The following is a 72,089-nucleotide window of genomic DNA, read 5'->3' on the forward strand; positions in this document are numbered from 1 at the left end:
GTAAATGATCTTTAGGAGAGGGGATGTGACCCTTGGGAGCCCTTGGGCCCCAAAATTTTCATGTGAGGGGAGGGGGGGGCGTTTTTTTTTAGGGTGTGGAAAAAAAACGTGGAGAGGGCGCAAGCGGTGATTTGAGAGAGAGAGGAAGAGAGCGGCCATGGCATCTCAATGTATCCCTATAAACTAACTACATCAGGAGGATGAATGACTTCTACGCTCTCCATCACCACTCTCGCCTTACAAATTGGCTACCCGATTGCTGAGATCTTGATCCAGTATTTCTCTCTCCTCCCTCTCTCTCTTCCAAATGGCAGTTCACACGAAGGAAATCAAGAAGAAGAGGGACTGAAGGATGCTTGTCCGACGGTGATCGGATTGCTCCAAGATCAAGAGGAGGTTGAGGGAAGGTGTTTAGCACTGAGGAATGATTACTATTCAGTCCACATTAATTATCAAAAACCCGCAACACATAAATAAGCGGTATGCCTCATTTTCATAAAGAAAATTTGCTTGTTTTTGTTGTTTGATGGTCTAAATGAAATTCATATGGAACGAAAATTTATTTGAATCTTTTTTGCATCATGATTGAGGGTTGCATATAAAAGAAATGCAGAACCGTAATGATACATAGTCGTAATAATTAAATTCAAACCCGAAAAGCGCCTTTTTAGAGTGAAAATAAAGATTTTGTTGGTTTCAGGTGAGGAAAAGAGATTCATATGGAATAAAATTCTAATAAAATTCATCTGGCATAATTAGTCAATAATCATAGGTCAAAAATACCCTATTTTTATGAATAAATAAATAAACAAAAAATAGATAAAAATGGATTTTTGTGCTTTAAAAATTAAGAAAATATATTATTAATGTTTGTGGATGTTTATCAAGGTTGAGACATGAGTTATAGTCTCATCTCATCCTTGTTTGTATGTTTAAGTGCATTTTTATTACTTTATACATCGAAAATGATTTAAAAAAATAAAACCCTCTACACCTATGCAATGATGCAACAACACATAAATGATAGGGGGAAAAGAGGAGTTGTGAAAGAATTTAAGTGCTATAAATGATGCAAAGTCTGATATTTTGTTTGTGCACATCATATAGGACGATTGATTACTTAAGTTAAAAAGACTAGTAGCACGATTAAGTTTGGTGCTAATCTCTAGCAACACAGCAACAACGTATAGATTGAAAATCATTGAAGGGCTAATTTTACACTCCACTTTGTTGATTTTTCTAAGAATAAAATGTTTGTGCACAATAGGAATCCACATTTGCATTAAGTATAGCATGGTATTGAATCCTGTGGATGCACAGCACCTGTATGTCAAACATTGACCAACGCTGAGAGTGTGAGGAAGCCCTAGCTGTAGGTTAGACAAAAGGTTCCTTGGGGTAAGTTCAGTGAGGAAATATGAACTCCTAGATCGTTTGATAAATCAAAGAGTGGAGCTTGTACGTTTGTTCTTTATGTTGGAGCAGCACATCAAGGGGCCAATCCCGAACATGTAGCAGAGCTGCAGTGAGGAGGCCAATGTGTTTTAACCGAGAGGTTGCCTCCTGTGTATGTGATACATGGTATATTATACCAATGTGTATGGGATCTCCCTCTAAGGAGCAGGGGAAGGCAAACGTTTGACTGTGCCCTATTACAAATGCAAAATCGATATAAGAGTTTAGTATAGCGTGTCCCTTAGACGCTCCTAGCCACGAGGCCATGTGGGGTGTCTTGTGTGTCTTAGAGGTCCGGCTAGTACTAGAGAGCTAGTGTCGAGCCCATTTTAGGTCCTGAAACCTTCTTTGTCTTTTGCTACAATTGTGAGTGAAAATCAAAGTTCATTCCACAAATCATGGCATTAAATTGAAAATAATGTGTGGCAACTCATGTCTTCCATTATTCTGGATGAAGCTTGGTAATATTAAAATTGTAGGCTAGTAATTGGACAATTGGCCTATAATGTATGGTCTTAGCCACTGTTTTTTCCTATCCTCTTAATTTTATTGGATCGTATCATTGCTACAGCAAAGGCTAGAGGCTAGAAATGGCCTAATGACAAGGAGGGAGAGAGAGGGCTACAACATAAGAGAATGACCTCTGTCATCCTATTTTGGTACACCAATTCAAGGGAATCCACCCGAGCCTACTTTTTGAAGGCCATCATGCACATTTTTAGGTCCATAGCATATCTTTTCCTTTTACTTTACTAACATATCCATCACCTTTGAAGTGCATGTATTTCACATGAGTGCCATGTTGATAGGTAGTTAAAAATGGCAAGTCAAATGTGATATAATACAAGTTAGTAACTTAATAGTAGCTTGAGGAACACCCATGGGCCATTCCCCATTGTCCACAAGTTGCAGGTCCCCAAGATTGGGCAAGGGATAGTGCCTAGTGCCTATGGGCCACTCGCCAATGGCCACCTCTTATCAGAATGTATTGTGATTTTCTTGGATTTTGTTTTCTTGGTTTTCATGATAGTCGTGTTTCATAGGGTTGAGGTACACATGTGTAGGCTGAGACTCAAGACTCAAGCCTTGAGAGGTAAATTGAGCATTGGAGCAATGAGAGTTACCATTGACAACTTGTCACCATCTATGGATCAAACTTGATATTTGGAACTTGGATCATGGATTCTCCTGAATTGGTGTACTAAAATAGGAGGATGGGGTTCATTCTCTTGCATTGCAACCCTCTCTCTCCCTCCTTATCATCAAGCCATTTCTAGCCTCTAGCCTCTAGTCTCTCTGTTGTAGCAATGGTCAAAGATCCAAAAAATTTAACAGGATAAGAGGAAACATTGGCTAAGATGACACTTTACTAGCCCATTGTTCATTTACTAGACTGGAGTTTTAATATTACCAAGCTTCATCTAGAATAATGGAATATATGACTTGCCACACATATTATTTTCTCTTTGATGCCATGATTTATGCCGTGAGCTCTAATTTTGGCTCAAAATTGTAGTGAAAGACAAACAAGGAAAAGGAATAAAGAGTGGAAGCCACCATGGCTATGATTTCAGTCGAGAGATACAAAGAATAATTAGAAGAAGATAGGAACGCTCCTCTTGCGTCAACACTGAAACCATCATACTCTTCTCCATTTTCCTCCACAGATACCAATAAACCTCCTGAACACGTTTTCAAAAACGTGTTGCAAAAATACTAAGGTCCCTCTTCATCATCAAAAAGAGAACTCTAGTTTAGAATCATTAAGAAAAGAAGAAGAAGAAGAAGAAGCACATAATGGAAGAATCAAAATGAAGAAGTTGATGAACCTGCCACTATAGACAAAAGACAAATTAATGGGGACTTTGACAAGTTTGAAGGCATTAAAGCAAACAACACTAGTGTTAGATGGGGAGCGTAAGGAGTAGTAGGCCATATCCATGCATGGCTAAGATGCCCACAAAGTATATAGTGACATGAGACATGGTGCCACAAAAGCAAGTGGTGCCCATTGTGTAGGCAAAGAAAGATTATGCATTTTATATTTCATGATGAGGCTGCAATCAAAGAGGGGCCAAGGGGTTGATGCAATTTTTGATAGAAAAAACACACAAACAGTGCAACCATAACAACAAAGAAGAAGAAGAGGATGATTGAAGAAGACAAAGAAGAAGAAGCAACGAGAGGCTTCATGTGAAGTAAAAATGACATCCACTCAGATTGTGAGGAATAGGGAAAGGAGTGTTAGGAGTATCCAAGGAGACAAAGAAAACACAAGCAAAAGAAAGAAAAGACATAATTAAATAGAAGAGTTCCCTTATTCTAGGGCTTTAGGCACCTACTCATCACTACTCATCTAAGGGAGAGAATGGTTGATGATGGGAAAAATGAAGCAGCATAACAATCAAATTACACCACACCAATCGCAAAAGTCAAAAATTATGGAACTACTTGTGCAAGTAGTAGCACCAGAGTGGCATGGTGAGAAATCTTGCATGACTTCTTCACTAGGATGAAACGAGAGAGAGAGAGAGAGAGAGAGAGAGAGAGAGAGAGAGAGAGAGAGAGAGAGAGAGAGAGAGATGTTTGATGCAACCACCAACCCTGGCTCGTTTCCATCAAATAAAGAGGAGCATAATCAAAACTTGACCTCAACGCATTTGTGTCTTTTTTGCTTTATCCCTAATGAAACATCCCATCCCCTAACCATTGAATTCTATTTTTTTAGAAATAATAACAAGATAATTAATTTGCAACAATTTTTTTGTTAATCTAGTCCTACTCCCATTCACCTCCCTAATGAATCTCAAACCACATCATTTTCCTCTCATGCCCTTTCAATCCCTTGGTAGTACCTCCATGTCCCATTCCCGCCCCTCTACCTTACCACTACCACATTATATTGCCTCCATCATAAAACATGTTTTTTCCTTCTTTATGGAAACCTCTCTCTCTTTTCTACATTTGCATCCTTGCCACCTAGATCCTCCTTTCCTCCAAGAGGCACACACCTTCCCTTCCTCATGTGATACCCTCCTTCTAATCCTATAAACATTTGATTTAAAATCGCATGACCTAATTTATTTAACAACCCTAACATAGCTAAGCTCTTGAAAAAAAAATTCATATCAAAATTATATCCATTAAAACAAAAGATGTTTACAAGGGCGTATCCCTATGCTCTCCTCTTTCCCCCTACACAAGTAAGTGAAAGCTTCATCTTGATGAAGTGCCCTTTGAGCTACACAACAAAGTCATCTTTCTTCCTCTAGTGGAATAGACGAGTTGTTCTTGTGAGACTGAACTCTATCTTTTGAAGAGTGTGTAAGTTTTTCAGTGTGAAAGTGTGATTGAGACAAGAGTTTCCTTACTCTAGTGGTCATGGTTCTGGAGTTCCCTATATCCTACCATGGCTAGGCCTCATCACCATCATCAATCACTTTTTCACGACCAACTTTGGAAGTTTTCTATGTTAGATAGTGATTCTTCTTAGACTTGGTTAGCAAGGACGCTTCATGTTTTAGTGTGGAAGAAAATGATGACACCCAAAAAAGCACAAAAACAATGCACAAAATTGCCCATGAATATACCACATTTCCATTTTTTATGGGGAGAATAATATTTGCATTATTGCAAAATTACTAAAATATACCCTTATATGAGGGCCATGTCCATCAAAATAAATATTGTGCATAAAAGTGTATTTAAGTGCATGTGTAAAAAACTCGAAAGACCTCAAACTTAAATAGCAAAGCCTTTAAAAATTCCAACGTATTAAAAATTCAAAGAAATAACAAAATATTGAAGGGTGTTGATGTCTTTTGAAGAAAAGGTGGGATGGAGTGCACAAGGGATTTTTATGCCTCTTCTCTCCCCTTTCTTACAAGGCAAACACACTCTATTGTATGGTGCAAATCTCTCTCTCTCTCTCTCTCTCTCTCTCTCAAAAAGTTGTCGTTCCCTCTTTTTCCTTTCCTCTTTCCTTTTGTGCAATGAAAGCTATGGCAAAAGATGATTACCTTGTTCATTCATGAGAGAGCTTCTAAGTTCTGTTATGATATTAAGATCAATGATGCAAGCATGTGCAAAGATTTTGCATGCTTTTCCCCTAGTTTTTTGTTTGTTTCTTGGCGTGGAAGGATTGCCTTAATTTTCTTAAAATTTACACGTATAGCAAAGTTTTCATATACTTGCATAGGAGCCCTCACATGCAATATAATGTATATTTCACTTCTATTCATAATAATTTTCAAGGACAATGGCACGACTCACATGTTTATGATTTCTCTCTCGAATGTGCACGCATGTATGCATATGTACACAAGGGTGTGGGGGTGTGTGTGTGTGTGTGTGTGTGTGTGTGTGTGTGTGATTAAAATTTCCTCTCAAAAATTAAATCATATAAGACTATTGAAAACTTAATAAATTATCATAAATCTAACAACTATTTAAACAAATCTATTGAGATGATAGAAGTATACAATGAGATTGCCTTACAAATTTGAACAAAAAATAGTAAAAGATTGTAAACTCCAACAAAACTTAGCTATTTGCATACATGAACTTTATAATGTTTTCTTTGAGACTATAGAAATCAAATTGTCATTGAAACAAACATAATTATATTTTAAAAATTTAATTCTATCAATCATAGTCCATTGGAATAGTCTTGCTAAGCCTTAGAAAGTGAAGAATCTAATTATTACATGCATCTATAACAAAATACAAGGTATCATCCGTATTGATGCATATTGTGAGTGACATTATTGGACCCAATTTTCATCATAGTCACACCTACAAAGACATTAGAAAATCATAGCCTAAGGGAAATATGTAAATCTACTTATATAAATTATGTGATTAGTATAGATAAATATTAACTATTACACTCAAAGAACTTAAATTAAGTTCTTAAAGCCAACCTTAGCACAAAAATTTGTCACATCCTTTTTATTAGCATCTCCCATATTAATAATCCTCTACATAAAAGTTTAGGAAGGGACTTAAGTGTCTAGCCTTTCATCAAATTTTTGAAAGAAACTGAGTCTTGATGAACATGCTTATTTGAAAACCTACTCAAAATACAATAGCAATACTATTCCATAAAAGAATCAATCCTTTTTTATTATTTTCAAACCATAATATGAATAAGAGAAGTACCTATCGCTAAAGGCACACTACAAAGAGAGAAACCTATGTATTACAAGGTAATCTAATAAACACCATCATCGATCAACGAAACATGCTTCACCTCCTCTTTACATCTTAAAGAGCAATCAATTGATGTAGCTCATAATATCAAAGTGTAAGGAATTAAAAACTTATATTTTTAGTGTATATTGAAAGCAAGTGGATGACTCTCTTAAATTAGAAAGAAAGAGATATGCATGAACTAATATACTATGCTATTGTAGTTGTATGGCTTACCTCCCAAAGTCAAAGTTTATATCCCATAGCACCAAAAGAAATTGGAAGTCAAAAAACCTAACTATGTAAGCGTTAGTGACATCACAATCCCTTGGAGATCACGAAAACACAATCCCTTGGAGATCATTGCCCATAATGTATAAAGACCTTCACATCAACATTCAAGACAAAACATTACATTAAGTAATCATACTATAATCTTGATTGATGAAAGACCCAACCTTAAGTCTTCAAGGTACTAAAGATGATTATTTTCCCCTTTCATCATTCATAAGCTACATGTCCACCTCTCATCTATCCTAGTAATATTTAGACATGCGGATACCTAAAATATACCTAGTAATATAGGCATGGGTGCATATACGTGCACATACATGCATGCACATGCACATGCATGCCTATGTAATAACTATGTTTTTGTGCATACATGCTTTCTAGAACTAAAGAACTGTGTGTGTGTGTGTGTGTGTGTGTGTGTGTGTGTGTGTGTGTGTGTGTGTGTGTGTGTGTGTGTGTGAGCCAAGAAGGAAATGCTCATATGCATGCACACGCCTACATATGCACGCGCGCGCGCGCGTGTGTGTGTGTGTGTGTGTGTGTGTTAGCCAAGAAGGAAATGCTCATGTGCATGCACACGCCTACATGTGTGTGTGTGTGTGTGTGTGTGTGTGCGTGTGTGCGAGTGAGCCAAGAAGGACATGCTCATATGCATGCACACGCCTACATATGCGCGCGCGCGTGTGTGTGTGTGTGTTAGCCAAGAAGGAAATGCTCATGTGCATGCACACGCCTACATGTGTGTGTGTGTGTGTGTGTGTGTGTAAGAGAGTGGCAAGAAGGGTATGTGATACAAGCAAGGACAAGTACTTTGTGCGCCCACATGTCCATGCCTATGTGCACACACAAGTCCATGTGTCATATGAAAAAGTAATACAAAGACTTATACGTTGCTCAAACTTGACATACATGATGACTTATATATTGCTACAAGAATTGAGAAAACATTTTATTTAGAAAACAAAAATTGTTCAATCCAAGCTCAAAATATGTCTAAGGCACACAAAACGAGGGGTGATAATTGAAAATTGAAAAAAAGACAACTCTTGTAAGAGCTTCATGCTAATGAGTGGCAACCTAATTGGCTAAGCGGTGTGAGTTGCCAAAGGTCTTTAGTTCAAAACCCAGAATGGGGCGGCTCTATGGCCTCTTATCCCTTGGGATGCTCTACCCTTAGTTCATAAGGTTAGGTCTCCAACCATCAATCTAGTATCTACCAAACTTTTTTTTATTTAAATACTGGCCTCATATATCACCCACCCAACCATGTCCACGTGTGTGCGAGCACGTGCGCTTTCCTATTGCCATCATGACTGCACAAGCATTTATTCATTGTAATCCTTCTCATTTCCAGACTTCTTCCTGAAGGACCCACTACTAGAGATCAAAATGGTGTCTGCCTTTGGAAACCCAAAAAATTATACACACCATAAGTACCCTTAAGACAAAAACGTTCAGCATCAACTTCCATCAATATCCTTCATTACATGCTTGTAGATATGATTATGGACCTGTTCACAAGCTCACCCTGCAGAGCTTACAGAACGAACTGTAGTTCATGTAAAATCTTTGTTGTCTCTCCAATGGTGGCAATGCTAATAAACTCAATGACCAAAGTAAAAGCAAGATATTCTAAACAGCAAATGGTCATGACTTAGATTTCAGACATTAGACAAGGAATCTGCAAAACCCAAAATTCACAAATTGTTTCCTTTTCAGCTATTTAGAGCTTTCAAATGATACTGAGTGAAATTCACTTCAGCTTATGTTGCAGGTGAATCTTTCTGCAGTTCCTTGAGAGCTTTTTCCTTCTCAAATTGTTCTATAGCTGCTTCCATTTCATCTGATCCACCAACAGCCTTCACTGTGTATACATATACACCTGCCACAAACAATGTGAGGCAGGCCGCAACAGCAGAATTTTTCATCTTTAGACCTTGTCTTAAAGGAGAATACTTTGGAATTCCTGGCATAGCCTGTGACAAGGGTTTCCAAGATCAAAGAGCAATCCTTCCGGCAAATACCTAGCTAAGGTTAGGAGTCAATGTGCTTTTCCAAGTAACCCATTTGACTGACTGCAATATCACACATACATGCCAACGCACAACTTCTTCCCCTTGCACAAACTAAAACTCAGGAGTCCAGCAAAATTTCAGAAGATTTCGGAGTCACTATGAACATGTAATCTTGGTATTAACATGCCCCCTTGTCAATTCAAGATCACAAATGAAACAAAAATAGAGGTTTGGACATATAAAGCACCAACTTCACTGGTTTAATTTGTGTGAGCATGTAGTCTCATAGATTGAAGATTACAAATGAAACAGACTTTAGGATTGGCCCTGTAAAATACCAACTCCTGTGGTTAAGTGCAAATCAATTGTCAACTACTCTACCTGAGCAATCTTTCATGAGAGCATACAATGTGTGAATCCCAGACAGTACAGTTCTGCCACCACCCAGGATAAGTAGTATAGTTTTGAGTATTGGTCTTCAATGCTAATAGCTCAGGGTAATGTAAACGTTAATACAATGTGTAGCAACGTGATCGCCACAGCAATAGGCTATTGAGCCACTAATATTCGAGTTCGCACACGGCCATAATTAAGGAGCAAAATCCCTACTTTGGTCTCCTTAAAGCAGCCCGAAATGGGGTTTACTTTTGACAGTAGGACAAATGCACCTCCAATCTGCTATAAATAGGAGAGAGTCTTGCGTTTGTTCGTCCTCGTCCTGATCGTTATCACTCTCAGCCATAAGCAACCAATTCCATCCCTCACACTGTTGCCTACACCCCTTCTAAAGGACATTGCTAGACAATGGAGGACCTTCATTAGCTGCTGCTTCCACACATCCAAGAGCTATCCACCTGTCACGACCTACTCTAGAAGCTGTCTACAGCTGGCGATTTCATCCTGAGCACTCCCACTTCGATGTTTCATGAGTTTTCAGGCTGCCCTACTGTTCATGACCATCTCTTGCTTGTCGCATGTGCACCAGCTGTTGAGTTTTGCAGATTCAGAGGTCTACACCAGCGGCCAATTTTGGAATTTGTGAAAGTATAGTAGGTCTAAAGTAAGATGGACCTATCCCTAATTTGAGTAGAGTTAAACTAACTCTAAAAGTAGTGACACAACTTACAAACTTAGTTGTGCCCATACCACACAATAAAACATTGGGCACTGCCCATAGAATTGAGCAATTCTAACACCCCCTTGCAGTGTTAATGTGATGATGTATGGAAATGTCTGCAATATTCTCCTACGTGGGAATGTAGAATATGCTGATCTTCCTTGCATGTGATCTCTCTTTGACATAGTGATAATGTATCTCAATGTATTTTGTACAAGCTTGAAACATTGGAAACAGTGCTACTATAATAGCACTCTTAACTATTAGAAAAAAAGGGAGTGGTTTCCTCCAAATAAACATGAAGATCACAGCCAATACATAGCCTAACCAAAAACATTATGAAAGTTGCCCTGTACTCAGCTTCACAAGATGAGGTAGCCATAGCAGGTTGTTTCTTGCTTAGTTAAGAAATGCATGACTGGCCTAAAAAGAAACAATATCCATAAGTAGATTGCCTTATATCATTATCACGAACCCAATCCAAATCACTGTAAGATCACATTTGCAAGTCTCCCCCCTTGGGAAATAGCAAAACATATGACTTTGTTCCTTGGAAATATTGAAAAATGTGCTTAACAGCAGCCCTATATCTAACATATCAAAAGTAGACTGAAATTCAGCCTTGAAATCTGCAATTTTTTTCTCATTTGGTCTAGTGTGCAGCATATCACCTGCATAAAGAATTATGATTATCAAAATCCCCCCCCTCCCCGGGTGACCTAGATGACGGGTTCAATCAAGCTGTTTTGGAACCCTTGTGCAGTCAAAATGCATTTATCAAGCACAAAAGTCTGTTTTAAGCTATAGAAGGCTTTATTCAGCTTGCAAACCTTGTGCTCTTGGCCTTGCACAACAAAGCCTAGAGGTTGTGCAACATACACATCCTCTTCCAAATCTCCATTAAAAAATATTATCTTTATATCCAATTGATGTACATGCCAACTGAAATGTGCAGCCATAGCAATTGTTGGACCAAGAGGGGCACAGCTGAGAGAGATGGAGGTTGAGCAATCGTGAGCGAGAGAGTGTGACGGCTCAAGAGTCAGTGAGCAGAGTGAAAGTACGAAATCGATAAGAGTGTACCAACACACATTGTTGGTACACAAAGAATAAAATGTATTTATACTTAGGGCACGTAAAGGGTGCATTCACATGTACAATGTGCGTGTACTATACACGGGGGTTACCGGGCCTTTATCCCAACAACCTCCTACTTAAAGATCCGATATGAATCTCTAGCTAACCAACTCCCACTAGTCAAATGCAATGCTCGTGCTGGGCTTTGCCTAGACTTTAAGTGAAAACATCTATAGCGTTATCTTGTGTTTTAATCTTGGTCAATGTGATTTGACCATCTTCCTGAATCTATCCGATGAAGTGATATCACACATCTATATGCTTTGTGCGTGAATGATACATGGCATTTTTAGCCAGATACACAGCACTCTAGCTATCACATCCCAAAACTGCAGTACCCATAGACATGCCGAGATCATCTGCAAGTCTGCTCAACCATATAGCTTCCTTAGAAGCTTCAGTAGCTGATATGTATTCAACCTCAATGGTACTCAGTGCAACAATGTTCTGCAACCTAGAACACCAAGAAACAACCCCACCAGCAACTGTAAAGACATACACGCTGGTGGACCTACGAGTGTCCAAGTCACTTGCCATGTCTACATCACAATAACCCTACAAACTAAGTGCAACCTACCCATAGTAAATACTTTTTCTTTGTGTACCCCTAAGGTATCGAAGAATACACTTGACAGCCTCCCAAAGTGCTTTGCCAGGATTTGACATAAACCTGCTAACAACTCCCACTGCATGAGCAATGTTTGAACAAGTAGCAACCATAGCATGCATAAGAGAGCCACAAGCTGATGCATAAGAAACTCCCTTCATAGCATTTGCTTCCACGTCATCTTTTGGGCTGTTGACTTTGCTAAGCTTGAGATAAGGAGGTAAGGGTACCCCAAAAGGCTTAGCTTCAGCCATGTTAAATATGTCCAGTACCTTTCCAATGTACTTTTCTTGAGATAAAAACAGCAGTTTCTACATTCTATCTCTACGAATCCTCATGCCCAAAATATGCTCTGCATTCCCCAAATCTTTCATGGAGAAAGTTGATTTCAGTTGATTTTTGAGAGTATCCAAGCTAGTCTTTCTTTTCCCAACTAGCAACATATCATCCACATACAAAACAAGTATGATGGGGCTGCCATCTGTATCCTTTTTCATGTACAAGCAATGATCTACATGGATGCCTGTAAACTCATGAGATAGCATAAAAGTGTCAAACTTTTTGTACCACTGCCATGGTGCTTACTTCAGCCCATACGTGCTGCGTTTTAGCTTACACACCATCTGCTCTTTTCCAGGAACTACAAAGCCCTCGGCATGTTTCATGCAGATTTCCTCATCAATGTCACCATGCAAGGAAGTTGTTTTTACATCCATTTGATACAGCTCTAAATCCAAAACAACAGTAAGAGCAAAAAACACACGTAAAGTGGTCATCTTTACAACAGGTGAGAAGATCTCTTGGAAGTCAATCCCTTCCCTTTGTGCATACCCTTTGGCAACTAGCTTCCTTCCCTTGGGCAAGGACACGAGATCCCAAGTATCATTTGCATATAGAGATTTAATCTCTTCCTGCATAGCCAGCTCCCACTTACTACTGAATTCACATGACTTGGCATCTTTGTATGTAAGAGGCTCACCCTCATCTGTAAGCATCACATAATGCAAGGAGGGGTCAAACCTATGTGGTTGCCTTCTTACACGTGCAGACGTGCGTACCCAATGATCAACATTTTTAGGAATTGGATCCACATCTGGAGGTATATTATTTTCAGCATTTATTGGGTGCTGTAAACCATTTTCAGCATGTTGTTCATGCTGTACAACATCTTCATTTTCATTTCCAACACCTGCATTTTCATAATTAGCAAGCCTATCTTGCTGTCCATGACATCCTTGTGCTTCTATTTGCTATCCATCATCATCTGGCTCAAAAATAACCGGCTGATCATCAATTTCAGCCTGTGGTACAACACCTTGAGGCTCATTTTCTGAAGTAATAGGTGGCTGCAAACTCTGAAATTTCACCTTTTTCAAATCTTCATTAGAGGCTAAAGTGCCTTTCACCAATTTTGCCTCATTAAACACAACATTACACCTGCGAATAATTTTCTTGGACCGAGGTAATCACACGGAGATTAGCAGTGGACATCATGCACCGCACTCTTTCACATAAAGTCCTATTATATCTTTCAACCACCCCGTTTGAAGAAGGGCTGTAAGGGGCTGTAAGCTCCCTCTTAATACCATGCAAGTCACAAAAGGACTTGAATTCAATTGATGTGAACTCATCCCCATTATTAGTTCTCAAGTATTTCAGCTTTCTACCTGTCTGAGTGGTCACAAATGCATGAAAAGTTTTAAAAACAACAAACACTTCGCTTTTCTTTTTCAGCAAGTACACCCAAATCTTCTTGGAACAGTCATCAATAAAGAAGACAAAATATGCAGCACCACCCAACGATTTCACGGGCATACTACATACATCAGAATGCACTAAGTCCAAGACATTGAACTTACGAGAGACACCAGAGTAAAATGAATTTTTTATTTGCTTCCCAAACTGACACTCATTACAAAAGTCAAGTTTAGAGCCTTTTTCATCAACCCTCATCAGAGAGGTAAGGACATCAAGTCCTTTTTGGCTCATATGGCCTAATCTCTTATGCCATAACTCCAAGTGGCTGCAAATTTCAGCAACTGCAAGAAACTTGCCATTTAAGGCTTTGCAGTGCAAACAATACAAAGTGCCCTTCTTGGTTCCTTTTGCAATCAGCATGGACCTCTTTTTCACTTTCCACAAACCACCACCAAACAGTGTGGTGTAGCCATGCAAGTCAAGCCGACCAATAGATAGTAAACTCTTTTTAATGCCAAGCACATATCTGACATCTTTTAGCACAAGCTCTTGACCATTGTCTAAAGACAAGTGTACTATGTCAATCCCATCAATGCTGCAAGCATGGTTATTTCCAAGATACACCTTTCCATAACTGCTTGCACTCAACATAGCAAAACACTCCAAGCAAGGAGTCACATGGAAAGAGGCATCAGAGTCTACAATCCAAGTCTGAGTGACACCATCATTAACTGACAAGAGTGCATCAATCACGTCAGCCTTGATAATCTATATATCTTGCATGTGACATACAATGGGCATCATAGTCAACTACACATAATACATCAGCCTTTGTATCTGAGAGCTCCTCTATGACCACACTAGAGGCCACATTGGTCTTTTCTTTGCCTGTGGTTATCTCCGATGCATCTGTCTTTTCTTCCTTCTTCTTTTTATCTCTTGCATTCTTCTTTCTCTCTTGTTCCTTCTTGTAATACCTACAATCAGGTTTCTTGTGGCCCTTCCGATCACAGTGATAACAAGTAATGTCACTCTTATCCTTTCCTTTGCTCTTGCTCCTGTTCCTATTTTTATGTCCTGCATTTGCATTTTTCTTTTCAACCCTACCTCTTACATTATAAGCTGAGTTGTTGCCTTCTCCACTAGACATACGTCTAATTTCTTCATTCAAGATAGAACCTCTCACCCCATCATATGAGAGATTGGGGTTATTGCTAAGTGAAACCACCAAGGTTTCCCACGAGTCAGGTAGTGTCACGATCAAAAAGATCGCCCTTAACTTATCATTAAAGTCCAAATTTGCATCTTTGAGCTGATTTAGAATCCCTGTAAATGCACTCAAGTGCTCAACTGCATTGTAGAAGGCCTGCTCGACAACAAAAACGCAGGTACTACAACTGTCGCCTAGTAGGAGAGATAGCAACAACCTGTCGCTTGGCACCAGATGCTGAAAATACAAGCTGATCAAGTGCTATGATGAAGCAACAAATGAAAACCTCCAAACAGCAAGGTGATGACTGAAAACAAGCCACCTAGGGCTAGATAGTGATGGGTTGCAGTCAGTGATGGCTAGACAGCAGATGGTAGGTGGTTGATGGCTGAAACCTACACGGTAGAGTGAGAAACTTGCACAAAAGAATAAGGTTGAATGGTGGGCAGCCTATCTATTTATAGATATTGAAGGGTGCCCCAAAAAATTAGGGTTTTGGGGAATCACTGAAACTATCTCAAACCGCGAACCAAATTTGTGTTTTCAATAATTAAGTGGATTTTGGGACTGTTTAAAAATGCTAATCGACTGTAAAGCATGTGTTAGCTCAACAAATAATGTATACACATTCAATGTATTGATATCACTATTCTTGCAAGAAGAACAATCAAGGCTGAATTGCTTTAACATACATATGGAAAATCAAGCATTTGCAGCCAGCCATCCAAACAAAGGGAACTCATGGTAGGCCTTAAACTCAAAAGGTGAAGGCAAAGTAGCTTCTTCTATGGACTCTTTAAGCACTAAGACTGGTGGTGCTAAGAAAAAGATATGCAATTATTATAGGAAAAAGGGGCTTGTTATTAAAGAATGCAAAAGAGGATAGCAAGCAAAGAAGAAACAATCGAACATGAGTGTTTCTGAAAAATTAGCAAATGTGAAGGGTGCAACCACACATTTATGCTTTTGTTATGTATTGTTCGTATGATCACATGAGCATAATCTTTTAGTAGCTGAAAATCACAGCACATGGTATTTTGATAATGGAGCTTCCAAGCACATAATGTGCTTTTGTGACTTGTTTGTATCATATGCAAATGTACAAGAAGAGAGGTCCGTTCTTTGTGCAAACAATGCCTCATATGCAATCCAAGGCATTGGTCAAATTTCCATTATTGCAATAGATGCAAAAACTACCATGCTTGAAAAGTTCTTGTATGTGCCAGGCATAAAGAAAATTTTGCTTTCAATTTCAACCATTACATATACTAGTTTGTGGTTAAATTCCACATGGATCAATGCAATGTCTATGATTCGGTGATGGGGATACCCTCGTTGTCACTGATACATTGTACAATGGACTCTATCAACTTGATTTACATGAGAGGAGAGCATCAGAGGATGCAAAAATATGGTGCTTGATCACCTTCTCCGATCAGATAATGCACCACCAACTCTCTCTCTCTCTCTCTCTCTCTCTCTCTCTCAAGATATAAACTAATTGAATGGCTGAGACCCAGCCCCCCAAAAACGTTTTCTCAATTTGCATGGGCGTTTTTTGCCAAGTGGCAACCTTCTAAATCCATATTTCAGCATTATCCAACCATTTAATTAATTTTCAATAATCCTAAAATTTAATTTCAGCCCTTCTAACCCTGCCCAAAATTAAATGTGCCCATTCATAATGAAATTGCCTAGGCCATTTGCAACTTGGAGTGGTCCCCAATCTCTGTTGACCGTTAGACTAGCATTAATTAATTAATTCATGCTAGTTTCTAGTATCACCACTGAAACCAGTATTCCTTCTTGGAATGGGTGGTGATAACCTGATTTAAGAGTTAATTACAACAATAAATAAATGCACATAAAATGAAACACACACTTTACCATAACATTCTTGGACAGTAGACACCCTGTTGGCCCCAAAATTGGCGCCCCTTGCGGTATTTCTTTAGCTTTCATTCAATTGGAAGGGATACAACTTGAGATTCTTCAATCTCCTCTTGCTAACCAATTGCTCTTGCTGTCATAAATGACCAGCAAGCCTTTTGGGTCATTTGCCCCTTGATTCACCCAGAACTTCTTCTCCAATTTGACCCTTGGCTAGCCAAATGCTGCCCCAAATCAATTCGGGATGGGTTGGCTCCTGAAATCCCTTGATAATCTTCAATTATCAGCTGCTGATTTCAATCCCTTGAGCCTTCAATCTCTGGCACGGATCCCAAGGTGGCTACTAAGCCCTAATTTTTGCTGTAAATTAGGGTTTACTGCAGAAATTACAAATCAGCCCACCAAAAATGGCTGAAATCTCCTCCAAATGGCTAAGAATTGCTGAGAATGGCTGAGCATAGGCTGAAGGAGATGAGAGAATGCTGTAGAGAGAGAAAATTCTGAGATTTGTCGTGAATAACTGATCAAAATCAGCTGCTGCCCTGCTGTACCAGCCCCAAACGGATGCACCAACAACAATAGGAGCATCAGAGACTGTGATCTTCAAGAGAAAGTGTATCAGCGGCAATTACCAGCTTCCCAAGGTCAAGAATATGCAATCTCCATCACCAAAATGGTCTCCAATGGCTGGGAATTGGCCCCAAGAGCTAGCAGCAACAGTCCAACACCTCTTTCCAACAACTCCAAAATGAAAAAACGAGATTTCTCTCTCCCTTCAGCCCTATTTAGCCTTTCCCCCACTTGCATGGGAAAGTTTTGCCAAGTGGCAACTTTCTTAATCCATTTTCAGCAATTTCCAATCATTTAATTAATTTTCAGAATTAATTAATTCTGAAAATTAATTCAGCCCTTAATCCATGCCCAGAAAATTACAACCCAAAGTCGTCCCATGCATTAATTGACCCTTGGACAAGCATTAATCCATTAATTAATGCCTAGTCCCTAGTGTCACCACTGACACTTAATGGCCAATTAATGGTCCTAGGGACAAACTGACACCACAATTCACCTAGAATCTAACAAGTGTAACTTATTACAACTTTTGCCTTTAACACTCATCTTTTTCACAGGGTCCTTCGACCTACTGTAAAAAAAGTAGCTTGCACCTCACATGTGCAACACATGTGCATCTTTTAATTGCACATTTGATTAATCCTTTAATCAAATGTCAATTAAACATAAGCAAAGCATCAAATTTTCACATCCTCGTGACAACCACTGACACTTATCGACCAAATAACTATCCTAGGGTCAAAACTGACACCAACTGACCCCCAAAGCCCAGTTGGCATAACTTATCACAACTTTTTCCTTTGAGATCCATTGTATCTAGGGGATCCTTGGCCCATTACCATGAAATAACTACCATGTCCATCACATGTACTAAACAATCTTGCACATTTGATTAATAACTTAATCAAATGTTATTGGCAAGATTAAAGCATCTCAAAATTTCATGTCCCCATGCCAAGCAAGCCCTCCAAAATGAAACCCAATGGAAGGATTTTTTAATATTATGGTCAACTAGTACTAGCCATGGTTATCACATATGAAAGGTACAATACAATACATTACGATAAATATGGTACTAAATGGTACCTTAAGACTTTATAATATACGATATTTATATTAATACCAAAAAATTTTGCTTTTTTTTTAACTATAAAGGATAGAACACATGTTTAAGTGGGAATAGCAATGCCATTACATAATTAAATGAATACATGAGGTTAAAAGACAAAATTGCCATATACTAGGCCCTCCTGATTACATGCGCTACAACAACATACATCATACTTGGGGCTATCAAATGTATTTTCATTGGTTACAATGTAGAAAGCAAAGAGTACTACTTGTACCCACCCTCTACAAACAAGATTTTCATTAGTAGAGGTGTGATATTCACTGCACATGTTTGTCAGCCCTTCATGGACTGCGAAAATCAGCCCAATGTGGACCCAATGGATATGTTCGACGGTTTCTTGCCATTGTTTCAACAAAGCGCACCCGATTTTGGTCAATTTCAGTAACCTATTGAGAGTTCTTAATTTACAGCAAGAAACACATGCTGAACAGTAGCTGATTTTCAGCCCATGATTAAAGCATTGTTGGTGATGAAGTGGCTGATGAGAGGGCTGCTATTCGGGAAGCTAAAAAAATCCCTAGATGGTTGTTGGATACATCATGGGACAACAAATAGTCTCTTTCACTTCTCAATGAAATTAGAGCAACCACTCGCCATACATAGAGTAACTTAGTTGCATAGGCACTTGTAGCTACTGCATGCCTTGAGGAACTTGTTTCTTTACAAAAATGCTTTAGAGGATGAGCATTGGATGATGACTATATAGTCAAAGTTGGACTCTATCCATAAAAATGGCACATAGGAGTTATGTGACTTGCCTATTGGCAAGCATGCTATAGGCACAAAGTAGGCTCACAAATTAAAACACAAATTCGATGGTAGCATTGATCACTACAAGGCATGTCTTGTTGCCAAAGGGTATGCCCAACAGCATTGGATTGACTATGGTGAGACGTTTGCATCCACTTGACATATGACTACAGTTTGTAGTGTTATTGCTTTGGCTACCCATTTTGGAATGTGCATCAGTTGAATGTGAAGATTGCTTTTCTAAATGGAGATCTTCATAAGGAGGTTTATGTGACACAACCTCTTGGCTTTGATCAGAAAGGCTTAGAGAGCAAAGTGTGTCGGTTGCATAAGGCCCTCTATGGTTTAAAACAAGCACCTATGGCATGGTATGAAAAGATAAATTCATATTTGATTGCTCTTAGCTTCAGTAATTCACATGCTAAAAGCACGCTTTGTGTCCGCAAAGATGGGGATAATCTCTTGATTCTCATTCTTTACATGGATGATATACTTTTGACTGAACCTCATGAGACACATATTACAGCCTTAAAGCCTGAATTGCAGTATGCTTTTTAGATCACAGATCTTGGCCACTTACACTACTAGCTTGGCATACAATTTACTACAGTTCAGGGAGGCATTGTTTTGAGATAGTCTAAGTACATTGGGCAGTTCCTTGAGCGTTAATACAAAATTGCAAGTCTCTCTCTATTCCAATTGAGACAAGCCACAACTTTACACTTGAGGATGCAAGAGATCCATTTAATGATCTTTATCGCAAGCTATTGGATGTCTATTGTATTTGTGTAATACACAACCAAATATTCAGTTTGGGGTCTCTCAATTAGCACACTTTATACACAACCTTGGTACTACACATTGCCAAAATAGGGTATGCACTCATACCATATCAGAGAGAGAGTAGGGTTTGCATGGAGAAACATAGTGTGTCTGGCAAACACGAAGAGAAGAAGAACTCGAGAAAACACAAAAGAAGAAGAAGAAGAAGAAGAATGAATCACTAAATCATGCTAAGTAAACCAAGCTAATACAATGGAGCCGAAGCACTAAAGATGACTACATTGTCCTTTGATTAAGCGGCAGCACCTGTAGGAATTATGCACTATAGAGGAAACAAAACGCAATTCTTCAAGCAATAAGGTATCAAAGTAAATGCTGAAGATGAAAGGCAGTTGTCAAGGGAGTGAAATGCAGTCCTTTGAAGCCATTGGAGTCCAAGAAGAGATGACGATGAAGGACAAGACGACTTGCCACATGAAGAAATCCAACCTCAAATAAGGGAGCTGCTGCAAAAGCAGCCTCTTGGGATAGCAGGTGCCTGCCAATGCTATTGTCGATGCCACGAAAGATGTTAGACTGCTAAACATAGCCAGACAACTAATGCTTGATGGAGAGGAAGGTCGCAAGATGGAGGAGCTACAAGACTGCAAAACACAACACTGATGATACGGTAGGGAGTGACTAAAACCAAATGGAGAGAAGTCCTCTCAGATTGCAAACATGTCCTTGTAGATGATGCTAGGAGAAGAGGGACTGACATTTGATGAAAAAGACCCTCTTGGACTACAAAACACAGCCCTAAAGATTATGCCAGATGATAGTGATGGATACAAAAGCCATGAACCGTAATATCCTCCTCGTGGGGTATGAACGGCAATAAGGAGAATGGAGACAGGGGAGAAGAATGTGGAAGTGAGTGATAGAGTGTCAGAAGGAATGAAAGTGTGGGATGAAGAATGAGGGAAGTCAATGCCATATTTATAGGCACAGATTGTCTAGAATGGTACTCCAACTCTCTCGAGGGGCAACCATTGAAGTCTCTCGAGTGGCGCTACAACTTGTTGGGAGGCGGCCAAACATTGACTAATGATACATTGGGGCTGTAAATGGAAACCAAAATAGAAATAAAGAAGAAGAGATGTACTAAAAGGCTTGGTTTCTCAACATGCATCGGCAAGCAATGAAACGTGTCTTTCTCTATCTTAAAGGCACGCAAACATTGAGCCTTTTCTATCCTAAAGGCACTTCTCTTTGCTTGCATGCATTCACAGATAGTGGCTGGGCTAGATGTTTTGATATGTAGGTGTCCACTAGTAGTAATTGTTTCATGCTCGGTGATTCATGTATCCCTTGGCTAAGAAAGAAGTAATTTACAATGGTTACATCTAGTTGTGAAGTTGAATACAAGGTCGCATTTACAACTACATTGGGATGTGTATGGCTCAAATGCCTTTTAGTTTATCTTAGTATGAGACAACAATCACCCACTCCTATCTATATTGACAATCAAAGTGCCATGGCAGTTGCAAGGAATCCAATATTTCATGCTTGCACTAAGCACATTGAGGTGCATTATCATTATGTCAGAGAGAGGCTCCATGTAGGGGAGATTGACTTGGTTTATATCCCTACGTAGAACAACCTGGCAAATACCATTTGGGGATTGATCTACCAATTCCCTCTATATGTTCACATCATTCACTCGAAGGGGTTTGTTATACTTATCATGTTTCTCCGTAGTTCTAGTGTAAATGCTCCTTATCCACAAGCATTTTTTACCTTCTAGTTAGAGAAGAGTTTTTTTCAATGTGAATACCTATCAGTGGGTGTGGTACTTTAGTATCTTAGGGATTGTACTTTCATTATCATTCTCACATAGTGGATGTGATCTTCTCACACTCTCCTCTCTTGTGGTTCACTTGTTCACTGTGAGTGTGCGTACTGTTAAATCCTAACCTAACATTTGGAGAAACATGCAAATAATTTTCTTATCATCTTACGTCTCTTAAGGCAAGAGCATTTAGTTGCAAAACTATCAAAGTGGGACGTTTTTCATGTACAACTTTTGTATCTCGAACATGTCAACTTGGTTGATGGCATCTAAGAAGGTTACAGTAATGCTCGATTGGTCTATTTTGAGGACTATTAGGCAAGTAAAGTCTTGCTTGGGTTTTACTGGTTTCATTTGGAAGTTCATCAAGGACTATGCTAAATTATTGAACCCTTGATACGTTTACTTAAGGCTATCCAAAGCAAGAAGAAGCATATTAATCTATCTGTTGTTTGAACTAGTGAGCTAGATCAATGTTTTCAAACATTGAAAAAGCTTATTACTGTTGTACCAATGCTGCATATTATCAATCCAAATAAACCCTATGAGGTTCACATGGGTATAAATGATTATGCTATAAATGTTTTCTTTTTGTCAAGATGATAGACTTATCGCATTTAAGAGCCGTAAGATCACTAATGCCCAAACACATTACACTACTCAAGAGAAGGGATTATTGGCGGTTATTTATGGGCTGAAATTTTGGTGTTATTATTTATCTAATGCTTGGTTTATTATTTGGACTAACCGCCATTTGCTAAAATACCTTTGTAATCAAACTGATCTTCTAGGTCAAAAGGCGAGATGGACAAAGCTTATGTAGGACTTGGTGACTTTGAGAGTTATTATCGAAAGGGTACAACTAATATGGCCAATACCCTTAGTTGAATCCTTGAAGTCAATGCTTTGCCTTTCTCTAAGATTTCAATGGATTTCTTTCTCTCCAAGGAATGTTGCCTAAATGATCCTCACTTTGGTAGAATTTGAATTCATCTATGGCCGAAGAGGCTTTGCCACTCTAGATGCTCGAAAGATGACTATTGAGAGAGATGATGAAAATGTATTCTATTAAATATGGATTATTGTCTAAAGAAAGCAAAGTGTGTGTGATCAATGATAAGAATATCTGCAAAAAGATTTTGTACGAGTATCATGATGCACCAAGCACGGAACACCTTGGCATACGCTAAACTTTGTTTTTTGTCACTTTGATATTTCTATTGGCCGTAGATAAAGACTTTGGTTGAGTCTTACATGCACGAGTGTTACAATGTGAGCTTAAAAAAGCTGAGCAGCATAAACAAGCAAAGATGTTATATCCTTTACAAATTTTGGACCAAAAGTGGAGTAGAATCTCCATGGACTATGTAGTAAGATTATCCTACACAAATTGAGATCATGATGCAATGTAAGCGGGGGGAAAACATGAGAATGACAATACTTTAAACTTAAACAACTTGATAAATTATCACCATGAAAATCAAAAGATAGAGGGGAAGGGGGAGAGAGAGAGAGAGAGAGAGAGAGGAGAGAGGAGAGAGTCGACACCACGTTGAGAGAAGAGTCGGCCCCTCCCCCTTCACAAGAATTTATCGAGATAAACCACGAGCACCAAGTGCCTGAACCATATACAAAAGGCTGATTTGCTGCAATTCTGAAAATTAGGGTTCTATATACTCCGGGGGTAGCAAGCTGATTTTCTTCTTTAGTGCTTGGACTAGATTAAGCTGAGTAGAAAGTGCTTCTTGGATGAGTGATAGATAGCAAAGTATAAAGCATGTGGCTGAAATTTCAGCATGAGAGCTTATTTGAAATTAAGAGAGAAACCTTGAATATATAGAAGTAGAGCTTGGGAACTCAAAAGTGGCAAGTAGAGGCTACAGATAACAAGTCAAAAGTGATATGTCCTATTCTAGATGCCACATGTCACTTTCCTAGAGAAAGAAGCTTCTAAACCCTCTACTCTAAAAATCTTTCAAACAGTTAAGAATTTGAGATAGCGGCTGAAGACAAAATTATTCCTTATAAAATTCTGGATCCTTTGACATGAACAGAATTTCCATTTGAATAAGTTTCAAAAATAGTAACCTCCTAAATTTTAGGAGTTGCCAAATTTAGATTCTAGAGAACTTAATTGTATAAGTTCACCTACTCATGTTTTGTTTCCTTGATCATGAGCATCTCGTTTCACTTTCTGAAACCACTTATTATATTGGCTTCTAGTGAATGCGACTACCCAACTAAAAAAGTCTTAGCCATCTGGGGTTTCTAGTCAATCTAACCACCCAACTAAACTTGTAATTTCTCTTGGATATCTCGTCAATGACGACCCAAGTATAATTCTAGGACATTCTCACTATTAGCCATCCTTGAATAGAAATATGTATATTTTACCATATTTTGAAACACTCAAATAATATAAATTGCCTTTCAAAGCAAATAAGCATCAAATTAATTTGAATCATTGAGCCAATATATCTTGGTAACAATTAATATACAAAAGGTTAGTTACATACAATCAAGGTCCTTTTCAACTAATTGATGAAAATTGCTTGATTCATAGTGACCAGGCTAACCGTTAAAAGCCACAAATTGGTTGGTCTTTTTCTCAAGCATTTAAAGAAACTTTATGATTTGCCTAAAGAAATAGTGAATGACTATGATCATAAGCTGCCATGGCCATTTCTAGCAAATGATCTTCCAAAAGTTGGAGACTTGTTTAATGACACTTTGGCAATTTACATGTTTTGGGGCTATTTTAAAGAGCTTATCAGTATGGAATGAATTTTTAGCTCAACATCCCCTCTTAAACCCAAAATTGGAACCAGAAAGAGACTGGAAAAAAAGCTCAAGCCCATTTTTATTCAAAGGCGTCCCATCCCAAAGCAACCAAGGCATCCTACAAATGGTGCATGTCAACTGCCCAATAGCCTACCAAGACTACAAAGGCGATGGTTATCTTATCAAGGAAGCCCAAGTGGTCACTCCAAAGAGATCAAGACATACAAAAGCTGCTTGGTCGCCTACCAAGACTTGCAAAGGCGGATGCAACCACATTGACCATTTTTTGGGGAGGAAAAGATATGGTTTGCAGCCTTTCAAGTAACTGTGCCCTTTGGGGAGAATGAAAAGGGATGGTTAGATCCAACACATCACAAAACAAACAAGCTAACCCAACCATTCAAGAGTGTCAATGACGAGGAAAAGGGGTGAAGAACTATAGTGATGTGGTAGTAAGGTGGTGAAGAAGCGCCAGTGGAGACAACTCTAAGATCCACCCAGGTGTGCTCTACACAATGAGATGCATAGAGTAGTTAGCTACATGATGAGAATGCACATGGAGCAAGTGCCACTTGGACAATGTCCCTCTTGGGGAAATTGTTCACTTGCCCAAACACTCATGAATAAAGAATCAAGATTATGATACAATGCAAAGGGAGGGTACAAAGGGGAAGGAAGGCCGATGTAAAACACAAGTACCGAATCCTATAGAATATCACGAAAGGGTAGAAGCCCTCTCTTAACCCTATATGTCGAGGCTGAAGAAGCAAGAGGAGTCTGATGTCAATCTTCATGTGGTGCCGAGAACCATGGTGATAGATGAAGAGGAGGATGAAGCACCTCCATTGGAAAAGCAATATAGAAGATACCGCCATGATAGCATCAAGAGATATGTTGCACAATCCACCTCGGGAGGGGAAGCCTCTATGCTGGTAGAAGAGCAAATCGCTGAGGAAGATGAAACCATGAAAAGAATTGTACACATCCCATGTCTCCAGCCTAGGAACAACCATTGCAAATTTGCATATTAGCTCTACATTGAAATACATGAAACCTACAAGAGAGTTCAAGATCGACAAACAAAGCAGAGGTTAGTAGTCAAAAAAGTAAAACAAAATAGAAAAGCAAAGCTAAATGAAAGATATGCAATGATTGTATGTGTATGAGTGAATGCAGTGGAAGACTAAAGAGGGAAAACCTAAGAATGTGGCCACTATCACATTTTTCCATCATCATGTCTCTACCAATCAAGCGCATGTAGAAGAAGACTCTAGAATGGATGCAAATAGTGCGATGGGTGAGAAGTCAGCAAACCAATCAACTAATCCTTAAGGAGTAGTGAAAGATATGGGCTACTGAAATTATCCATGTGTCACATGTCCAACGGTAACTATGCCAAAAGGAGTAACAATGGGAAGCGTAACCCCACTAGACTGTCCCATAGGAATGGAGACAGCTGCAGCTGTGAAGAAATGCTCTAAATGCAAAAACACAAAATAAAATCATACAACAAAGCACTGACTAATAATAGAACACAATTAGGGTTAGGATAACTAAGGAACCATGAATACAATGAATAATCTAAATAATGCAATGCTCATGCAGCAAACACGCTATGCAATGAATGAATATTGTACCCTAAACTTTCGTATTTGGAGGATCGAGACAAAGGTAATGAGCTGGAGAGTGTGTCATACTCTGATGGGTCCCGAAATATAGCAAGGCAACCTCCAAAGACATCTAGCAGCAGTAAATGCAACAGTATGGATGCTAGAACAGTGTCAGACAAGCAAAGGAGAGAGAAGATCAGCAAACGCAATCTCCAAAAGCTAGGTGATAGGCAAGAGAGCACCAAGATGAGGTAAATGTAGAGAAAGATGATGACGTCAACTAAGGAGATCAAAACACATCCTCTTGGATGCAAATGCAACCTTGGAATAATGATGCCAGCATAGATGGTGATGATGTTAGTGTAGTGAACGCAGCCTGAAAGTTGCCACCAGCTGGCAACTACAAACACGACCACTGGATGGCTGGTTATAGACAATGTTCGGCAGCTTCAACTGAGATGTCCTTCGAGAATGGGGCATGGGCAGCAAAGCTCTAGCACTTGAAACCTGTAAAAACAAGATTGGGAAGAGTGGAAGGGGAGACTAGCTATATATAGAAAGTTTGGGGCCTCCCAAATTAGGGTTGACATGTGGTACATTGCAACTCTCTTAAACCACTCCTATTTTAAAATAATGATAAAAATTCATTAATTAACTTGAGTTTTGGGTTGTTTAATGAAAGCTAAAGGTAACTTAGCTCATCATCCCCACTCAGGCCCAAAACAAAAACCAATAAGGAACTACAAATAAGCACAAACCCTTTTTCTTTTCTTTTTCTCCAAGGCATTCCACCCCAAAGTAGTCAGGGCATCAGGCAAAGAGTGCACATTGACTACCCAATGACCTACCACCATGGCTACAAAGGTGATGAATATACATAATATCTTAAGCATAAGTGTACACAATACCTTGTCACTATCAAAAGAAGAAAGTTGACCCCTCTCAAATTGGAAGGAAAAACTGGAGGGAAGCACCCTCTCCCCGTCAATCTAAAGAAGCACAGGAGGATGAATCCAAGCTAATCCTGGGAATAAATATTGAAGCATCAGCTGATTGACCACCTTGGTCAATATGTCTACAAAGTTGTAAAATGAAGGCATAAACTCTAGGCAAGTGGTGTGAATGGGATGCAATGGCACTGAAGGAGAAGAGGAAGATGCAGGAGAGAAGAGCACACACAATGTAAGTGTTGTCCAACTGAACTGACAGCCTTATTGCACTATCATATTATATATGAATAAAGAATGGGCGGTCACAATGTACACGGGTAGGCCCAAAGGCCTTTTACCCCAACAACCTCCCACTAAAAGACCAATGTGGCTAGGGAGTGAAAACAAAGAAAATGAAAAAAAAAGACAAGGTGAGGAATCATGACATCTCACCTAGCGCCCAATCGGAAAGCGAGTTGTACAAGAAGTGTCGGGAACCTCTGCAAAAGAAGAGTCAAGCATCCCCGGGTCCATGACATCCAGGAGATAAGCGATCCCGCAGCTCCATACAATGGAGCAATCCAAGAATGCTTCTCATGAAGCAAACACAACTCAACAGTGCACGGCTGTAAAGCATCAGAGTCGCGCATAGCATCACCATAGCGCATACAAGACAGCGGAGAGCAATCAAACTCTCCAGAGTCAATCACTGAAAGAGAGCCAACATCCCGGACACTCGTCCAACGGGGTCTCAAGATTATATGTGGCCTCAATGAAGCGGAAGACTGACATATGGTTGGCTGTCCAACCTGCAAAACTACAAGAAAACGGCTCTCATGAGCCTGCAAGGGGTCTAGCAACTGACCACCAACATCCTAACCCTAACTGCTATGCCTATTAGCTATGTCACCTAGGCCAATAAGTGCCTCATTTTCACATAAACAGCTTGCTGTAATGGCATTATAGCTGTTGTAAAATCAGCCATAAAGCATACTAAACGCTCATCAAGAGGCCTAGGAGGTGTCTGCATCTCATAGAAGACAACATGACGGCTATGTATGACCTGTTGGGCATCCAAATCCCATAATCTGTAGGCCTTAAAGTCACCATCTCCATAACCAAGGAGGATACATCTACGTGACATAGACTCATGTGGCATATGTACAAATGCCTAACAGCCAAACATCCTCAAGTGATCATAGGAGGGCTGCATGCCACTCCATGCCTCATGGGGTGTAATACCATCCAAGGTCAAGCACAGGATCCTGTTAACCAAATAGACTGCCGTCATAAGGGCCTCAGCCCAAAAGCCATAAGACAACCCAGTTGTGGTAAGCATAGAAGCAACCTTTGCCTATAAGGTTAGGCACATGCCATGAGCAATCCTATAATACTGTGGACACAAGAAATCAATGCCATACTGCTGACAAGAGGTCCGAAAGCTGGGAGAGAGAGCATGACTCTCATAATCCATCTGCAAGCACCTAGGCCTGCTACCAGCAGAATCCATAAACCTGTCGAGCATAATTGCAGCATCCTCAATCTACACCAAGGGAAAAGCCCAAACACGGTGGGTAGCATGATCAACAAAGGTCACAAAGTACGACGCTCCACCAAGTGACTGGGAAGGCATAGGTCCATATACTATACAATGGACAAGATCTAAAGGAGCATACCTCGTACGATTGCCATAAAAGCCAAGGGGGCTCTGCAAGGACCAAGAGTACAATCAGGGCAAGCATCAAGATCTGTAAGTGACATAGGAGGCAACAGTGAGTCTAAACAAGACAAGATCTCCATCTCTCTGTGGTGCATATGGCCTAGGCGATAATGCCATAACAATGCATGTGATGTCCGGATAATTGCAACCATAGAATCTACCACATGAGAGACATGCACTAGATAATGAGAACCAACTCTAGCCTGATCACTGAGCAAGTAAGCGGTAGGGAAACAAGATGACAGGAGTACATGCTCAACTGCATCATCATGGGTAACTGCATGTACCTCACCACTAGTAAGAGTGGTAACACCTACTGTATCTCTGACTCTCTGCTCATGTCGAGTCTGTCTCTGTCTCTGCTGCTCTCTAATCCATCTAAAGCATTTTCTTTGAACATGCCCAAGCTTCCCACAATGGAAGCAACACTTAATTATAGCAATCAGCAAATGAACATAAACTGCAGTGCTCACTTTACCTTCATAAACTTGGACAGTGGACATCCTGTTGGCCCCAAAACTAGCGCCCCTTTCGGTATTTCTTTAATTTCAATTGCTAATGGATAAATTACAAGCCGAGATTTCACGATCTCCTTGGCTAATTCAAAAGCCCCTTGCTGTTCCAATAATCAGCAAAGCATTTGGGCAAATTACCCCTTGATTTTCACCTAGGACTTGCTCTAATGGAACCCCAACTGGTCAAATGTTGCCCCAAGTTCACAATAGATGGGCTGGCATCTGAAATCCTCACAATTCCACGAATTTTCGGTGCTGATTTCAGTGTACAATGCCTTTGACTGATGGCATGGGTCCCAAGGTGGCTGCTAAACCCTAATTACTGCTGTAATTTAGGATTTACATCAGTAAACTCTCTGTTGTCCACCAAATTTGGCTGTACTCTGCTACCAATGGCTGAGAATTACTGAGAATGCTTGAGCATAGACTGGAGGAGATGAGAGAATGCTGTAGAGAGAGAGAAAATCAACTAAAATGTATCTTTTGATTCGTAGCTCTGATGACAAATCTGATGGCACCAACAGCTTCAAAAGGGGCGTAAACCACCAGCTCAGCTCGCAAGCCCTCCTCTTCTACCGGAGGTGAAAGAGAAAACCTGTTGCCCCCTGTCCTGTTGCGGCACGCGATCAGTCGTCGTCGCCTCTCAGAGCCAAATTTGATCACCTCTTCTCACTCCACCAAGCTCAGAATGGCTGCCATTCAGCTTCCACCACCCTCCAACAACCTTCTCCCTAGTTGCATGGGAAAGTTTTGCCAAGTGGCAGCCTTCCTAATGCATTTTCAGCCATTAAATTAATTTTTCAGAATTAATTAATTCTTAAAACTAATTTCAGCCCTTTTGACCCTGCCCAAAATTAAACATGCCCATCTGTAATGAAATTGGCTAGGCCATTTGCAACTTGGAGTGGTTTCCAACCTCTGTTGACCCTTAGACTAGCATTAATTAATTAATTAATGCTGGTCACTAGTATCACCACTGACACTTAATGGCCAAACAATTGTCCTAGGGTCCAACCTAGCACCAACTGACCACCAAAACCCAGTTGGCATAACTTAACACAACTTTTGCCTTTAACACCCACTGCATCCTCGAGGTCCTTGGCCTGTTCCCATGAAATAACTACCATGTGCATCACGTGCTAAACAACCTTGCACACTTAATTAATAACTTAATCAAATGTTACTAGCAAGATTAAAGCATCTCAAAATTTCACGTCCCCGTGACAGATCTCCCTCTTGAAAACCTTGCAATCATCCTCGATTGCACTACATTGGACCAAAGCAAAAGTATATTGCACTGGAATTTCAATTTGGCATGATAGTCACCACAACATTGGCCACTATTGTTGAACCGTTGCATATATGCAAAACTTATTGAAATTTTCTAGCCAGTAAAACATAATAGAAAACTGAAAAAAACAGTCCAAAACTGTTGCTAGAAACCATTGTATGCATCCATAACTCATGTTTCTCAACCGTTCTGACTTCAAAACCACAGTAAAGCATATTCTCAGCATAAACCATGGCTGAAACTGTCAATGACATTCATTTACATGCGGCTGTCCATGGAAGCAGCTGTAAACCATTAAAAATTGAGCATGACCTGATCATAAACTTATCATGGACTGATATGAGAACTGATCACAAATGGCTGCAAATGTGACTCCAAACTGATCAAAAGCTGATGGTAAAAAAACTTATCAGAAACTAATGCAAAACTGAACCCAAAGTGATCATAAACGGTTCTCAAACTGCTCAAAAACTGAGCTGAAACTAATCAGAAATTGATCTCAAAACTGAGGCAAAAACTCATGCCAAATTGGTCCAAAAACTCATGCATAAGTATAGTCTCAGAGCCGCGGTGACAACCATACTCATATACATGTATCTCACAGTGACTAGTACACCGAGTAGTGACCTCATGGCAGACATACTATCAGCATAGTACCTTGGATGCATGTTGAATACATCCGAGATCAACTACATACAAGAGTTGTCCAAAACCGGTGGAGTGGAAGTGCTACCTCCCCCTTGAGCATTAGGCAATGCTCCGGACCCCCGCTCTGCTGAACCTGAGTAGGCCCGCGATCCAAAGTCGGCTCTAACTAAAAGGCATCGAGATAAAGTTGCAATTGAGGATGGTCTGCCAAGTCATCCTCTTCCATCCATTTTGCATCCATTGGTGAATAGTTTTGAAACTTCACCAAATATCTTCTAGAAACTTTACCCCTAACCTTCATTTCCTTATATGCCAAAATCTGCTTGGGTACCAAGATCTCATCTAGTTCCTCAATCTCTGGTTGAATTTCAGCAAATACATCTTCTGGCACATCACCACGAAAAGGTCTCAACAAATTGACATGAAAGGCATTGTGTATCCGCCAATGTGGAGGTAATTTCAGCCGATATGCAACATCGTTGATCTTTTCCAACACTTGAAAGGACCCATAGTATCTCATGCTTAACTTTGGATACAACCACTCTCTTCCCTTCATCTTTTTCAGCCTTGCCTTTTCGAAACCTAGCAATACATAATTGCCCTCTGCAAACTACAAAGCACGTCTATGTTGACCAGCTGCCCACTTTTACTTGTCCTGTGATCTTTGAAGTGCATACTTTATCTTTGCATAGGCTGCATCCAAGCTTTCCACAAAGCGATCTACCTCAAAGATCTTATCCTTGGTGTGCAAAATAGATGGAACCTTCTTGCCACCCTCAACCACCTCAAATGGAGCCTTGCCAGTGAAACTATGCACCGTATTATTATATGCAAACTCAACCAATGGCAAATACTACTCCCGTTGTGTCTTGTGGTCTGAAACATAGCACCTCAAAAGATCCAACACTATGGAATTTGCTTCCTCAGACTGACCATCTATCTGCGGATGGAAGGATGATGAGAATTTCAGCGTGGTACCCATATTCTCAAACAACCCCTTCCAAAATAGACTGGTCATCCGAGGGTCTTGATCACTGATGATCGACTCAAGCATACCATGATACTTGAGAATGTGCTGCATAAATAATCGTGCCATATGATCAGCCTTTATCTTCTTCCTCACCGAAATGAAATGGGCTTGTTTGCTAAACCTGCAAATAATAGTCCATATCCCATCATTCCCTGTAGGTGTCCTAGGAAGCTTAAAGATAAAGTCCATAGCAATGCTCTGCCAAGGCCTATCTAGAATAGGCAAGGGCTGCAACAAGCCCGGCATCTTTTGCCTATCATACTTTACCTTCTAACATATGATACATACCCTAACATACTGCTCTACATCATACCTCAAAGCTCGCCAATAAAAGAAATGCTCCACCACCTTGACTGTGGCATCAATACCTCTGTGTCCTGCATACGAAGGAGCATGACTTTCAATGATCACTCTAGACCTCAACTGCTTTGTGACACACAGTCGTCCATGCATCAACAGAAATCCATCTCTTAGCATAAAATGCTCATGCCTTTGGCCATTGCAAAGCTGATCATAAACATTAGCAAAGTCCGAATCAGCAACATATTGCTCTTTCATGGCATTCAACTCAGTGTGATAAACCATAGTGACGGTTGAATTTGTGGCTTACGTAACAGTGCATCAGCCACAACATTCTTTTTATCATCAATGTGTACAATCTGAAAATGAAACATAGAGAGAAAATTTGCCTATCTAATATGCTTCTCTGACAACTTTGTTTGCGTCAGAAAGTACCTCAAAGTCTGATGGTCTGTCTGCACTGTAAAATCAGCCCCCACCAAATAATATTTCCACGTAGACAGTGCATAAATTACAGCCAAGAGCTCTTTCTCATAAACCTATAAATTCCTCTCTGCACCGTGGAGAATTCGGCTCTCATAAGCCACAACTCGGCCATCTTGCATAAGGACAGCCCCATTTTGTTACCACATGCATCACACTGAACCACAAATGACTTCCTTAGATCAGGCAACACAAGCACAAGATCTGAAGTCATCTTTTCCTTCAAATTTTCAAATGCTGAAATTTCCACTATTGTCCATCTATATGGCACATCTTTCTTTTGCAAAGCATGCAATGGAGATGCAATTTAACCAAAAACCCGTGTACATACTTCCTATAGTAAGAACATAAACCCAAGAAGCTGCGGATCTCATGAACATTCTTCAAAGCTGGCCATGAAAGTATTGCTTCAACCTTAGCAGGGTCCATACGAATACCATCAGCCGATACAATATGTCCCAAAAAAGGATTTCATGCAAAAAGAATTCACTCTTCTTGTCATTGTTAACCACCCTATGCTTACGTAGCTCCTTGAAAACAATGTCCAAGTGCTTATCCATCATCTAACTAAAAGTGGCAGGAGCATTCGTAAGTCCAAAAGGCATGACAAGAAATTCATATAACCCAAAAGATTTCCTAAAAGCTGTCTTAGGCACATCCTCCAGTCTAATGCGTATCTGATGATACCCACTTTTCAAATCTATACGGTTGAATATTGCTGCCCCCTGCAATCTATTCATAGCATCATCGATCTGAGGGATCGAAAAGCGGTTCTCTATCATGATCTTGTTCAGAGCACGATAGTCAATGCATATACGCCATGAACCATCCTTTTTTTGCACCAAAATCACTGGAAAACAAAAAGGAGATGAGCTGGGCTGAATCAGCCCTTTTTCTAACAGCTCATTTACCTGACTCATAATCTCCTCCCATTGGGCTGCACTGACTCTGTAGGGTGGTTTATTAGGAGGGCTACTTCCAGGGATAAGGTCTATGCCATGATCTTCGGGTCTTTCAGGTGGTAGCAGCCCTAGAAGTGACTGAGAGAATCCTTCTCTAATTTAGACATATTCCAAATATTCTCACAATCATCCTTATCCTTAACAAAAACTAAATACACTGAAAGATGATTTTTCATTACTTTAGAAATAGCAGCTGCAGATACAACAGGGACAGATTCCCCTTTCAACTTTACATCAAGTGTGAGTGTCTTTTCCTTATGTTGAATAGTGATCTCTTTTGCATATGAATCAATCACTGCATGCATACGGTGGTACCATGGCATACCAAGCAATACATCACAACCCTCAAGTGGAGTAATGTAAAACTCTTCACTATCCACATATCCCTGTATGTGCAACCGAAGCATGTGCTTCAATTATTAAAATCACTGTTAATGATTCCCAGATAGAAAAAAGTGAAAAATAGGAAGCTTGAAGCTTCTTGGCTATGGCTGCCACAAAACCCACAATTAGGGTTTTGGTCACAATAGACAGTAGGAGAGAAATTAGGACAAACCCTCTTAGGTGAAGATGGTCCACTACAAGGGCTACAATAGCCCTATGATAGCCAGGAAGATTGCACTGCCTATAGGTCATGCCATGCTCTGGAACTTCACACTGCCCAAACTACACCGTTTCCTGGGAATTGAGCAATGTTGCTCTCCATGAGTTTCCGGTGCTGATTTCAGTGTACAATGCCTTTGACTGATGGCACGGGTCCCAAGGTGGCTGCTAAACACTAATTACTGCTGTAATTTAGGGTTTACAGTAGTAAACTTGTTGTTGTCCACCAAATTTGGCTGTACTCTGCTACCAATGGCTGAGAATTACTGAGAATGCTTGAGCATAGACTGGAGGAGATGAGAGAATGCTGTAGAGAGAGAGAGAATCAACTAAAATGTATCTTTTGATTCGTAGCTCTGATGACAAATCTGATGGCACCAACAGCTTCAAAAGGGGAGTAAAACACCAGCTCAGCTCGCGAGCCCTCCTCTTCTACCGCCGCCTCTCTTGAGGCGGAAGAGAAAACTTGTTGCCCCCCGTCCTATTGCGGCACTGATCAGTCATCGTCGCCTCTCAGAGCCAAATCTGATCACCTCCTCTCACTCCACCAAGCTCAGAATGGCTGCCATTCAGCTTCCACCACCCTCCAACAGCCTTCTTCCTAGTTGCATGGGAAAGTTTTGCCAAGTGGCAGCCTTCCTAATGCATTTTCAGCCATTAAATTAATTTTTCAAAATTAATTAATTCTGAAAATTAATTTCAACCTTTTGACCCTGCCCAAAATTAAACATGCCCATCTGTAATGAAATTGGCTAGGCCATTTGCAACTTGGAGTAGTTTCCAACCTCTGTTAACCCTTAGACTAGCATTAATTAATTAATTAATGCTAGTCCCTAGCGTCACCACTGACACTTAATGGCCAAACAATTGTCCTAGGGTCCAACTTGGCACCAACTGACCACCAAAGCCCAGTTGGCATAACTTAACACAACTTTTGCCTTCAACACCCACTGCATCCTCGGGGTCCTTGGCCCGTTCCCATGAAATAACTGCCATGTGCATCACATGTGCTAAACAACCTTGCACATTTGATTAATAACTTAATCAAATGTTACTAGCAAGATTAAAGCATCTCAAAATTTCACGTCCCTGTGACAAACTGCATGACATAACCAGCCATAGTACGATAAAGCATAAGACATCTGTCATAAGAGCATATGGTATTCAGCCATGAAATCAGCCCATAATCATAATGGCAAACATGACTCTGCAATACATCAGACCACATAGTAGCATCCAAAATGCAAAACCGGTAGGTGGCATAAGATCTTGCAATGGTCAAGCTCCAAGAAAAGCCCAAGTATTTGTACAACAACATCCAAATAAGTGGCTCTGTAAAGTACATGATAGTAGACAAAGTGCATAGTCGGGTAAGCATGCTCTCTGACTTGTATGGGCAAAAGCAACCCAACTAGCATAGAAGCTAGGCAACACAAAAGCAACAAAGCCATAAATGCTAACCCTAAGCACTGTCAAGAAGTTTAGTGATCAAGGAGTAACCCGCAAAGAACCAAGTATCAATCAGCAATGAAAGCTCAATAACTAACTGCTAAGACAATGGAGTAAACATTGCTCAAACATGTATCTACATCCAAGTAAATCCAAGATCCATAATTGACGCATTAAGGGCCAAATAGCATCCAAGCTGCATAAGTGATAAGCCGACCGAATGCAAACTGCTTCACAAAATTCTCAAATGCAAGTCAATTCAAGCCCAAACATCTATCATACTACAGCCACGAACCCAAAAGCATCCACATCAGACATCAGTTCCATAATGGGTAGCACGGGACATAACCTTGTCAAGTGAAATGCCAACTTCCAAGAAAATGACAGTGAACCAAGAATTGAGCTCTACTCTTTGCTCAAGAAGCATCCGGGAGCATAAACATCAAAGTGGCATCATCCAAATACATCAACATATCATCCCGAGTAGTCGGGAGCACCCGTAGGCCATAGGCATAACCAAACTGGAGGTAAAATAACATGTCAACCAAGGTAGCATAAATCCCAACCAAGAACAAAGTGTCCGCATCCAAATTAAGGCTCAATAGCTCTCAAATAGCATATCCGAGCATAAACCATGATGACCAAGCATCAATACATCCAACATGACACCCGAATATCAACAAAGAGCATTATGCATAAGCCGTCCCTGATAAAACCTTGCTGCCCAAACAATATACAACAGTAAATCTTTGCATAAATCAAGCTATGGAAGCTCAAACCAAGTCCCAAAGCATCTGCATTTGGGCATCAAATACTAAGCCTCGAAAGCATTACATAAGCTAAGAGCATGAAATTTTCTTGCTTAAATCAACTCAAATGTGTTACAAAAAATTCTGTGATCAGAATTTGACAGATCTGGCATCACCATTACGTCCAGAGCGTGCCAAAACCGCAAGTTAGACTCTTATCTTGCCTAAATCGAATTTCAGATGCTTGAGATATGAGAAAATTTTGGATTTTTTAGCCAGATTTTGAAAACAGGTGCAAAAAAACGGAGCTGCTACAATGGGGCTTGTTGGTTATGCTGAGGATAAGGGGGAAAATGGGGGCATACAAGGTGCCCAATGAAGCCAAGGAACACCTGCAAAGAGCCTATGAGGGCCGAGGAGAGGCGGGAGATAAAATCTTACCTCGAGGGAAAGAAGTCATGGCTAGCATTGAAGCTCCGAGCTCTAGGTCTTCAATCCGGGCTGAAGTAATGCCGGGCCAAGCTCCACGATCAAGCTCTGATCCAAAGCTCTGATACCAGTTGAAGGGGATGCAATAGCAATGGAGAAGGAGAAGAGGAAGATGCGGGAGAGAAGAGCACACACAATGTAGGTGTTGTCCAACTGAATTGACAACCTTATTGCACTATCATATTATATATGAATAAAGAATGGGTGGTCACAGTGTACACGGGCAGACCCAGAGGCCTTTTACCCCAACATGGTGCCTAGCTCAACATGCGCTCTGGTGAAATGAAAATATACTCCAATATGCCATGTTTGAGGTGTGATGATCGGGTTACCAGCTATTGAAATCGCACTCTGGTTATCGAAGTAGAGAACGATTGGTGTAGCACATGGAAATTGAAGCGTCATCAATAAGTTCCTCAAGTAGATGGCCTTAGTGGTACCATCAAAGAGAGCCATGTACTCATCCTTGACCATGGAAGCCACCTCCGTCTCTTGCTTACGGCTCACCCAAGAGATAGGAGCTATGCCTAAGATAAAGATGTAGCCACCATGGGAACATCGAGTAGAATCCCCAAAATTTGTGCTTAACAGGGGCACTGCACAGTGTGAACAAGAGCTATTTCACATTGGTAAATACTTATTAAGACTAGAGAACATTAATAGTTTAATGTTTTTCTTGAAGACAACTAACAAAGCACGTGTGAGGCTAATAGCACAAATGCAAGTTGTCGAGCCTGTTGAGAGCCAATTTTCTTTACTCGGTCAATATTTCAATGCACCTAAAATGTCACATTGGATTGCTTGTATGCGTGCGTTGAGATAAGTTCAGTGTTCTTATTCATATGGATTGACTATAGTCATGGTTTGCTTTTGTAGGCCTACACTAATTCGGACTGGGTTGGAGATCCTGACACTCAACATTCATACGGTGATTCTTCAGTACCTTTTGCCTAGGATCTGGGTTCACCCTCCCCTACTACTCCAAATTGATGGGGAGAGGGTGACTCCCTCTAGCTTTCCCTTCCACTTTGAGAGGGGGCAGCCTTCTTCTTTTTTGAGTGATTCAATTTTGGTTCATTCCCTACTTCATAGATAGTTATTATTTGTACATTGTATCAGTTTTCCCATCCTCTAGATGACTATGATTGTAAATGGACGCTCAAGCAAGTGAACAATTCCCTTGTGAGGGCACTATCGAAGTGGCACTGTTGCATAACATTTTGCTTGAGTATGATAATTTGCATTGCCTCTTGCATAAACCCATGCATTGGCATCCTATTCTTGTAAATATGCATCCCTTTTCAATCAAAAAGTGGTGGACTTTGGCTCCATCATATTCACGCCAACTTACATGGTTGTCTCCTGGGATAGTCTCCCTTTCCTTCCATCTATCTATTTCACTTCACCACATACCCATTGCAACTTCGAGAACCATATGCTGATAGGGTCAGGAGTTCCTATACTTATAGTGAAGGGTTTCTCTTGATAACATTTATTTTGCCCAAGGCAAGAATTGGCTCAGTTCAGTTTCTAAGACACTAACTACATAGACTATGCCTCATTTACTTTGGCATTGCCTAGCTAACCAAGTATAAAAGTTGTTCTATTGCTTGGTTTCAAGATTATCAAACTAGTCCAAGTTCTTCAATTGCATAGGATAGGGAGTATATTAGACCATACGAAAGAAAGAAATCCTACTTTCCTAGGAGCCCAGTCTATCAACATGTAAGTCTCTCATATTGATGTATTTAATCGCTTTTTCTCTTTTCTTAATCAGTTCTTGCTTGCCTATCCTCTTTCACATTAGAGAATCACTGAATAATGCTTTCATCCAGAGAACAAAGGTGTGCATTGCTACTTTAAAGAATAACCAAACATTGAAACACAATCATGCATACATACACCTTCATAGTACAAAAAGGAATAACAGCTTAGTGATTTAGCATAAAAATGAAGAACAGGTTAGTTATTTTAGCAAGTTACCTTGCTACCTGATGGAGTACTTTTCTTGGGGCGGAACGTTCGCTGATTCCTGTGTCACCAAACAGAATTGGGATTTCAGAATTTGCTCAAATGTGTGAAAATTTAGTTAATGTAACTTAACAATTTTATGGTATTCATGCTGAATTCATTGGAGGCATAGATCTTAAATAACTATATTACATTACTAAGAACTGTTAGAACTTGTAGAAAACCATCCGTACATTTTCTACAACTGAGGCATCAGATCAAAATTTTTCTATAAGCATGGGGCAGAAGTGAGAAATCATTGGAAGGTGGAAGGAGAGTGTCCTATGGAAAAGGTTGTGCAGTAATCATATGTGGAACATTTTCCTCCTCCCTTGGTTCCCTTTTTCCTGGAGTATGCTTTGAGCTTTTGATGTTCTTAGATATTATTGGAAAACCTGATTATGATTACTTAGCGGTATGGACAGACCTAAGTAGGCCACCACCTATGAAGTTATAGATCTCACCCTGCATGCTGGGCATTTACTTGTATCTGTAAGCATAAGTTCAATTAAAAATTCAGCAATGTGGGTACATTCCTCTTACATTTTCAGTCTCAATCTGATATGCATCATGCACCTACTCAATCTACTCAGTATGACTGTAACCCCTGCCACATAGGCAATAGGTTATTTAGAACACTTTTAGTAGAATCAAATCTGATGTACAGCTTATGGTGCAGCATTTGAGCCTGCCCGCAATATAGCATGTGCAAATTTTGTAGGCCATCTCATAGCCTCCACATTGATGCCCTTTGTTCAATGTTTTGTGCACCTAGTGGCCTAAACTGTCACTTGGGACAGTTATTGCACCTAGAATCCTAGTGTCCCTAGGCTTGGGGTTTTTGTAACGGTTAAGTCATTTAGGGTTAGGTTTTTCTAGAAAAGAACACTTTCTACAATCCTAGCACATTAACTGTGGCATTATTAATTGTGGTCTTTCGAGCATTGTACTTTTGTTCTATCATTAGTACAATGGCTTTCATTGTGATTGTCATTGTCCCCCCTCCCCCCACTCTCTCTCTCTCTAACCAGCCTTCTCAGATAGCATAGTATGGGGGAGTTTCGAAAATGGGGAAAACAGAAACAAAAAAAACCAGAGTTTCAGAGTTCAAGTTAATTTTGCAGACAGGGGGAGAAGTTTCGGATTTTAGCATTAAATCCATACATAGGTACTTTAATATATCACTGCACAAAACACCACCTAAATTTTACACAAAACTCCAAGCCTTCATGTCACATGAATTTGTCTTCATCTTCTCTCCATCTCGTTTATATCTCAGTTCTCCATCTCTTATATCAAACAAACTGTGACAAGTATTTCAAGCCTTCATATCACCATTTAATTACTACAAGTTGCTAGCAAGAGTTGAGTATTACGAGGATGTCAAATTTTGAGATGCTATAATCTTGCCAATATTATTTGATTAAGATATTAATCAAACAGGCAAGGTTGTTTAGCACATGATGCACATGGTAGGTATTTCATGGTACCAAGCCAAGGACCTCGAGGATGTAGTGTATATCAAAGGCAAATGTTGTAATAAGTTATGCCTGACAAGTACTAGGTGGTACTCAGTGTCAAATTTGGGCCTAAACCAATTTATTGGCCACTATTGTCAACAGTCACATTAGAGACTAGGCATTAATTAATTAATTACTTAATACAAATCTAAGGATCAATAACTACTCAAGGATACTTGGAAGACAAATTGGCCTAGCCAATTTAATTATTGGCTAGTGAAATTAATTATTCTTAGCACTAGAATAATTATTAAATTAATTTTCAATAAGCTGAATAATGCTGAAAAATGGGATTAGAAGGCTGCCACTCGGCAAAACTTGCCCATGCAAGTGGGAAAAACGTTTTTAGGGCATAGTAGAAGTCTATTCCAACCATTGTGAGAGAAAAGGAAGCTATTAGAGAGCAAGGAGAGGCTGCTGATGTGATTTGCAACCACCAACAATCAATCCTACAGCATGTGACAGCAGTTTGGAGCCCTCCAGGAGCAAGTGACATTAGCCCAAGGTCCTCGTGGTGCAAATGGCATCATAGAGGAGAAGGCAGCAATCTTTCTAGTGGTCCTAAGCTATAGGTGACAAGTTCCATGGCTGTTTGAGCAAGGCAACAGTAGTTTTTCAATGTTTCTCGCTTTGAAACTATGAAATTTCTCTCTCCACAACATTCTCTCTCATTCCCTACCCATTTCTCGAGTTATCTCAACATTTTCCAACAATTTGAGCTATCAATGGAAGAGATTTCAATCAATCTCTATTGTAAACCCTAATTTACAACAAAAATTAAGGTTTGACAGCTGCCTTGGATGTGTGCTCGGAATTGAGGGCCTAGATCTTGAATTCCAATAGCTGAAATTGAGGAATTTCAAGGAGATTCAAGAGGCCAGCTAGCCAATATCAGATTTGGGGCTGAATTTGTCTTTCAAGGAGTAGGGTAAAGGCCAATCCCTAAGCAAACCAAAGGGCAGATTGGTTTGGAGGCTTGCTGGTTAATTTTGACAGCAAGAGGCACTTGGATTAGCGGAGGATATCAATGGATCTCAAATGCACTCCATCCATTTGCAAATATAAGTTTTAAAAATACCGAAAGGGGTGCCAATTTTGGGGCCAATAGAGTGTCCAATGTCTAAGATTAATGTGGTAAATTGTGCATTTTTAGTTTTATGAATTTATTAATTACTATAATTAGTGCTAAATCAAGTTATTTACCACCCTATTCGAGAAGAAAGGCTGGTTTCATTGAGAATCGGTAATACCTTCTTAGTTATGCAAATCTTTGTGTAACCACTTCCATCCTCTCACTATAGATAGCTTTACTGCGAGAAATATGCATGCAAACACATGTAATAAAAGTGTAATTTGAAGTCTGAAATTGAAATATGAGAACTAAAACACATTGTTTGCCGGCCAAAAACTGAAACACGGATGGATAAAGTTTAAGGCCTCTCCCCCCTAAATAAATCCCCTACCCCCCCCCCCTTTTTCTTTTTCTTTTTTAAAATTAAAAGTTCTCAAAATGTGTTGAGTTACGGAAATGTTTTTGAAATAGCGTTTCTGAAACAAACGTCTGAAAAGCCATTTTGGGGTACTATGTTGTGGTTCATGATGTGATTTAAAAACAATTACAATAAGTATTCAAAGCAAAATCTGAAATTAACACTTTGCGACTTTGATCTTAGATAGATGACACCTACTTGGCCCCAAAGCTGGCACCCCCTAGTGTAGAAGACATCATACTTGGGAGATGGCAACTGAGTAACGAGAATCATCACTATATCCTCTAATGAAATTGTCCTACAAATGGATACAAGCTCATCTCGCATGTCCTCCATCTGGTTGATTTTGTCCTACATGGAAGGGGAATCAAATGTTGATGGTCAATCTTCTTCTTTGAAAGAAAAAGGGAGTGGCACACTCACACCCTCACAAAGACCCTCTTAGCACTTCTTGCCTAAAAAGAATAGATTTCACTACCATAAATCGAGCCATATAGATGACTATTGTCACTCAAAGGCCAAGGGCCTTAGTCCCACACGCAAAATCACCTCATCCCCACCTAAGGATCTTCTACCCACACTAAAGCTGAATCCAATTCCTAGTCCTAAACCAACCTCAACCCCTTTTGGCAATGGTAGTGCCACTCCAAGGAGGTTGAGAGGGGATCTTCCACAAGGAGGTAGCGCAATTTCTCTAACCCCTAGTATCCATGTTTATCAATGGCTGACCACCCATGGGTCAATCTTGGATCTCCCCCTCAATCAATGCCTCATAGCATCTCTGACTAGTTTGATCATTACCTTCCCCTAAGCTAGTCTCTTAAGAGTCCTAGATCATCCTTAGGAACCTTAGGCCAGTTTCCTTTAAGCTTAGCCATATTTTTTCTATCTTCCGCTGCATTCAATCATACATACAAACCCATCGCATTGTTTTTTTTCATTTAGCTTTACTTTTCTATTTTGTTTTGCTTTGGAGCATCTAACTACTGATCTCCGTTTAGCAAATTCTAATCTCTCTTGTAGGGTTTTGTATTTCAATATAGGGCTAACATGCAAGTTTGCACCAATCCTTTCTCGATGGTTGGAGACATGAAATGCACACCATTTCTTTCGTGGTTTCATCTTCCTAGGAGATTTGCTCTTCTACCACCATGGAGGCTTTCCCTCCCAAGACAAATCGTATAGCATCTCTCTTGATGCTATCATAGCGGTGACTTCTACCTTGCTCTTCTAGTTAGCATGCTTCATCCTCCTCTTCGTCATCATGGTTCTCGAGATCACACGAAGACCAACATCAAGCTCCTCTTCCTCCTTTGGCATCGGCATCCATGGTTGAGAGGGGGTTTCGACCCTTTTGTGGTATTCTACAAGCTTTAACACTTGTCTTCGACATCGGCCCCCCTTTCCTGTTGTACCTCTCCTTTGCATTGCATGATTTCGTCATTTTTATAAAGGGCGCTTAGGCAGGTAAACAAATTTCCCACAAGGGACACTATCCTATCCAAGTAGCACTTGTTGCATGCACATTCTCATCATGTAGCATTCTCATTTCTTTTTCATTGTGCAAAGCACACTTGAGCAAATCCTAAGCTGTCTCCACCAGCCGTTCTTCACCACCTCACCATTCCATATCACCCTTTTCCTTGTCATTGACACCCTCAAGTGGTTGGGTTAGCTTGTTTGTTTTGTGATGTATTGAAACTAACTATCCCTTTCATTCTCCCCAGGGGGCACAGTTACTTAAAAGGCCGCAAACCATATTTGTTCTCACCCACCCAAAAAAAAATTTCAATGTGGTTCCTTCAGCCTTTACATGACTTGGTAGGCCATTGGGCAGCCAACAAGCACCCTTTGTTCAATGCCCTATTCTCTCTAGGGTGACTACTTGGACTTCCTTGGTAAAATAACCATCACCTCTGTAGTCTTGATAGGCCACTCGGCAACCAACATGCACCCTTTGTCTAATGCCCTAGATAATTTGGGATTAATGCCTTGGGTTTTTTCTAGTCCCTTCTTGGTTTCAATTTTGGGCCTAAGAGGGGGTGTTGAGCTAAAACATTCATTACATCGTAATTAGTTTTTTTAAGCAATTTGAATATGACTTAGATAAGCTATGATTTCTAAGCGGCCAACTTGAATTTCATTAAAGTTGGCACATACAACAAGGGTCACATTAAATGTTTAAGCATGGTCCAAAGTGAGAATGGGTAGTGTCAATTTTGATATCACAAATCAAACTTAGGAAATTTATTAAGGCATTTTTGCCAAAATTGATTGATGTTGCATGCAAGAGAAAATTTTCAATGATTCTCAAGAGTGACTTGTAATCAGGATACAATGTCTGTAGTCTTCATGCTAGTCACAAAGTTGGTTATGAATTAGACATATGAAAGCCAATAGTTGACTAAGTACTGATCACACGCAATGCTAGGCAATGTCTATGAAGACCAATAACATGTACAACTCATCTAGCAACAACTTGACTACAAGATTATATAGGTCGACCGCTAACCAAGTCAATTTATCATGCATGTCTAGATTGCAATATGCGATGCATTCGTGCATGTCCGGATTCCATGCAAGTAGACAAAAGGTTCCAAAATGATGAGATTTTTTTCAATATGATGAACGGGTCATCAAGTAGATGAGGCTGATTCCATGCAAGATGGATGTGGATAGACAAAAATTCCAAGCCTCTTTATTAATGGGATATTTTAAGAATCAATTGCCCAAAAGTATAATGTTCGAGATTTTGAAAGGCCCTGTTCTATGGCCTTGGCACACAACTAACATTTTCTACAATCTACATCAGACTCGTCACGCAACATTGGAAGGAGTACCTGCATTAATCCAGATGCAATCAATGGTACAGTTCATGCTGCAGAGAGCAAATGACACTGTTTGAGATAGTATTAGGGCAACCAGTCACCAACACCTTCCGTGGAGACTTCTACAAGGAACTAGAGTATCCACACAGGACAGCAGCAGCCAAACAAAACAAAAAGAAAACGGTACATTGATATTCATAGAGAGTTAATGTGCTATCTCAAGATGATCCAAAAGCAGCCTCCCCTCTCTTCCTGCCCCTTCTGTTGCTCTTCAGCAACAAAACGACGTAAAAGCAGCATATTGAGTTGGCCTGATACTAACTACACCCTAAGTATGTTTCTGTTTCTGACCGGCCTTAAATTTTATTGCTCAAATACTTTTTAGACCATGTCAAAATAAGGATGGCATGTATAGCCTTTAAGTGACGAAAGAGGGGAGCTTTGCATAGTGCGTAGTCCATCGACTTAATTACTGCCACCAGCTCTTTAACAGCTTATTTTAAGGATCTATGCGACTAATGAACGCATTCATTCATACACTGATATGAACTGACAGAATATAGTCAAAATGGGCAGCTTGAGAACGCTCAAAGAGTTCTGCAGTAAAAGCAGCGTGTTCGGAGGATAGTATTTCTATGCAGATGTCCAAACGAAGTTATTTGGCTTGACTCAACGGCGTCCAGATTGTAGCAACCTAAATGCACTCTGTCGATTCTGTCTGTGAAGACGGATCTTTGTCTTTGTCCCTTTCGATTACTTCTGCGCCGTTCTTCTGACGCGAAATAACACGATACAAACTATCGATCTGATCAGCATAGGAAGTGTGAAAGAGATATGCTACCTGCCCAGGCCGAAGTGGCTCGTGGGGCGCAGCGCAGCCGTGCCGGCGAAGGGAAACGGCCCGTGCTATCGGCACTGCAAAAGGGACAGCAGAGACGCGAAAACTGAAAGCCGATCGACCAGGGAACGTGCAGGTGTATGCGAAAGACCTGTCGATGGATGGCGTTCCTTCCCGAGCCTGCACAGCAAAACGTGACAGGAAAGCTTGTTCGAGGAGGATGACGACGGCGACGATGAAGAAGGAGCGGCAGCAGCAAGCAGCATGTGTTTTGCAGCAGTCGTTGATGTACTTTTTCAGAGATCCTGTAAAGAGATTGGTGTAATTGTCGTTGTTCCCCAATTGTACATCTATATCTATATCTATATATCTATATTCTATATATACTATTAGTTAAGGGAAGGTTGGGGGTGGGTGCCACGTGGCAGCCCCCAACCGCCCCACAAAGAAACGCGGGGGCGGGTGCCACACGTCCAGCACCCGCCCTCGGGGCGAGTCTAAGCGTTGAGCGCCTAGTCATGTTATTAAGAGCCCGAACACACGCAAGTCACACGGTAGTCCAGGAATCGGTGGTGGTGGTGTTTGAGAGACTCGAACACACATCTTTGCTACCAAAAAGATGACAAAAAAGCGACAACAGTACTCAAAACATTCAGAGCAGCCGTTAAGACATCTATGTGAGTTGTATGTGAAGCCAGGTTTGATTCCCAAGGACAACCTTGTAGATTTCAAGTTCTAACGTATGGGGTGCCGCGAGGGTATTTAAAAATATCGAAAATGGAATCACATTGAATCGGGAAGAAAAAGATAGTGATGGCAAAGAAAGCACAAAGAGATAGAAGATTGGGATGACAAGGAACCCCGAACAAATCCATGCCACATGGTGTGAACTTGGAAGAGTTCATTGAGGACCCCCATTTAAGGGTTCCTCTGATGATTTGCAAAAGTATCGTCGAGCCTAGAGTCCTACTCAATAACAATCATCTCCACACAAGCTAACAAGCACTCCCATGACTCATATATGTTAATTTGACCTAGAAATGTATCTAAAATTTGCAATCTACTTGTGGCAATTAAAAGTATCAACATTATAATAGAAATAGCATGTTTAGTTTTAGAAAAGTTAGAAATATAATGCAATGTTTTGTCATATTCAATGTGGATGCCCAATTTGACATCTCATTTTAAAGCTAGATACTATCCTATGTTCTTGTAAGCTATCAAGAAGCTTATGAAAGAGGAAATATGCCTATCCAAAATTTTGCCAAAAAGAGAAACAAGCCATCTTAAGATTAGTTAATCCTTTTTTGTGAGAAAGAATCATGTTTACACTATCGTCATTTTTAATGATATAAGACCATGTGTGAGGGTAAGTAGATGTCACATGCAATCCCAAACTCACAATAGAGGTGGTTCATACCAATCATTGATCTATGATATAGTCATGGTGGCACTTTGTAGCACTCAATGTGATGCTATTCACCTTTTGATAGAGGTGTAATCAATATGGAGCACTCTTTGTGGTCAGTGGAGGTGATTAGATTGAAATATCTAAGAATAGACAATTAATGTGGACACGAGAGGAAACGGAGTAAGTCAAGGTATTGCTTTCATGGTTTGCATGTCTAACAATCAAGATGGTTGTAACATGGGCTAATGTTGGAGATGGACACAATCATGGTCAGTAATCAAATTCAATGAATTTGATCTTTAGTCCTAGTGTGGGTAGCATTTTAGGTCAAATTGGTGGTGTTTTAGGTCATCTTTCAACAATGAGTAAAGGATTTCATGGTCAATATAATTTTGCTTGGTGTAATGGCTACGTGTCTCAACAAAAGCGTGGTCACAATGGTGTGTAAGGCATTCATGGTGGAACTATCCTCTAGTCATGGTGATGCTAAGCTCTTATGATGCAATCGTGTTGCTAAGGGATAATTTTATAATCAAGGTATGATGATGGTGTTGGATATGATCAAGGTAAAGATCAAGTTTTAGGTGCAATCCTCAAGGTGATGATGATGTTTGAGGTCAAGAGTGCTCAAAGTAGAGGCCAAACTATGCAATGGAGGTTGATGAGATCAAGTAGGGAATTCAATCATGGTTATCAAGGCATGGAATCATGCAATCATTGTTAACATCCACCCTGTGTAACATAGACTGTTGAAGACTAGCCTAAATGCATGGTCTACAATCACAATAGCATGAATGGTCATGTATCAATGGTTATCTCTCTTGGACTTCTCAGTTGATAATGAAGCTTTAACCGCAACACATTCTCATGTATGTGATTGTGACAATGAATATTGCAATGATGTTGTATTTCATTCAGCTTCCTTTTGGTGAACATGTCTTTATGTTCTAGTAGTCATTATTTTGTGTCAAGTATGGATATTTTATTCTACAATGGTTTGTGATGATATTGATAGGCAATTGCACTTTGCGATTATGACGATCCATTCTCTAACCATGGGTATGCATGCATATGTGATCTCAAGGTTTGCAATCTTCACCAATTACTCCAATTTGTGGCTAGCAAATTGAGCATGAGTGGCAATGTTCAACATTTTGCAAGCTTGCAGCTTCTTTTGGCAATGATAATTGAACTCTAGAATTAGATGGGTCTTCAAGGCAATTGCGACCTCTCTAGTTGCACACAACCTCCTATTTGCAAGGTGGCCCAAAATTGCAATTGCCCCTTCTATACCATTAAATCTTTCCCTCAATTGTTTCCATCCCTTACTTTGACAATTCTTTTGCCTATCCCACCTTATATTGCACTTGTTTCCACTCCTATTCCTTCAATGGCCACTATGACACTACGAAGCAAAATACAAATGCTCAAATCTGGCGGCTCAAGGTGGCTTATGGGCTCAATTACTTAGGTCAACTGGATGAGGCCCAATGGGCCATTGTATTCAAAGCCACCATTCATGAAGATGTTGTTGCATGGTCGATGGAAGAACAAGGATGGAATACTTATGTAAATGCTAAGAATACTCTTTTTGAGTAGTTTCAACAGGATGATACCAACCCATAGCTTGAAGGCAATCAAGGTGTTCAAACCTATACAAATCAATTTCACATATTGCTTTAGTGGATCGCCAACAATAAGTCTACTAGTGAAATGCTTCATCCTATTTATGTTCTAGGTTTGTCATGTACTTTATAGGTAGCTCTAGCTATTGAAGATAAAGCTAGTCATAAACTAGATCATTTTGTAAAGGCAACACTTAGGGCGAAACACACCTTGATGGGTGGTTCTAGTAAGAAGTCCAAGAAGTCTCCCAAATCCCATAACAAATACCATAAACCTTAGGGTAGTGGTTTAGATTTAGGTATAGACCTAGAGGATGATAGTAGCAATGATAAGGAAGATTTGGATGAGGATGATGGGAAGAAGCCCTCAAAGTCCAAAAGAAAGGAAAAGGGCAAGAAATCCTGAGACATTACTTGTAAATTTGCTAGAAGACCCTCTAGTGCTCTAAGTTTAATAATTTGGGCTAGTTGGCATCATATCGTGGCCTCAATCAGTGTGGTGTGGTATCTATAAAACTGCTACTCATAATACATACATGTATTGATACAATGTGTGCAGTTTGATGGCACATATTGGGGGTTGGCAAGGCACAAGAATGAATACACCTACCAATTGCAATTCACCAGGGTCATCCATGGTGTTTGCATCGGTAATCTCTTATGCTCAATTGGATTTTCTCATCCTTGACATGGGCTAGGGTAGTGAGGTAGTTGGGGAGCCCCTCAGTTATCAAGAAACAATGCTTTTTTTGTATGCAAGAAGGATTTTGGCAGACAATATCTCTAGAGGTGCAAGCATATGATGCTAAGAAGTAGAAAGAGTAAGAAAAGGTACCCATTCCTTTAGTTCGCAAGATGGTGTTGGAAGAACTTCCTGACCCTATTGTTGTGAATGTGATTATTTGGTCTAGGATAAGAGTGAAATCAGCCTTGGATAAATCGATAAGATTTTCCTAGGGATTAGGAAGTGGTTTGAGCATTAGGTGATGGAGTTCCTGACCCTATTGTGAATGTGATTATTTAATCTAGGATAAGAGTGAAATCAGCCTTGGATAAATCAATAAGATTTTCCTAGGGATTAGGAAGTGGTTCAAGCATTAGGTGATGGAGTTCCTAACCCTATTGTGAATGTGATTATTTGGTCTAGGATAAGAGTGAAATCAACCTTGGATAAATCAATAAGATTTTCCTAGGGATTAGAAAGTGGTTTGAGCATTTGGTGATGGAGTTCCTGACCCTATTGTAAATGTGATTATTTTATCTAGGATAAGAGTGAAATCAGCCTTGGATAAATCAATAAGATCTTCCTAAGGATTAGGAAGTGGTTTGAACATTAGGTGATGGAGTGGTCCATAGTGGCTCCAATGGCTATGTTTGACCCGCAAGATATCCCTCTTTCAATGGAAGATAGGCCGCATTAGTCTAGGGGATTGCGGCCTGTGGGGGTGGAAGCCCAAGTCCCACCAACAAAATTAGCTACGCCACCTTATTCTATCAATATTCCCTTAGGTCAACTCTTGTATTTGGTTCTAGCTTCTTGAGATCATATTTTCAAGTTTTTGTAGTTGAATCACCTTGTCAAATTGCCCTACTCTTCTAGTGCCTCAAGTGGCACATATGACAATAGCAATTCTATTTGAAGAAGTAAAGAAAAATTAGGGTGAGCTTGTGCCATCTAGACCTCTATCTAATCCTACTAGTTTGGTGATTTTAGTGCAATGCCAAGGTAGAGTGCTTGATGATATATTACTAGACAACAATTTTGTGGTCAATATTATAATAATAGCTACTTCTAAACAATTTGGGCTAATGGAATGGGAACTAGCCCCAGTTCTTATTTGGATGGAAAATCAGAAATGGCTTCAAACATTGGTAATGCTTCATTTCGTGTCAATTGAAGTGGCAATTATCCATTTTCTAGCGTCCTTGGTGTTTTTAAATATGGAGCAAGTAGGCAAAGTTAGCGCCTCCTGCTGGGGTGCCCCTGGCATTAGCAAGCATGAGCCAATCACAATTGGGATTGGGATCGCTTAACTTTGAGGCGGGGCTATCATAAACAGTGGTTTCCCCTCATCCATGTGTTGGTTGATGATGGCAAAGACAGGGAACATGATCAAGGGACTAGATGATGATGAAGCTAGATTTCTAGTGACTATTGCCGATCTTTGGTCTCTTTTTGCTTAATTGATGTCTTTTAGATTAGCCAATAGTACTCGGGCAAGGATGTGGATTCTAGTCCTCCTTCTACACCAAGAAAGCCAAATATTAAATCTAGGGAATATTTGAAGGAATATGCAAATGTAGTGGCCATTGCAATGCAAAATGTGGCAAATGTTCTCTGATAGGGCAGAGAGTTCAGGATAAATTATAGGAAGTGACAAGAGACATATAAAATGAACTCATTAAAGTGCATGTTGGTTTTAGGGAAACCAAGCCTATCAAAATTAGTGCTCAAGCTAGGATTTCATGACCAATTGATCACTCCCTTGACAAAGTTTAAAGATGTATTGGTTGGGATTATGGGAACACAAAGGGCCTCGACCCTAGATTTCGCCAATGCTGCATTCTTTAGAGTTTACTTCCCGTAGGCATGATGATGTTTTACTTAGGATGCAATGATATTTTGTAATGAACTTGTACATGGCAAAATTGGTCAAAGAGGAATTAGATACTTAGATTCACTACCCTTGTGGATCAGGCAGATTGGATTTCTCTAATAGCCATTGTCCCTAAAAAGAATAGAAGCCTTTAAATCTATGTAGACTAGTGCAAATTGAATAAATTGCCATTCCAAGTCCATTTTCCATTTTGTACATGGATAGCATCTTGGAAAAGCTAGCAAGGTATAAGATGTATTTCCTCCTGTATGGTTTAAGTGGCTATGATTAAGTCCAATTGGCTTTGAAAGATCAACCAAAAACTGCCTTTATCACACGTTGGACTTATTTATAGGGTAATGTGGTTTGGATTAAAGAATACCCCACATTCGTTTCAATGGGATATGCAGGAAATTTTTTGGCTTTATTTAACAAAATTTATGAGGGTTTTCTTGGATGACTTTGGTGTCTTTGATGTAATGATTCTTCCTCTTCATCATCTCCAATTATGTCTCACTAGATGTTAGGAAATTAGTTTGAGCATGAATCCAATGAAAAGTGTTTTTGTATTAAAAGGAGGAATATTGCTTGAACATGTCATTTCTCAAGATGGGATTGCAAAGGATTTGTATAAGGTAACTACAATGATGTGGGCTGAAATTCCAACTTCTCCATCAATAGTTCTATGGTTTTTGGGGTAGGTCTAGTGATGTGACTCACCACCTCCATATGTTAGTTCATGTAGCCATTCCCTTGAAAAAATTCGCTCATGTTCCAAAATCTTATTTTTAGTGGGGTGGGGAAGTAGATTTGACATTTTGGTGCCTTCAATTGATGTTGTCCAAATCTCCTATAGCAATTCCTCTTGAATGGGCCAAGGAGTTCCATGTCTTCATGGATGCATTGGACAACACTGGGAATGTCTTGACATAGGAGGATTCTAAGGGTTGGTTTCAACCAATCTATTGATGTCTCTAGCTGAGAAGAGTTATTTTGTTACTAAATGCAAGTGCTTAGGCATGGTTTACTTTGTATGGATAAATTTTGGCACTATCTTTTGGGCCACCCTTTTTGTTGCATGTTGATCATTTGGCCTTGGTGTACTTGGTGAAGTAACAAAATGCGGTAGGCTACTTAACTCAATGGATCTTGCTATTGTAGGAGTTGAAGTTTCAAGTGGTACATAGGCAAGGAGTCCAAAAAGCGGTGGTTGATTTTCTCTCCTATTTGGATACTAGTGAAGTTTTAGGTGGGGTGGATGATGACTTCTCAAATGGACATGCTAACTCCTACCTAGACTTGGTGAAAGGGAGCGACGGATCGAAGGTTGGACTCGAGAGCTATGGTAGGAGAGCAAGAGCAAGAAAGGGAGAGACTAGAAATGGGAACTCCAATAGTCACAATGTGTGACCGGGCCTTCCTTTATTCAAACTATCACTAAAAGAATAAAGAATAAAGTGACGGTGACGGACGCCCGCCACCTGCAGTGTGCAGTGGCGGTGACTGTCAGTGTAGTAATACACGTGCAACTAGGTAGAGGCGCCTTTACCCCCAACAACCTCCCACTTAAAGGCGAATCTGCCCCAGTGAGGAGTGAAAAGAAAAAGAAAAAAGACAGTACAACATGTACACATGTACAACAAGATGAGGAAAGACGTCATCTCATCCCACGCCCATCAACCTCCTGAGGAAGGCAAAGCGCTCTGTAGAGAGGCTTTTCGTGAGCATATCTGTAGGATTCTGATCAGTTGAGATCTTGACAAGATCAATAGACTTGTCCTCAACAACCCCACATATGAAGTGATACCTCACCTCAATGTGTTTCGTCTTCGCATGAAAGATCGGATTCTTGGCTAACTGAATAGCACTCATAGAATTCGAATTCAGTGTAGGGATAGCATCAATACCAAGGTCAGCAACTAAACAACCCAACCAAATGGCCTCCTTGCAAGCCTCAGTGGCTGCAACATACTTGGCCTCTGTAGTAGAAAGGGCCGTGCATTTCTGCACCCTGGACATCCAAGAAATAGCACCTCCAGCATAGGTGAATACATAGCCGAAAGTGGACTTCCTACTATTTGCATGTCTTGTATAATCAAAGTCAGTGTACCCCACAACTCCTGTATCATGGCTGCCATAGCATATGCACATATCTGCAGTGCCCTTCAGGTACCTCATGATACCCCTCACGACATCCCAATGCTTCTTGCCAGGCATAGCCATATAGCGTGCCACAACACCAACTGCAAAGGCAATATCTGGACGAGTGGCTATCATGGCATACATAAGACTGCCCATTGCGGACGCATAGGGAATCTTGGCCATCTTGGCCTTCTGCTCTTCTGTTTGCGAACAATCAGCCTGTGATACCTTCACATAAGAAGGCAATGGACAGCCAATAGGCTTTACGTCCTGCATGCGGAAGCGCTTAAGGACTTTATGAATGTACTCCCTCTGTGACAAGTAGAGGAGTCCCTGATGCCTGTTGCATGTAATGCGTATACCAAGTATGTGAGTGGCCTGTCCCAGATCTTTCATCTCAAAGCTCTTCTTGAGTTGAGCCTTAAGAGCATCTAGCTCATCATGAGCTTTCCCTGCTATCAACATATCATCCACATAGAGTACCAAAATCAATAAAGAACCATCACGGGCTTTCTTCGTGTAAAGACACGGATCCATAGCACTCCGGCTATAGCCTGTGACTGCATAAAGGCATCAAACTTATGATACAACTCCCTAGGTGCCTGTTTCAGGCCATAAAGACTTTTCCTCAATTTGCACACTAGGTGCTCCCTACCAGGTTCTGCAAAGCCCTTAGGCTGCTCCATATAAATCTCATCATGCAAGTTCCCATGTAAGAAAGTCGTCTTGACATCCATTTGGTATAAATCCAAGTCAAACTGAGCAACCAAAGCCAAGACTAAGCGCAGGGTGGTCATCTTAATCACAGGAGAAAAGACCTCATCAAAGTCCACACCATGCTCCTGCTTAAAACCCTTTGCTACCAATCTAGCCTTGTATGCCGGCTTGGGGTGTCCTTTCAGCTTGTACACCCACTTGCATGGCAAAGCCTTCTTGCCCATAGGCAAGGAACCAAATCCCAAGTGTCATTCTTATGCAGGGAGTCTATCTCAGACTGCATAGCCCTCTCCCAGGAGTGACTATCACCCCTGCGCATAGCCTCATCATAAGTGAAAGGCTCTCCTGCATCTATAACCAATACATAATGCATCGAGGGCTGAAATCTATTAGGTGGACGTCTATCTCTAGTAGACCATCTCATGGCAGGCTTTGCTGCCTGCCCAACTGCCTATCCAATACCCTGACCATGAGCATCTGCTGCAGCTGTAGGCTGTCCAACTGGCTGTGCGGGAGCTCTCGGCTCCTCCTGAAATATGACCCTGCAGATCTCAACAACTCTCTCAGGCTGCCTATGCATCTTGTCTTCATGGAAGACTACATCATGACTGCGGATGACTTTCCACGCCTGCAGATCCCAAAGATGGTAACCCATCTTGCCTACATCCCCATAACCAAGGAAAATGCATTTGACACTCTTGGGATCTAGCTTACTTCTCTTGTCCTTGGGCACATGGCAAAACGCCTCACATCCAAAGACACAGAGATGCGCATAAGAGGGGTATTTTCCAGTCCATACCTCCTCTGCAACCTGGAAATCCAAACCACTAGAAGGTGATCTATTTATGACATGCACAGCTGTACTAACTGACTCGGCCCAAAAGCTCTATGGTAGGCCTGCATGACTAAGCATACTGCGTACACGCTCCTGGATGGTTCTATTCATCCGCTCAGCCAAACCATTCTGGGGGGGGGGGGTGTAGGGGGCGGTCAATTGACGCTTAATACCCCTCTCATCACATAACTGCTCAAAAGCACGTGAGACATACTCACCCCCATTATCTGTCCTTAGGCATTTTAGCCTATACCCAGACTGGTTCTCAACCAATGCAAGCCATCTCTGAAACACAGCCAAGACATCGAATTTCAGCTTAATGGGATAAGCCTAAACTTTTCGTGAAAAATCATCTATGAACGTAACAAAATACTTTGCACCACCCATAGACTGACAAGGCATGGGCCCACAGACATCCGAATGTACCAATGCCAAGGGCTCACTCATGCGTGGCCTACTAGACTTCTTATGCATAGACCTAGTCTACCTGCCATAAAGACAATGCTCACATGAATCAAAACATGCATAATCAAGGGGCGGTAAGTACTGCAAACCACAAAGCATTTTCATTCCCTTCAAAGACATATGGCCCAAACGGGCATGCCAAAGAGATACATGTGGGATAGAACCCATAGACAAAACATGATCAAGGGAAGAAGCTGATACAATCAAGGGGTAGAGACTACCAGCCTTGGCACCTCTCGCAATCACAAGTCTGCCACGAGTGATCTTCCATGCAAAGCCTCCAAAACATACATGATATCCTGCGTCATCAAGCTGTCTAGCTGACATGAGACTGCGTGTCAAAGCAGGTACATGACATACATCTTGCATAACAAAACTGCTGCCAGAAGGAAACTGCAGCCTAACATCACCAATGCCCACAATATCAAGAGAGCTGTCATCACCCAAGCGCACAGAACCCGAAATAGTACGGTATGAATGAAACCACTCTCGGCAAGGTGTCACATGAAAGGACGCACCTGAGTCCAAGAGCCAACACTGTGCATACATAGAGTGTATCTCTGTCATCTGCGAAGCACGAGAAGAAGCTGCTAGGATATAATCATCATCATCAACATTCTCAGGCTGCTTAACATTAATCTCTTCAATTTTAACACTGGACTTTGCAAGTACTATGCTACAATCAGAAAACTTATCCTGCACTTTGTCTTTTCCCTTATCTTTGCGCCTTTCATTTCGCAAATCATGGCATTGTGGCCTAATATGGCCCTTTTTTCCACAATGGTGACAAGTAACATCTACATTCCTACCATGGGATTTGCTACGTGACTTCCCACGAGACTTGGACCGAGATTTTTGAGAATCCCGTCCATGGCCACTACCACTGCCATGCTTTCCATATCCATCATTCCTGCCTCTAACTGTCATAGCATGAGACACACAAGAGGCATCCAAATTCTTACGGTTAACCTCTTCAGAAGAGCACTCTCAACATCAGATAATTTCAAGGTAGCAGTAGAGGCACATACTGCAGTGCGGAATACATCCCATGACTCATTAAGAGTACCAAGCAAGAAAAGAGGAGTGACATCCTGTGCAAAAGTGATGTCCTGCGAAGTCAAGTTCTTGAGTATAGCATGGAATTGGCTCAAGTGAGCAGACATAGTCACATTCTCCTTCATGCACAGATCCATAAGCTGCTTCAGCCAATACATTTGACTCGCTGGACTTTTCTTGTCATAGAGATTCTTGATTTTATCCCACAACTGCCATGCACTCTGTTCTCCCTCAAATACATTGTAGTGATCATATTCTGTGAGAGACAATACAATGGTAGACTTGCATAACTCATCAAGCTCAAGCCATTCCTCATCTAGCATAGTTGCAGGCGGATGCCTGCTTAACCTCAAAGGTTTGATCTACGATTTTTGTACCAAAACCTGCCAAATTTGGCTCTTCCAATAAGAGTAATTCGTACCATCAAGCTTAGTGATGTTGAAAATAGCATGATCAGTGGACGAACTCGCCATAATGCAGGCTGGAAGACTGTAGACAGTTCAAAACTGCTTATTGTTTACTGCAGAAAATGACAAAAAAAATCACCAAAATCGAGGAAAAATGGCGAGGAAAGTGGAACCAAAGCTGCTGCCCACCAAGTACTAGTGAAAATACATCATTTCAGAGTGTTTTAGCATGAAAAATCCATGTCAGTCCATACGAGGCAGTCAATTGAACGAGCGAACAAAACCGAGCGAGCCCAAAAAAGCAAGCAAGATTTATAACTAGTTTCACCATAACAAAGATTCATAACTAGTACAATTCATACACGAGTTTGAATGCTCACTAATCATCATAGGGATTGTCCATAACTAGTACCATAATAAAAGTTGCTTCCAAAGTATCAGAAGTTTGAATGCTCACTAATCATCATAGGGATTGTCCATAACTAGTACCATAATAAAAGTTGCTTCCAAAGTATCAGAAGTTTGAATGCTCACTAATCATCATAGGGATTGTCCACAACTTGCACTTTGTAGGCATCTAGTTCTAGCTCCTCATCATCAAGACCCAAGCGTGCTCTCTTTGCACCTACTTCTTCTACAAGAGGTCGAACCACAACATCGACTATATCTTCACATATATCAAATGAAAAACATGGACGAGAAGATGCTTGGCATGCATGCATCAGAGGTGCAGTGCCACACCCCATCTCCAAAATCAATCCCGATGGTGGACACAAAAGATCTAATACACAGAGCAAGAATATAGGTGATCTCTGAAGACCTCCACGCCAAAGAGTCTAAGAAGATGGTCGTGCCAATCTATTTCTCTCTGGAAGGTAATGGGGCCAGTAGTCACTCGAAGGATCAATTTGCAACTTGCGGAATTGAGAGCTGCTCTCTCCAAGAAAGGTGGATGGATGACATCCACTACGACGAGCAAATACCAAAAGAGAAGATCGGCTCTACATAAAGCATAAAGGTCAAATATGTTCACTACAAGAATTACAAACCAAAAGTTTAAGATCACTTACTGACACCTCAAGATCGCATTGTTCTCCATAGCCATATGGAAGCTTGTCAAGCACAAAAACTCGCCTGACAACTTCGAGACCAAGCACATGTATGTACTTCTCAAGCCAAGATAATGCATCACCTATTTTATCAAAGAAAAACTTTACTTTCTTGTTTAGTTAAGTACTTATGCCAACACACATTGACCAGGACAATATACCTGCCAAAGTAATCCAAGTAACTAACCATCCACTATCTCCCAAAGAGGCAGCAGCACAACTGTAATTCCTACGCGAATGTGTGCCTCCGTGAGCATATTCCAAGCAGGCAAGGTGGTTTCTTTATCAATCAAACATCCAGTAGGAAAGTCAATGAAGACAACATCGCAAGCCCATTTCACATGCTTCCCATTCCGTACATATGTTATATCATGTTTTGCAAGCCTAGAAAAGAACTCATGTATTGTCTTGTAAGCATCGTTTTTTCTCCCTGCAATAAAATCTTGCCCCATAGAGATGTAGTCACCCATCATGCACCCATAACTTATCACGTCATCATCTTTATTGGAATGCATATCATTTAGTGGGCAAGGAAGAAATACAAATGGAATGATCTCCTTGATGGCAACCCTTTGCCCTGCAATAAACAAGAATATATGAGTATAAATTGGATGCAACATGTGTTACGATCTCTAATGATATAATCTATTCCACCTCCTTGGACGCTACTCCTTTGCTCCACTTCATGTTGTCTGGGACTATTGTCTTCTCTCTCTTGCATTGCTGCAGCACAAAGCATTTGCAATGATTCGCATTTTAACAAGGAAAAAAAACTTCACAACCATTGCACCCAAAATATAATCTTACCATCACTTTCTTTCTTTTTCTCCTTTTTAGACCGTGTATTGCATCGATCCCCAAGAGGTGTATCAACAGATTTTTTGGAATGCACTTTGTGCAATTCCTTCTCTCTTGCCAAAACATATCCACTTCCAAGATCCACCCACCAAGGGCAATGGTCGATCTCCCAATCAGAGAGATTATGCATGCTCTTGGGATACATGCATACTTCCTCATTATCTCTGTCAATCCATCCTTTGCAATGATCTGGAACCCTGGCTATCTTCTTAAGACAAGGGATTTACGGCCAGAGCCCCCCCTAGCGCCCAAGCGTCCTCCTGCTCCAAGTAGCACCCATGGAGAGACCTCTCGCAGCGGGTTCGGTCCACGTACCCGGCGCGGCTGACAACCCCCTTGGATAGGGTCAGGTAGATAGTCGGGGGTAAATGATGCTGCCTCTCCCTCCAGGCCTTCAACTTGAAGCATTAATTATTTTTCCAACTTTAGTTCCTTGAGCAAAGAAGTACAAATAGTGCTCCTAAGTATACAAACACAATCAATCCAGTGGTCATTTGTTAGGCCAACTACTAAGGTGTGAATCCTTCTCTCCGAATGCATTCAGCATTTGATCCAGGATCAATTGCGACTTGGCAAGATCCCCAAGTGTTTTGTTGTTTGTTTACCCTTTTATCCTTGGGTTAGGGTTTATACCCTGTTAACCCAAATTAACAAACACGTTAGGTCCCTTATATTAAGGTCAATAAATCCTGGACAACCCCATTGTCCTAACTTGATTGGTCAATTTCTTGCTAGCCAATTTATAATTACCCTAACTTGGCAAATCAACCTCAAAGAAGGGTGATGTAGCAGGATGTCTACTCATTCTCTTGCAAATTAGACTTGTACGTAGAACTCGCCAACTTTGTTCTAAGGAGTGGCAATACTATTTTGTGATTTAGTCACAAAATCATGCGACGTTGCAACTTGTTGCACGAGACAAGTGTCGCACCTAACTTATGGGATTATTTCTCCCATCACACGGTATTCCTTGGTCAAGAATACTTTGGTCAAGATGTAGGGTTTGGGAGTCCTCTCGACCCAACCCAACCCTAACCCTGCTAGGCCGATAACGCTTTGGCCCTTAGGGTTCCTGGTTTCCTTTCAGAAGTCTAACATTTGGTCATCCGATCACTAGGGTGAGAACCCTAGATCGTTCTTGCATGGGCATTTAACTAACCCTAACATTCCGTGAATGTGGGTAGGACCCTTGAGGTCGGAAATTTTGAGTCGGTTTCCCGAGTGCGATACTAGGCAGAATTTTATCGCGGCTTAGCTCTACCTAGCGCATTGAGGTGATCATCATTTGAGTTGTACCATTACAAGCGATTTACCTAATTGATCTAATTGTCTTGTGACAAGAGGTGATCTTTCCTTAGAGATGCAATTACTTTTCCTAAAAGATGTAAATAATTTCAAGATATATGCGATGTATCATTTCATGCAAACTTGCGATTTCAAGACTATAAACCTTTTCCTTCAATGCAACTATAAGATTTACAATGATCATTTCTTTTCCTTGCCTAAACTATAATGATTGACAATTTAGGGCTAACTCGTATAAACCCTATGTTGATTTACATCAAGAACTATGCCCATAAACCCTTTGTTTAATGCATTGAATTCAAGCTTTAATATGACAATTTCATCCTTTCCCAAATACAACTTCGATAAAAGAAGTCCATACATGAGCGAATGCCATGAGTCCATTAATGATTTAACCCGTCCTTTAGCACTTAACCCGTCTCAAAATGAACTATCATCACATGCAATTTACAAGATCATAAATTCCTTCCCATGCATTGCGACTATTTTGGACAACATTCAAAGGGCGTCTAAGATTATCTCATGCACGAGTCACGACTAGGAAATTGTTACCTAAGTGCATTATGCGCTGTTCTTTTTCGCGGGGCAATCAAGGATGCATTTAGACAAATCCACCTTTTAACTTATGCAATATGCGTTTAGGATTGCAACTTGGAAGTGCAAGCAATTTCAAATGCACATCATGCAACTAAATCTTCAAAATTGGGCGATCAATTAAAATTTCCAAGTGTAATTAAACTTGCCTACGAGAATTGGACATGCCTAGTGCATTCTTTCCATGCGGAATCAATTTTTAAGAACCTGGGCATTGAGGTTCGAGGTGTTGTCCACACGCGAACTCGGGGTGGAAGCTCCCGTGTGTACGCCTCGCGTCTTTAGCTTAGGAGACATCAATGATGTAGATCCTTGACTCCGCAAACTTGTCCTTGCCTTTCTCCGATTTTTGATTTGAACTCTGTAAACGCCCCGAACAACGTAGTATGCTTAACAATTATGATATTCGCTTGTTTTCGAGACTTAATATAAAAGAGAATGAACACTTAAAGCTGAAAGTGAAAATTACTCACAAAATTACAGCCATGAAAATGTAAAAGTAATGGAGACAAGATTGAGGGTTGAAGATGGGCAACCCCCCCCCCCCCCCCCCCCCCCCCCCCCCCCCCCCCCCCCCCCCCCCCCCCCCCCCCCCCCCCCCCGAAGGAATGTATTTCTGCTCAACCCAAGTCCCTTAGGGAAGAGCTCAGTTACAATCAACCTGAGAGTGAGAAGAAGTAATTCTCACTCTCACAAGATCATGCAAAGATGTACAAACACACATGCATTATCTATTATGCAACAATAAAAACTGATTTCTTTACAGTATGAGAGAAGAAAAAGGGGAATTCAGCCTTTCTCCATCGTTGATCAGCAGTACATGGATAGGGCTTGCTTCTTGTAGCTAAAATGGAAGAAAGAGCTCAAGAAGGAGGTGTTGTAATGAATTTACAGGCTTGCTGTCTTGTAAAACAACAGTGATAGAAGAGAGAATATGGAGGAATTTGATAATGGAGAAGTGGGGGATGATGATGGGGATGGATGGGGCCAGTTTCTGGCTATCTGTGGGTTCTTTACATGAGTTTACAGCAAAGAAAAATGATGTTGAATGAAGAAAAACGAGCTCTTATTTATAGGAGAGGGGAGAGCTAGTACAAAAGGGGAAAGTGGAGTAGCACAAGACAAGTGTCCAGCCACATGTCATGAGATGTGACAAGTGGTGGGACACTTGGAAACTTGTGTGACAAGTGTCTTGACACTTGTCTCTTCTCTATGGCCTTCCTTTTTGGGTTGAATACTGTCAAGAATAGAAACAACCAAATTTAGTAAGCACAGTCAGAGTACAGAACTTACTATCTTTAGAATGACATCCCTATTTTTTAGGACTAGCATTTTTAAGCTAATTCGAGGCTCCTAAAATTTAGGAACCTCCTAAAATTTAGGGATCTCCTAGAATTTAGGGACTCCCCCAATATGGGTATCATATGAAAGCTTTTTCCGTGTACATCGCAAAAATGGTATCCGAATCTTCATGTGACTTTCCTATGCAAAGAAATGTGCATTTCAAGCTTTCAGCCCACACATGCACATTATACAAGCATTTCATGATCATGCCATCTTGTTGATTGTAACTGTCTGTTCTGGTGGATCTAGCCCACACTTCAAGGCATCAATCCTTTCTGTGTGCGAGTCTAACCCTGATATGCGTGAGTTCTAGTCACAGGCGCCCAATCGGGTCATATAGGTGGAAGTGTGAACTATCTTTTCTCTAACCCACCGTGTGGGTCCACCATAACCTGTGACCACTCATCAGTGGCCAGCTCCAATGCACTTTTCTTTATATCTAATTAGTGCAAAGGAAATAAATTTAATAAATCATTATATAGACAAATTAATGAAAAAGGATACAAATTCTGTTTCTATAGAGTTGTGACAGCCCTCTGGCTTTTATTCAGCTGTCCTCAGCTGAAAATCTTCTTGATATTGTTGTAGAATATTTGGGTAATCCTTCATGAATTTTTCATCTACCCATTGTGCATCTGTGGTGGGTAGATTCTTGAATTTTAGCAAGAATTTTCGTGTCACAAGGCCACTTCTCGTGGTTCGATCCTTGAGAAACAAAATCTTTTCAGGTTCCAAGAGTTGCTCTGTTTCTTCAACTTCTGGGGGATCTTCAGTAATGGGTTCCTTTGGTTCTGGTCCTATGTAAGGTTTTAGCAAACTTACATGAAAAGCATTGTGTATTTTCCAATGAGTAGGAAGCTCAAGTCGATAAGAAACTTCATTTATTTTCTCAATCACTTTGAAGGGTCCAAAGTATCTACTGGAGAGCTTTGGAAAAGATGAATTTTGACGAGAACCTTGTTTGAGCCTGCTTTTATCAAACTTTAGCAAAACATATTGACCTTTTTCAAAAGCCAAAGGCCTTCTTCGTTTATCTGCTTGCTTCTTTTGTCGCTCTTGGGCAACTTTGATAGTGGCTCGAACTTGATCCATTGCGGTTTTTAAATCTGAAGCAAACTCATCAGCAGCAAAAATCTTATCTTTAGTGCGAATAATTGGAGGAGGAATCACTTTACCCTGTACTATTTCATTTGGAGCTTTCCCTGTGGATGAGTGCACTGTATTGTTGTAAGCAAACTCCAATAATGGAAGATATTTCTCCCATTGTGACTTATGTTCACTAACATAAGCTTTCAACATATCCAAAAGAGTGAGATTCATCACCTCTGTTTGGCCGTCAATTTGAGGATGAAAAGCTGAGGAGAACTTTAAAGTGGTTTCCAAATTCTCAAATAAAGCACGCCAAAAGTTACTTGTGAATTTGGAGTCTCTATCTGAAATGATCTCAGAAGGCATACCATGTAATCTGAAGATATGTTGAATGAAAAGTCTTGCAGCTTGTGCGGATTTCAATGTTTTATGACATGGAATAAAATGTGATTGTTTGCTGAATCTATCAATTATGACCCAAATCATATCATGACCTTGAGGTGTTCTTGGAATACCTGAGATGAAATCCATTGTGATAGATTCCCATGGATCTTTGGGCACTGGAAGAGGTTGCAACAATCCTGGAATCTTCTGCCTATCATATTTGGATTTTTGGCATACCAGACAAGCCTCAATGAAGTTATGTGTATCTTTTCGTAATGTTGGCCAATAAAAGTAGCGCTCAATTGCACTTAGAGTGGCTGCCCTCCCTCTATGCCCTGCATAAGGGGGTTCATGACTTTCTTTAAGCACCTTTTGTCGAACAGGAAGAGTGACACAAAGGCGATTGTTCATGAGAAGGTAACCGTCTTTGATGGAATAATCTGGATGAGAACCTCCTTGCTGTAAATTTGACCAATTTGCTGCAAAATCAGTATCTTCATCATAAGTATTTTTCATCGTTTGAAAATCTTCATGATGAGCCACTGTAATAGTTGCAATGCGAGGCACTCTAGAAAGTGCATCAGCAACTACATTTTGTTTCCCTGGAGTGTACATAATTTGAAAATGAAACATAGACAAGAAATTTTCCCATCTTGCATGTTTCTCCTGCAAATGCTTTTGAGTCTTGAAATACTTCAAGCTTTGATGATCGGTTTTAATAAGGAATTCATTGCCTAAAAGATAATGTTTCCATATCTTTAAAGCATGAACCACTGCTAAGAGCTCCTTTTCATAAATGTCATACCTTTTCTCTACATCATTTAGACGGCGGCTTTCAAAGGCTACGGCATGGCCTTCTTGATTTAGCACTGCACCAATACAATCACCGCAAGCATCTGCTTCCACCACAAATGGTTTTACCAGATCTGGAATGATAAGAACAGGTCCAAAAGTAAGAGCTGTTTTCAGCCTTGTGAAGGCTGCCTTCTCTTTTTCCTTCCATTGGAAAGAGATCTTCTTCTTTGTAAGGTCATGAAGTGGAGAAGCCATATGTGCAAAATGCTTGATGAAGCGGCGGTAATAAGAACATAAGCCAAGAAACGATCGCACCTCATGTACATCACGAAGATGAGGCCATTCTTGGATTATCCTGATCTTTTCAGGATCCATCTGAATCCCTTCAGAAGAGATGACATGCCCAAGGTAATTTATTTTATGCATAAAAAATTCACTCTTTTTACCATTTACCAAGAGTTGATTTTGTTGTAGTAATTGTAGAACAATTTCCAAGTGTTGATGATGCTCCTCTTCATTCTTGCTAAAGATAAGAATATCATCAAAGAAAGTATTGACATATTGTCGATGCTCTCTAAAGATGCGCTCCATCATTCGATTAAAGGTGGCTGGTGCATTGGTTAATCCGAAAGGAACCACCAAGAATTCATAAAGACCGTATGAAGTGCGGAAAGCAGTTTTGTGTACATCTTGTGGTATTACCCTAATTTGATGGTAACCACTCTTTAGATCAATGCGGCTGAAAACCTTTGAGCCTCCTAGACGATCCAAAATGTCGTCAATTCTGGGAATAGGAAACTGATTCTTCACGGTGATTTTGTTGAGGGCTCGATAATCAATGCACATCCTGAATGTGACATCTTTCTTTTGAACAAGAAGAACCGGTGAACAAAATGGTGAGCTACTTGGCCTAATTAGCCCACGGTTGAGTAGGTCTTCGACTTGCTTTCTGATTTCTTCTTGTTGAGGACGGCTCACACGGTATGGTGCTATATTAGGAGGAGAACTGGCCGAGATAATATCAATATGATGGTCTTCTGGCCTTTCTGGGGGAAGTTGATAAGGAAGATCTTCCGAAAAACAACCTTTATACTTTTCCAAGAGCTGATGTTGCTCATAGGTATGGTGTCTCCAGAAACTCCAGCTTGGTTCTCGTACTTCTTGCCTTTGTTGGTGAGTTCTACCTTCTTTTTCTGAGAGAAGATGGTTGAATCTACTCTATGATTCCAGGGCATGCCAAGAATCACATCACAACCATCAAGGTCTCCGATACAGAAGGTATCTTCGTCACTGTAGCCTTGAATTTGAAACTTGAGCTTGCCAATGTAGGGTATCACAGTCTTCACTATGTCACCTTCATCAGCATTTAAAGCTTGGCGAACTTCTGCCGGAGTGTCCATCTCTTCGTTCTTTAATCCAAGCTCTTTAGCTAATTGCAAGGAAATGATATTTTCATTCGCCCCAAGATCTATCAAGAATAGTGCTTGCTTACCTTGCAACTGTCCCCAAGCTTTTAATAATTTGCGCGTCTCTGGAGTGTGAGTTGTGTTTGCAACTACATCACTGATAGCATTGATTTTCACTGGCGACTTAGGCTTGTTGTCAGAAACCTTGCTTTGTCCCTTGTGTGGACATTGCTTCGCTATGTGGCCTGTTTGTCCACATTTAAAGCACTTCCCTTCTTTCATGAAGCGTTGCTTTTCTTCTTCGGAAAGTTGCTTTGCTTGTGGGTATAGATTGGAGCGAAATTGAGGAGCATTAGGAGGTGCATAGGGCTTCATCTTCTTTTGATTTGATGGCTGCTTTTGCCACTGTTTTTGTCCTTCATTTGGGGTTGAATACTCCTCATCATCAGCTACTCTCTTCTTATCATTCTTTTGGAATGATTTGTTGCCATTGTGCTCCATTTCCCATGTCTCAGCATGGTCAATGAGTTCCCTGAGACTAGAACAATGATAATGATTAAGAGCAGTACGAAGTTTAAAATGCAAACCTCCTTGAAACTTCCTAAGCTTTTCCGAACTACTGATCTTCTTGAAATGTTGGACCTTCAAAAGTAGCTCCCAAAATCTCTTGGTATAGTCACCAAGTGACTCATTTTTCCTTTGCCAAAGCCGATCCCATTCCATTTTTACATCTCTTTTGAAATGAACAGGAAGAAATTGGCTTTGTATCAGGCGAACAAAGGACCGCCATGATTTTGGGGCAGCATGATCATATTCCAACCCCGTCCACCAAGTATGGGCTAAGTCGGTTAAATGTAAAGCTGCAAACTTAATCTTTTCTTTTTCTTTATACTTGTCACGACCATACAAAATTTGAAATTGACGAATAAACTTCAGAAGAAGATCAGGATTTCGGGAACCATCATACATACTGAACTTGATCTTCTTTTCAAGTTGAGATAGTGACTTAGTCTTCTTCTTCTTCTTATGTCTTCGTCCATGCTCAGATCTTGAGGTTGAAGATGATGAAGTGCTTGATGGGGATGAAGATGGAGACGAGGGTGAAGAATGTCGACGCCTTTGACGATGATGAGGTCTTCCACGAGAAGGGTGTGACTCTTCATTACTAGAAGAGGATCCATCAGAATAGGCGCCAGATGACTTTAAAGAAGAGGATGAGCTTTGACGCGATCTCTTTCTTTGTCTTGAAGTAGAATGGGACTGCCTCTTAGAAGTAGTTGGACTTCTTGATCGGCTCCTTTCATTGGTATGGCTTTGTCTTCTTGAAGTAGATGGGCTTCTTTCCTTGAATTCTTTGGGATTCTCAACTTTTTCTAGTTTGAGAAGTTGCTCACGAATTTGCTGATTCTCCTCTCTAAGACTTTGAATGGCTTGAAGGATAGCACTCGATTGATCCATTGAGACTAAAGAAAAAAAAAAAGCTCAAGCACTCAATGCAAGGGCTGAAAACAAACAAACTTATAGTTGTAAGCACTACCAGTGTTGGGGGTGAGGACCGAGCCAAAGCTCTGATACCACTGTAAACGCCCCGAAGGAATGTATTTCTGCTCAACCCAAGTCCCTTAGGGAAGAGCTCAGTTACAATCAACCTGAGAGTGAGAAGAAGTAATTCTCACTCTCACAAGATCATGCAAAGATGTACAAACACACATGCATTATCTATTATGCAACGATAAAAACTGATTTCTTTACAGTATGAGAGAAGAAAAAGGGGAATTCAGCCTTTCTCCATCGTTGATCAGCAGTACATGGATAGGGCTTGCTTCTTGTAGCTAAAATGGAAGAAAGAGCTCAAGAAGGAGGTGCTGTAATGAATTTACAGGCTTGCTGTCTTGTAAAACAACAGTGATAGAAGAGAGAATATGGAGGAATTTGATAATGGAGAAGTGGGGGATGATGATGGGGATGGATGGGGCCAGTTTCTGGTTATCTGTGGGTTCTTTACATGAGTTTACAGCAAAGAAAAATGATGTTGAATGAAGAAAAACGAGCTCTTATTTATAGGAGAGGGGAGAGCTAGTACAAAAGGGAAAAGTGGAGTAGCACAAGACAAGTGTCCAGCCACATGTCATGAGATGTGACAAGTGGTGGGACACTTGGAAACTTGTGTGACAAGTGTCTTGACACTTGTCTCTTCTCTATGGCCTTCCTTTTTGGGTTGAATACTGTCAAGAATAGAAACAACCAAATTTAGTAAGCACAGTCAGAGTACAGAACTTACTATCTTTAGAATGACATCCCTATTTTTTAGGACTAGCATTTTTAAGCTAATTCGAGGCTCCTAAAATTTAGGAACCTCCTAAAATTTAGGGATCTCCTAGAATTTAGGGACTCCCCCAATATGGGTATCATATGAAAGCTTTTTCCGTGTACATCGCAAAAATGGTATCCGAATCTTCATGTGACTTTCCTATGCAAAGAAATGTGCATTTCAAGCTTTCAGCCCACACATGCACATTATACAAGCATTTCATGATCATGCCATCTTGTTGATTGTAACTGTCTGTTCTGGTGGATCTAGCCCACACTTCAAGGCATCAATCCTTTCTGTGTGCGAGTCTAACCCTGATATGCGTGAGTTCTAGTCACAGGCGCCCAATCGGGTCATATAGGTGGAAGTGTGAACTATCTTTTCTCTAACCCACCGTGTGGGTCCACCATAACCTGTGACCACTCATCAATGGCCAGCTCCAATGCACTTTTCTTTATATCTAATTAGTGCAAAGGAAATAAATTTAATAAATCATTATATAGACAAATTAATGAAAAAGGATACAAATTCTGTTGCTATAGAGTTGTGACAAACTCCCTCCAGGCTTTGGCAAATCAGCCCCAAAAACTGCCTACTCCCCCTCGCGCAGAAATTGCCTTTACAAGACGTGGTTTAAAAAAACCAGGGAAGGCCATGTGAACAAGGCTTATGGAAGCCTTATTTAGAAGCTTCTATCTAGAAGCTTCTAAGCTTCTGAAATACCAGAGGATGACGTGGGGAGTGGAAATGATTGGGAGGTGAAGGCGATGATGATGGAGATGAAGATGATAATAATGATGATTATGGTGATGGCAGGTGGAGGCGGGGCAGCTTGGCGTGTCAGCAGCGTGGCATGGCGGCGTGGCGTGGCAGCTCTTCACGGTAGCACGGCATGTCCTCTTCTCCCTCTCCCCCCTCAAGCTTTAGGGGGGGGGGGGGGGAGATAGCCACACACGTGGCTCTACATGCCTCCTCCCTCCCCCATGCTCTCCTTATAACTCAAGGTCCCCTCCATACTCCCTCTCCCCGCCATGCATTGGCTGAGGGGAGAGGATTAATAGTAAAAAAATTTGCACAAAATTTAACAATTATCTATTGTATGAGAGTTTTTACTTTCAAACACTAACCTTTCTAATCATATTACTTTTCATGCAAGAGATGTATGGATTGATTGGTATGCGAATTCTTAACTTTTGGGTGTTTGTGGGTTATATTTCTCATTGTATGAGAGTTTTTACTTTCAAACACTAACCTTTCTAATCATCTTACTTTTCGTGCAAGAGATGTCCTTTAAAGAGAACTAATTGTGGATATTGTGTGGCAATAAGAACCTAAATGGTAGGACATCAGGATAAAGCCAACAAGCTTCCCTTTTTAGAGGAGGAGCATAGAAGATATGGACTAGCCATGGAAATCATGGCATTCAACCAATTGAAGTATTGCAACATTTGCAATCTCGAAGGAGTGGTGATAGCTGAAGAGGCAGTGGCCCAAATGGTGGAATGATGCAACCTTACTAAGTACCTGGAGAAGGTAGGACAAGACATAGACCACAGTAAGTGCACTAAATTCATGAGGATCTTTGATGTCCAAAGGAACATTGGCATAGTGATCGTCATGCAAGGCAAAACTTTTAGAAGTGTGGTGGTTCCCCTGAGCCCGACAATTGTAGAAAAGGCATTGGGGCTAGTAGAGAAGCCAGAAAGAAGACCCAAGAGGGATGTGTATGGAATGCTAGGAATGGACAAAAGAAGGGTTTATACCAATGATGGCATCAGGCTAGTAGATATTCCAGATCCCACCATTTAGTTGCATGCTAAAATTATCCATACACTCTTTTCAAGCCAAAGATACAATGCTCTTATGAGCAGAATTGGGATACCCTTACTGGAAAGCCTTACAGCTAATGTCCTTGATGAGGTCAATTGGAATGCCTACGTTCGAAAAAAAATACTACATGCCTTTGCAAGGGTACTAGCCGCACCACCAAGGGTGGCAAGAGGAGAGTCCCCGGCTACCACTGCAGAATCCAAAAGGGAAAAACCTGCCTCCCAAGGCCTCAACCATAGGTTTTGGAGGAGTATTAACAACCATCATCTAGAGGCAATAGAGTAGGTAAGGAGAGATGTGGTGGAGGAATCCCTAGAGCCATCACTAGCCCACCAAGAGCCATCACCAATCCGTGAGGAGCACTACTCCCCCACCCCACTAAGCCCGACCATCTCGATGTCAGGAGGAGAACATGAGAGAGAAGAAACCCTTAAAAGAGAAAAATAGGACAACACAACAAAAGTCATTAATGAAAATGAGCATGACCAACCACCTCAACCCCAAGAAGCCTCAAGTGAAAGGACAATTAGTGAGCAACAAGGCTCAAAACTCTAAAGCCAAGGGGGAAGAAGGAAGATTACCCTCAAAATCCCCATATGCAAGGCCCCCTCCACCATTGAAGAAAAAAGAGAGCTACAAAGGGTAGAGGAGGAGTCAAAAAGGCTAGAAGAAGAGCGCCGAAGGAGGCAAGAAGAGGAGGAAGAAAGGCTGAGGAAACAAGAAGAAAAAGATATTGCCCTTGCCATTCAGAGATTAGCGGAGCAACCCTCCTAATCTTGGGAATTGGCGATGATGAGCCCAATAAGGGAGGATGTGCCGAGTACAAATGTAGTAGCAATGGAGGAAGCTTGACCAAGACTGGTGGTGGAAGGCAAGGGTAAAACCGCAATGCACCCCATCCCACCAGTGTTGGCCACACCAACCACAACATAGGGTGCTGTAGAGGGGGTGGTCAATGAAAGCAACCTCATGGCCTAGGTATAGTACCTAGTTGGCAAAGTATAAGAGATTGCACTTGCACCTAGCGAAGGAGTCCCTCTTGCAGGAACCAAGAGACCAGCTACAATAGCTGGTGATGCCGAGTCATGCCAAGGGCCAAACGTACCCTGCATAGAAGTATCAACCACTTTGGTACCTTTGACCATGCACCATAATGAAGATCAAGATGAATTGGTGGAGGAATTTCAAAGCAAACTCCATAAGGCAATTGAAGACAAAAAGGCTACACTTGTTGAGATAAAAAAAGAAAAGGTTGCATTTGTAGACTATAGGATGGAGCAAGCAAGAGTGATGACGATCATTAATAGGGAAATGATTTTATTAAAAAAGGCCTTGAAGGCAAGAGAGGGAGAGGAGGGTCTCAAGGAGTTATATGATGAAGAGAGGGAAAATCTCATCTCCTTGAAAAATATGTGCACCTTTAACTCCCATGAAAATAAATGCCTAGAAATGTAAATAAAGGAACTGAAGAGGCAAAAAGAATAGGCTATGAAGGAGCTGCAGGATGTAGGAACCAATGGGATGAGGAGAATGAGAGGAAATTAATTCAGCTGCACAACTAGCTGCAATAAGTTCTCCATGAGCAAGGCATACTTAAAGAGCATGTGATGATAAAAATCCATGAGCTCGAGCAAATGAACACACTGTGGCAGGAGCAAGAGCAAGTAATTGCCACTTTAGCCCAGTACCAAAACCAAGGGTTAGAGCAAATGAAGGAAAAAACAGAAGAATGGGCAGCCAAAAAATGAAGATTGAATTAGAAACTTGGCCTACAAGCTAGCCCATGCTGAGAGTGAGTGTCTCTAGTAGACAGCAAAGCTGCAACTGTCGAGATAGGAATGCTAGAGCAACAATGTGTATTCTTACAAACAGTGTTGAATGT

General features: G+C 40.6%; 1 protein-coding gene and 1 pseudogene across 2 annotated transcripts; both read right to left on the reverse strand.

The window, feature by feature from the left end:
• Nucleotides 1-6,099: 6,099 nt before the first annotated feature.
• LOC148012445 (uncharacterized) lies at nucleotides 6,100-46,264 on the reverse strand. 2 transcript variants are annotated; one of them, XR_015689015.1, is made up of 3 exons: nucleotides 45,931-46,264; nucleotides 39,225-39,273; nucleotides 6,100-6,249 (listed from the first exon to the last, which is right to left on the reverse strand). XR_015689015.1 is itself a non-coding variant. In XM_087668756.1 (3 exons), exon 3 carries the CDS (start codon nucleotides 8,910-8,912, stop codon nucleotides 8,703-8,705), a length of 210 nt encoding a protein of 69 aa, XP_087524882.1. In that variant the 5' UTR covers nucleotides 8,913-8,915; nucleotides 39,233-39,273; nucleotides 45,931-46,264; the 3' UTR covers nucleotides 8,379-8,702. The 2 variants fall into 2 exon arrangements, 1 of the variants encoding a protein (XP_087524882.1); XM_087668756.1 differs by lacking the exon at nucleotides 6,100-6,249 and adding an exon at nucleotides 8,379-8,915 and having other exon boundaries at nucleotides 39,233-39,273.
• An 11,451-nt stretch (nucleotides 46,265-57,715) lies between these two features.
• On the reverse strand, nucleotides 57,716-58,761 carry LOC148012446 (uncharacterized; annotated as a pseudogene).
• Between the last annotated feature and the right edge of the window lie 13,328 nt (nucleotides 58,762-72,089).

This window comes from Lygodium microphyllum, chromosome 27, assembly GCF_053477565.2.
Source record: "Lygodium microphyllum isolate KBCC chromosome 27, Lygodium_microphyllum_v1.1.10, whole genome shotgun sequence".
NCBI classification, from domain to species: Eukaryota; Viridiplantae; Streptophyta; class Polypodiopsida; order Schizaeales; family Lygodiaceae; genus Lygodium; species Lygodium microphyllum.

Coding starts and splice junctions, on each gene's coding strand:
- LOC148012445 (XM_087668756.1), bottom strand. CDS start 8,912: ATGCCAGGAATTCCAAAGTATTCTCCTTTAAGACAAGGTCTAAAGATG.